This window comes from Dunckerocampus dactyliophorus, chromosome 4 (assembly GCF_027744805.1).
Source record: "Dunckerocampus dactyliophorus isolate RoL2022-P2 chromosome 4, RoL_Ddac_1.1, whole genome shotgun sequence".
NCBI classification, from domain to species: Eukaryota; Metazoa; Chordata; class Actinopteri; order Syngnathiformes; family Syngnathidae; genus Dunckerocampus; species Dunckerocampus dactyliophorus.
The window spans coordinates 36,484,470-36,556,558 of record NC_072822.1 but is presented as its reverse complement, the minus strand read 5'-3'; the positions used below and the strand labels follow the sequence as shown (position 1 = coordinate 36,556,558).

At 43.4% G+C, this 72,089-nt stretch overlaps 2 protein-coding genes across 6 annotated transcripts; both read left to right on the top strand.

Annotated features, from left to right (window-relative positions):
• The first annotated feature begins 16,576 nt into the window (after positions 1–16,576).
• LOC129179695 (histone-lysine N-methyltransferase PRDM9-like) lies at positions 16,577–22,157 on the top strand. Its single transcript, XM_054773267.1, has 2 exons — positions 16,577–16,845; positions 20,999–22,157. Exons 1-2 carry the CDS (start codon positions 16,674–16,676, stop codon positions 21,934–21,936), a joined length of 1,110 nt encoding a protein of 369 aa, XP_054629242.1. The 5' UTR covers positions 16,577–16,673; the 3' UTR covers positions 21,937–22,157.
• A 252-nt stretch (positions 22,158–22,409) lies between these two features.
• LOC129179694 (gastrula zinc finger protein XlCGF57.1-like) lies at positions 22,410–60,508 on the top strand. 5 transcript variants are annotated; one of them, XM_054773266.1, is made up of 10 exons: positions 22,410–22,674; positions 25,329–25,613; positions 42,718–43,410; positions 54,869–54,986; positions 55,104–55,555; positions 55,686–55,863; positions 55,958–56,325; positions 56,437–56,608; positions 56,692–56,817; positions 57,005–60,508. In XM_054773266.1, the coding sequence occupies exons 1-4, from the start codon at positions 22,491–22,493 to the stop codon at positions 54,871–54,873; spliced, it is 1,167 nt and encodes a 388-aa protein (XP_054629241.1). In that variant the 5' UTR covers positions 22,410–22,490; the 3' UTR covers positions 54,874–54,986; positions 55,104–55,555; positions 55,686–55,863; positions 55,958–56,325; positions 56,437–56,608; positions 56,692–56,817; positions 57,005–60,508. The 5 variants fall into 5 exon arrangements, with proteins under 5 accessions (XP_054629241.1, XP_054629237.1, XP_054629239.1 ...); XM_054773262.1 differs by lacking the exons at positions 54,869–54,986; positions 55,104–55,555; positions 55,686–55,863; ... (2 more) ...; positions 56,692–56,817; positions 57,005–60,508 and having other exon boundaries at positions 42,718–45,326; XM_054773264.1 differs by lacking the exons at positions 22,410–22,674; positions 54,869–54,986; positions 55,104–55,555; ... (3 more) ...; positions 56,692–56,817; positions 57,005–60,508 and adding an exon at positions 40,743–40,933 and having other exon boundaries at positions 25,528–25,613; positions 42,718–45,326.
• The last annotated feature ends 11,581 nt before the right edge of the window (positions 60,509–72,089 follow it).

Genomic DNA, 72,089 nt, shown 5'->3' with positions numbered 1-72,089 from the left:
TTATTCTCATAAAATTGTGGCCTTTTTTGTCTTTCTTCTTAAATATTATTCCATTCGTCCATCCATTTTCCTGGTCCGGTTCGCGGGGGCAGCAGCCTCAGTAGTGAAGCCTGAACTTCCCGGTCCCCGGCCACCTCCTCCAGCTCCACAAGGAGGACACAAAGGCGTTTCCAGGCCAGCTGTGAGACATAATCCCTCCAGGTTGTCCTAGGTCTGCCCTGGGGCCTTCTCCCGGCGAGGTATGCTCGGAACACCTCACCAGGGAGGCATCCAGACTAGATGCCCGAGCCACCTCAACTCACTCCTCTTCATTTGAAGGAGCAGCGGCTCTACTCTGAGCTCCTCCTGGAAGACTGAGCTCTTAGGGTGATTCCAGCTACCCTACGGAGGAAACTCATTTCAGCCGCTTGTATCCACCATCTCGTTCTTTTGGCACAAACCAAAGCTCATGACCATAGGTGAGGGTAGGAAAATAGATCGATCGGTGAATTGAGAGCTTTGCCTTCCGGCTCAGTTCTCTCTTTACCAAGACGGTCCGGTACAGCGACCGCATTACTGCAGACGCTGCGCCGATCCGCCTGTCGACCTCACGCTTCAACCTTCCATCACTCGTGAACAAAACACCGAGATCCTTGAACTCCTCCACCTAGGGCAGGACCTCATTCCCAACCCAGAGGGAGCAATCCACCCTTTTCCGACTGAGAACCATGGCCTCGGATTTGGAGGTGCTGAGTCTCATCCCAGAAGCTTCACACTCAGATGCAAACCGTCCCAGTAAACGCTGCAGGTCACAGCCCGATGAGGCCATCAGGACCACATCGTCTGCAAATAGCAGAGATGAGATCCTAGTGCCCTCGAACTGGACTCCCTCGACACCTTGGCTGCGCCTAGAAATTCTGTCCATGAAAATTATGAACAGAATCGGTGACAAATGGCAGCCTTGGCGGAGGCCAACGTTCACCGGAAACAGGCTTGACTTACTACTGGCAATGCCAACCAGGCTCCTGCTCCGGTTGTACAAGGACCGAATGGCACGTAGTAGCGCCACCAATCCCATACTCCCAGAGCACCCATGGCATCTGTGAAGCTGACTTTTAAAGGGAAAGTACTCAACTGTGACCCACAATGAAAACTGTACTATATTATTTTCAGTCAGAATTAGTGGGAAATTTCTTTAATATTTTATCGCTATGCTACTAAACTGACATTATTTTCCTTCATAATACGAGTTTATTCTCGTAAAATTGCATCCTTTTTTTTGTCTGTCTTCTTCAATAATATTGGTACATATTCTTTTCTGAAATATTATGACTTTATTCCCATCATATTATAACTTTTTTTCCAGCCTAATTAAAAAAATAGACAAGTTTATTCATTCTTTTGTTTGTTTCTCATAATATTACCACTTTTTTATTTTTAATGCATTTTTTTCTTTAATATTTCACCTCTACGCTACTAAATTGGCATTATGTTTCCTCATAATATTACAAGTTTATTCTTGTTAAACTGCAAAAAAATTTTCCCATTTCTGCTGTTGTTGTTGTTTTTATTTATTTTAAATATTCCAACTATTTCAAATTTCTTGTCAATTTTCTTCTGGTAATTATGATTTTAATATTTTAACTCTATTTTCCACAACCACAACTGCAAAAAGTAATGTAATAAATAAATAAATAAAATAAAATGTAATTTAAAAATAACGTCTGGATAAGTGTTTTGCATCGTGATATTATGACACTATTCTCATAAAATTGCAACTTTTTTCTCTTATTATTCAATTTTTCATTTTTTTTTTGTAGTTTTTTTGTTAGATGGTATTTGTAGAATGTGCCGCAGCCCGGAAATGGGCCCCCGGGCCACACTTTGCACAACCATGGCCTACTCACTGGGGGAAAAAAACAATCAAACTTTGCAGCTCCCACGTCTTTTTTAGTGGAAAAAAAGTGAGGTTGAGATGACTTTTAAAGTCCGGGATGTGTTTAAGACGTGTAGCGAAGTCTCTTTTTTTAATGACTTTATGAAAAACGAAACCGTGTGAGTGTTTGAGCGCCTCCTCTCTCAAAGTCTCATAAACAAACTCCAGGAGCACAACATCACTAAAAAGTCACCCCTGAAGTTGATTTCATCATTTGATGAACTTAAAAAAAAAAAGAAAAAAAGTCATTTATGTCTTCTTTCACAATGAGAGCTGCATTTATTTGCCTTTTAATGATGTTGTTGTTGTCTGAAGTGAGACCAGCGGGAGAAAGTTGCTAAAAATAGTCCCCAATTAAAGCCACACTGACCTTCAAAGTTTGTCGCCTCGTAAAAAAAAAAAAAAACGGGGCGCTTTTGCAACTTTAAATTAGCAAATGACTTTGAAAAATATTTGCATGGCTTCACAGTACCTGCCAGTCGGGATGTATCTTCTAATCCTTCAATAATCCACCAGAAAAGGGTCTGATTTTGACATTGAGGAGGTCTTTGCCAGGATTTGGTCGCTTGAGACTTTGAAAAAAAAATAAAAAAACTCGGATTGGTATGCATGCAAAGAGACACGCAACGCATCCCGTCCTCCCTCGAATTCGCAAACCACGTGTCGCAGGAGACGCCGTGGCATCTGTGAAGCTGACTTTTAAAGTGAAAGTACTCAACCGTGACCCACAATGAAAACTGTACTATATTATTTTCAGTCAGAATTAGTGGGAAATTGGTGCGAGTGTCGCAACAGAAGAGGTGCAGAAACATGCGAAATCTAAAACGGGTGTATGAACGACAGCATGATGGCACAAAGATAACAGCTAAAACACTTCTATGTTAACAATAGCGCGCAACTGACTGAGAATTTTGCGTGAAGCGAAACTTTTAGTGATGTGAATTAATTGAGAAACCTGGACGTTGAAAGGAATCGCAGAAGAAGAGGAAGTGGTGTTCCAAAAATGTGTGAATTTTGCAAAAATGTACATTTTTTGGAGCGTGGAAAACAGTCAGTGGGAAAACCCTGAATGAGCGGAATGGTTTCATGTTGGAATGCGAATGGTGGACGTTTGAAAAATGGCCCATTTCTTGTCAATTGGGAACAAATGCTGTGGGATTTGGGGATTTTTTTTTAAATATCTGAAATGCTTGCTAACTACAGTGTTCACTCACTCCGTCACGGTTCACCACATTTTTTTGTAGTGCAATTTTAGTGGGGGGGTTTTTAAAAGCGTACGAATGCTGTTACAGGCCGAGCCTGGCCCTTTAAAAGAAGTATTGCATTGTGGGAAGTTGAGTGTTGTAGTCCGGTGTTTTAGCACAGGCAGCGGCATCTCTCTATTCTCTCCGCACTGCCCGTTGTCTTCTGCGTTCTGATTGGCTGTAGACCTTTGTCAATCAATCTCCTTCATGCAGTCTCCTTTTTGTGTATTATCTCTATGAATATTATTTGCTGAGACGTGTGTGTGTGGATTGAGGAAGGGCTAAATCGGGAGTGTTTTTTCTATTGGCTCACGGCACATTCCAGAAATATCATTTAACAAGAAAACTTGGGAAAAAAACAGAAGCAAAAATGGACAAATCTGCAGTCACTCGACAAGAATAAAGTCAAAATATTCAGAAAAAAAGTTGTAATTAATAAGAAAAAGTCGTCATTTTGACGTTGAAATATTAAAGAAAAATACATTTTTAAGTCATAATATTATGACAAACAAACAAAACAAAATGAAGTAATTTTTTAGATAAGTAGGTTGGGGGAAAGTGATAATGTTATGAGAACAAAATCAAAATAGGGGAATAAAAAGCAATTATTGACAAGAAGAAAGTTGAACGAGTTGGAAAAAAAAAAAAATTTAAAACAGCAGAAATGCAAAAAAACAGCTGTAATTTTCCCAGAATTAAGTCAAAATATTAAGAGAAAAAAATGGTGTTGCAGCGAGAAAAAGAGTGAAAAATTTTGTAACATTATGAGAGAAAAAAACATCACTTTACTAGCACACAGTTGAAATAAAAAAGAAAAAATATGTTTTTTTTTGTACGTCATAATATTATGAGAAACAAACAAAACAAAATAAAGTTTTTGGAAAATTATGTTGGCGAAAAAAGTTATAGTATTACGAGAATAAAGTCAAAATATGATGGGCATTAATTCATAATTTTATGAGAAAAATATGTACAAGAAAAAAGTTGAAATGGCAGAAATAAAAAAAAAACAGCTGTAATTTTACAGCGATAAAGTCAAAATGTTAAAGATGTATTCTAACAAAAAAAAGTTGCAATTTTGCGAGAATAAATTTTGAATATCATGAGGAAAATATAATGTAATTTCAGTTGCATAAAGTTGACATATTCAAGAGAAAAATATGTTTTTTTTAAGTTTGCAAAATAAACAAAATCAAATAAAGTTTTCATTCTAGGAAAATTGGGCTTGAAAAAAGTTAGACTATTACGGGAATAAAATTTACAGGAAGAAAGTTGAAATAGTTGGAAAACTTTTTTAAAAAATGCAGAAAAAATGTGTAATTTTAAAAGAATAAAGTCAAAATAGTAAGACAAAAAAGCTGCAATTTTACGACAATAAGCTTGGAATGTTTAATAATAATAATGTCCATAATGTAATAATGTCCTTTTAGTTGCATAAAGTTGAAATATTAAAGAAAAAAATCAGTTTAAAAAAAATAAGTCATACTCTTCTGAAAAATAAACAAAAGTTGGAATATTAAACAAAAACAATTTTTTTTAAAGCTATAATATTTTTAAAAAATAAACAAAACAAAATAAAGTTTTCATTTTTGGAAAATTAGGTTAGGAAAAAGTTACAATATCATGGAAATAAAATTTACAGGAAGAAAGTTGAAATAGTTGGAAAACTTAAAAGACCAAGCAGAAAAAAAACAACTTGTAATTTTACAAGAAAGAAGTTGCAATTTTACATGAATAAACTTGGAATAGTATGAGGGGGGAAAAAATGTAATTTTAGTTGCATAAAGTTGAAATATGAATGAAAGAAGATGTTTTTTTTTTAAGTCCTAATATTACTATTTTACACTTTGCCTATGTAAAAATTAAGCATACATTTAAATGTACTGTATATACTCCCATGATTTTTACTTCCAGGTACACATACTTCACATTTGATCTTGTTCACACACACATCACTAAAGCTATTCTAGGATGAACTCACTACAGTTTGTCACTTGGAATGTCAGGGGAGTTGGGTCGATAGAAAAAAGACAAAACATTTTTAACCACTTGAAGAACACCCAAGCAGACATTGTCTTATTACAAGAGACTCACATGTCCAAGTCAGCTGTCCATACACTTCACTCACCACAGTTCCCACACACATATTTAGCAAGTTACAACTCCAAACAGAGAGGGGTAGCTATTTTAATGAACAGGAGGGTGAATTTTACACTCCACAACACTATTCCAGACACAGAAGGGAGATATATAATAATGAACATATCTGTTGATAATGTACATTTCTGCATTGCCAACATATATGGTCCGAATGTTGACGACCCCTCCTTCTTTCACGCCTTCTTTTCTTCTCTCTCTGCACATTTGGATACAAGTATGATTTTGGGAGGGGACCTCAACTTAGTATTTAACCCAGAAGTGGACAGGTCTAGCCCAGCTGGGAGACATCGTGAGTCTCAATCAACATCGATACTGAAGAAATACATGAATGATTTTGGTCTTTGTGATGCTTGGCGCTCTTATCACCCTACTCACAGGGAATATACTTATTTCTCACCAGTGCACCACACCTACTCTCGTATTGACTACTTTTTGACAAGCAACTCAATCATATCTGACATCTCAAACATTCACATACACCCTATCACCATTAGTGACCACGCCCCAGTCTCTCTTTTTCTCACTAACCAAACAATGAGCGCTCCTACTAGATGCTCATCATTACTAAAAGACTCAGACTTCCTAAAATACTTTGAAAGAGAGTGGACAATGTTTTTAGACTTCAATGACCAACCCGGTGTCTCAGCTAGTATTCTGTGGGAGGCAGCAAAAGCAGTAATGCGCGGAAAAACCATTTCATATTCATCATATAAGAAAAAGAAAGAGAGATTACTAGAATCAGAGTTGGAGGAAAAAATCCAAATCCAAATCCAAATCCAAATCCTCGAAACCGCTCATGCTGACTCACAAGATAAGCATATTCTAAGTAACCTAAGGAAACTGAAACTAGACTTAAAAGAAATTACTGACAAGAAAATTCAGTTCCAACTGCAGAGACTACGTTTGGAAAAGTTTGAGCATGGCAATAAACACGGAAAATACTTAGCTAACCAACAGGAGGGAGGGGACAAAAACAAAAAAAAGAGAGACAAGGACAAGGACAACAGCAGCAACAACAACAATTGTGACAGAACAACAGAAACATACAGAACGACATCAGCAAATAAATGTCCGTGACAACTATAAAGACGAACAAGGATAAAGGACAAATCAATATCAACAACCACAATGACAAATCTGTCAATGACAATCAGACATAATAGCAGTCATGAAATGATGAACTATGACAGTGATCACAATGATAATACTGCATTGAAACAGTCGCACACAATAGCAGTCATGAAATGATGAATTATGATAGTGATCACCATGATAATACCGCATTGAAACAGTCACACATAACTGTAGTAATGAAATGATTATCCATGATAGTGAATAGAATCAAAGTTACTGTAATGCACATCATTGTAAAAAAATATATATATACATATACACATATATATATATATATATATATATATATATATATATATATATATACATACATACATATATACATACACATACATACCGCATATATATAAATATATATATACAGTCATACTGCTGATATCACCGTCGCTGTAATAAAACCAACAACATAATAACACCCTGGTTAACTCAGTGAGTAATGTGGGGAAGTACGTATGTACTGTGAGTGTGCATATGTACAGGTATCTCTGTATGTGAGGAAGACTTCATATATATATATAAAGGTGCAGGAATGTGTGGGCGTGTAATTGTCACTGAGAATGCATGAAAGGAAAGGGGCCGCCTTCCACCTCCAAGAGAGCCCCGCCCCAAATTGCAAGGCCGGGCTTTTATAAAAATCTATATACACCTCAGATTAAACCATCTCTCCCAGATATCGAAACATTTCTCAACACCATAGAATTACCAAAATTAAATGGCAAACAGGTGACAAACTTAGATGTACCCATTTCATTAATAGAACTCCATAACGCTCTACACCGGTTACCAAATAAGAAAGCACCAAGACCTGACGGTTTCCCTGCCGAGTTTTATAAAACATTCTGGTCATTACTATCTCCAATATTTCTTAGAATGGTTTTGGAAAAAGACAGTTCATGCTTGCCTCCAAACATGAACTCAGCTACAATCAGTCTCCTGCTGAAACCGGATAAGGACCCAACACTACCTTCCAGTTATCGTCCAATTTCACTGATTAATGCAGATCTTAAAATAATATGCAAAGTGTTAGCTATAAGGCTGGACAAAGTTACCCCTCATATAATACACCCTGATCAATCAGGATTTATCAAGGGGAGAAACTCAACTAGCAACGAACGCCGTCTAATCAATCTGATTGATTACTCTATCATCTATAATTTAGAAACCACAATTGTGTCATTAGATGCTGAAAAAGCATTTGACAGAGTAAACTGGAAATTTCTCTTTGCAACACTACAAAAATTTGGCTTTGGAGATTCATTTAGAACATGGATTAAAATACTATACAACACCCCGAAGGCCTCTGTTCGGACCAACAATCACATCTCTCCAGAATTTACTTTACAAAGAGGTACTAGGCAAGGGTGTCCACTCTCTCCCTCACTATTTGCTATCTTTATCGAACCTCTTGCAGCTGCAATTCGACAACATATAAATATTAAAGGGATCCACACCACAAATGTTCATCATAAGATAAGCCTTTATGCTGATGATGTATTATTCTTCCTAGATAATTCACATTCTTCACTTCACCAATCTATCTCACTCATTAACAATTACAGCACCTTCTCAGATTACTCCATTAACTGGTCTAAATCCACAGTACTGCCCATCAACTTTGGTTTCCAGAGCACCCCCTCTATACCACTGTGTTCAGGGAACATTAAGTATTTGGGTATTAACATTTCCTCCAACCTGTCAGACCTGATCCGCTTGAATTATACTCCTTTATTGAAGTCAATAGAGGATGATCTTGCACGTTGGAGAACCTTGCCCATCTCACTTACAGGCAGAGTATCCACCGTGAAAATGATGATTTTACCAAAGGTTAATTATCTATTTTCCATGATCCCCACCAAACCATCTATAATTTGGTTCAAGTCATTAGATTCATATATAAATAAATTTCTTTGGAAAAATAAGCCAGCACAAATAAGTCTCAAAACGTTACAAAAATCTAAAGAATATGGGGGCTTAGAACTCCCAAACTTCTCCAACTACTTCCTTGCAAACAGGTTACAGTATATCTTAAAATGGATCAAACCTAACCCATTGGATTATTTATGGCTAGACATCGAACAATCACTTAGCCATGAAATCCCAATTTGTAGCCTGCCCTTCATTAGCCAAATCCTCCGGAAAAATAATTGTTTTAAAAGTATAAATATAAGCACCACGCTGACAGCTTGCTGGGAATTTCTAAAAATAATAAATTCTCGCTCACTCCTTGCCAATACACTCCCGTCTGGAATAATCCTGACGTCTTGCTTAAAAAGAAACCATTAAATTTCCCAACATGGCATGAAAAAGGAATAAATTGTATGAAAAATATAATTATAGGAAACAACTTTATCTCATTTAACGACCTTGTTACACAGTATGGAATAAATCATAACAAATTTCTTGAATACATACAAATTAAATCCATAATTAAAGCAAGTTTCAGGACCATATCATGGGAAAGCAATACCACTATTGACCAATTTTTAAAAATATCTGCCCCTAAAACATTATCTAAATTATATGTTCTACTTTCAAAAAATGACAACACAATCGGAGTACCAATCTCCAAATGGAACTCAGATTTATCTACAAGCTGTGACCCTGAATTCTGGAAGCAAATATGTGTCAATGCTTCCCGGTTAATCAATAATCCCAACCTACAGCTGATTCAGTTTAAAATCCTTCATAGAGTACACTACACAGGACATAGAATGTTTAGAATGGGCTTAACTGACTAACATCTGTACACACTGCTCAGACCATAGAATAGATGACTACTTACACTCCATGTGGACCTGTGCTCCCATTAACAATTTTTGGCACGGAGTGTGTGAGTACCTATCTTTGGCACTTGGGTTCTCCTTTCCTACCTCCCCTTTACTATGCCTGCTGGGCGATCTCTCCACAATTGATGTAGAAACAAATCAAACACAGCGTCTCATCACTGCATTAAGCATCGCCAAGAAAACCATTCTCATCAATTGGAAATCAAGGAAGAAAGTGAACATAGCTCTTTACAAAAATCTTTTGTTAGATCATATAGCTATGGAGAGAATGTCTGCTGAATCTAAGGAACAAATGTCAGAATTTCAGTCTATATGGGCACCAATAATTAATTCCCTGACCTGACTCTCGGGGGCCTGAGGGCGTCTGGCTCTGCCCCTGGGGGTCTCGCTCATCTGGCTTGGGGTGTGGTCCTGATCACTGGGTGGCCCTGGTACCTCGGGGGAGGGCGGGGGCGGGCTTGGTGTCCCAGGTCTTCTTTGCTGGGCTGCCTGCCTGGGGGGGCTGGTGGGTGCGGGTGGGGAGGGGAGGGGTCCGGGTCGGGTGATGGGGCAGGGGCGGGGTGGCCGTCCAGGGGGCGGCATTGGTTGGCCTCCGGTGTGGTGGGTGGGCGGGGTGCTGCATCCTGCGGGTGCCGGGCGCCTACTGCTGCTGGGGAGGCCCGTGTGCGGCTGCTGGCGCTGGCTCTCCCTCGCCTCCTTTGCCTCTGGGGGTGGGGCGGGGTCTGCCCTGGGCCCTCCTGCTCGGCTGCCGCGTGGGGTCGTCCGGTGTGGGGGCCGACCTCTCCCCCTGGTGGGGGCGCGGGTGCTTGAGCCCAGGTGTGGTTGTGTTCTGCTGGCCGCTTGGGCGTTTGTCGCCGCTCCTCTTTGTGCTCTGCTGGGCCGTTGTCTGTGTCCTCGCCTCCCCCGGTCTGTCTGCGGGCTTGTCGGAGGTGGGGCTCCGGTGCGCGGGTGGTACGCCGTCAGCTCTGGTGGCATGTGGCTGGTCTGGCTTCTGGTGGCTGGTGTGGTCCGTCAGCTGGTCTGCTGCTGGTCTCGCCTTCTCGGCTCTGGTGCTTGGCCTCCCTGTGGCTTGGGGTGTGGCGCTCCCACTCCCTCTCCGGGGTTTGCTGACCCGCGGGTGTCGGCTGGCGCTGTGTGGTGGTTTGCCTGGCTGCTCGCCCGTTTGCTCATTTGCCCGCTTTCCTGCTCGCCGGCTCCTCTGTCTGCCTTGCTGGCGGCGTCCTACCATTGGGATGGTGTGGCCTGTTGTCTTCCTGCTCCCCGGCGGTCTGCGCTCTCCACGCCGCGGGTTCTGGGTTGTATGTCTGGGACCCCGGGGTCCCCGGCTCCGCTGCTCCTTGGGTTACCAACGGGGGATAGAGCGAGGCTTCCGGGTGTCTGGCAGTCGACCACTGTGTGTGTGTGTGCATGTGTGTGTGTGTGTGCGCGCGTGCGTGCATGTGCGTGTGTGTGTGCGTGCGTTTGTGTATGTGCTTTTATTTATGTATTTATTTCGGTCTGGCTATTTGGGGCGGGGCTCTCTGGGAGGTGGAGTGCGGCCCCTTTCCTTTCATGCATTCTCAGTGACAATTACACGCCCACACATTCTTGCACCTTTATATACATGAAGTCTTCCCCACATACAGAGATACCTGTACATATGCACACTCACAGTACATACGTACTTCCCCACATTACTCACTGAGTTAACCAGGGTGTTATTATGTTGTTGGTTTTATTACAGCGACGGTGATATCGGCAGTATGACTATAGTTTTTTTTACAATGATGTGCATTACAGTAATTATCATTCTGTTCACTATCATAGATAATCATTTCATTACTACAATTATGTATGACTGTTTCAATGCAATATTGTCATTGTGATCACTATCATAGTTCATCATTTCATGACTACTATTATGTGTGACTGTTTCAATGCAGTATTATCATTGTGATCACTATCATAGTTCATCATTTCATCACTACTATTATGTGTGACTGTTTCAATGCAGTATTATCATTGATATCACTATCATAGTTCATCATTTCATTACTACTATTATGTGTGACTGTTTCAATGCAGTATTGTCATTGTGATCACTATCATAGATAATCATTTCATTACTACTATTATGTGTGACTGTTTCAATGCAGTATTATCATTGTGATCACTATCATAGTTCATCATTTCATTACTACTATTATGTGTGACTGTTTCAATGCAGTATTGTCATTGTGATCACTATCATAGTTCATCATTTCATTACTACTATTATGTGTGACTGTTTCAATGCAGTATTGTCATTGTGATCACTATCATAGTTCATCATTTCATTACTACTATTATGTGTGACTGTTTCAATGCAGTATTGTCATTGTGGTTGTTGATATTGTTTTGTCCTTTGTCCTTATGTCCTTGTTTGTCTTTATAGTTGTCACAGACATTTATTTGCTGATGTAGTTCTGTATGTTTCTGTTGTTCTGTTCTTGTTGTCACAATTGTTGTTGTTGCTGCTGTTGTCCTTGTCTCTTGTCTCTTTTTTTTGTCCCCCTCTTATCCCCGCACCCCCCCTTTTCTTTTCTTTTCTTCTCTGTCCCCTCCTGCTCCGGTCCGGTCGCTCCAAATTTGCTTAATAACAAGCATCAAAGTCAAATAAATTCAGTATAACAGGGGAAGTGTATATCACACTTCTCCCTGGCAGAGTAAATCTGTTGAGCAGTCCTAATATTATGAGGAACAAACAAAACAAAGAAAATTTTGGAAAATTCGCTTGGGGGAAAAAGTTATAATATTATCGGAATTAAAGTCAAAATATTATGAGAGGAAAATTTACAAGAAGACTTTTTAAATATTTGTAAAATTTTTAAATTAAAATGGAAAAAAATGAGGAAAAAAGCAGAGTGAAGCTGATATTGACAGTAGGATATGCAGTTCCCTGCTGGGACACCAGCAACCCCGAGTCTCGTTAGCTCGTTAGCTTCCTTCATCGTGAGCGAACGACGGCAACTGAAGAGAGATGGGGGCAAGTGATTGCAGCTGTAGGGAATGGATGTGCTACAACTCTTATGGCAAATGTTGACTGGAAATCGGAAGAAGGAAGCTGTTCCGAGCATGTTGTATACTCACAGCAGACGTACAGGTACGCGGATTAGATCAGGCGATGACGTCAGCTAGCGACGGGAAAATCCGGCGATGTTGGGCTTTCATCCACTTCCAAGTTTGACGCTGGCGTCGCTCCTCCCACTCGCTCATACGGCGTGCAGACAATGTCAGCGTGACTATCTGTGAGCACACATGTCACATCAGCACGTCCCCCGTTTACGTTCCCCTCTTAATACGAACACCTTCTTTGCGCGCTTGCCTCGCTCAGCCTTTTGCGGAACTTCCTTTCACGTTGCTCCCCGCGTGGGGGGCTTTCCCAGAGCGCCAACAAAAGCCAGGCACAAAGAGGATGCCGGGAAAGATGCTCACTCCGGCCTGCTGTCAAAGAACCAGACCGCTTTTTTTAGGAATGGAATATTTTCCACTCCATCTTGGCTAAGCAATGCAACATATTTGTGCTCGTTCCCAGCGAGGGATGACGGGTACACATGGGTCACATTTCAACCAAGAAATCAACGCTACCAATTTTTGTTACTTTTGCTGTTTTTTCCAACTAGTTCAACTTTCCGGTTGTAAATGTTATTTTGGTTATTAATACTTTATACCCATAATATTTTGATATTCCCATAATATTACAATTTTCTCCCCATGCAGCCTAGTTATCCAAAAAGTACAACTTTCGTCTTTGTTTTGTTTGTTTCTCATACTGTAGTATTACAGCTTTTACAAAGAGAATGTATTTTTTATTTCATGTCTTGAGTCTATGCTACCAAAATGGCATTATTTTTACTGACAATGTTACCAGTTTATTCTCATAAAATTGCAGCTTTTTCCTCTCGATATTTTGACTTTATTCTTGTAATAATAAAACTTTCTCCCCGTGTCGCCTAATTTTCCAGAAATGACAACTTGATTCTTTGTCTTTTTTGTTTCTCATAATATGGTGGCTTTTTAAAAAAAAAGCATACTTTTTCTTTAATATTTAACTCTGTGCTACTAAAATGACATTATTTTTACTCATAATAACACAAGTTTATTTTGGTAAAATTGCCACTTTTTTGTGTTACAATACAACATTTTTAAATATACATTTTGACTTTATCCTTTGAAAATGTCTGCAGTTTTTTTCCGTTTCTGTTGTTGTTTTTTTCCCCAACTAGTTCAACTTTCTTCTTTTAATTATGACTTTATACTAATAATATTTTGACTTTATTCTTGTAATATTATACCTTTCTCCCCATGCATGCTTGTGATTCTGATTTTACTCCCACAATGTTTGGACTTTATTTCACAGCCGTGGACATGGTCACACAGGAGGAAGGAGGCTCGAAGCAGCAGCCTTCAAGTGCTGCTGTGAATGTGTGCTGCTAATAAAAAGTGTGCTCTGAGCACGTTGGCATAAACATGGCAGCAGCAGCAGGGTGCCAGGCGGTGCTTGCATAAATCCATCGCTGTCGTCCACTTTCATGTCTTTTGTTGGCAGGCGTTGAGAGTTGAAGCGGTCACTTGTGTGCATGCGAGTCTGAAATGAGTGTGAAATTGCTTTGTTGAAGAAGAATTGGATTGTTGCCGGTGATATTAGACGACTGCTGATTCTTTTTTTTTCTTCTGTTTGGTTCCAGTTGACAAGGTTGAAACCGGAGCGCCCGCAAGCCGACAACGGTCTGGGAGTGACTTTTCTTTTCGTCTTTTTCTTTTCTTTCAAACGGTCTGACTATGCAAAAAGTGGCGGACACACGAAGGAGTCCCGTGGGAGCTAATTGGATTTTTTTGTTGTTGTGTGATGGGAGCCTCCCTTGATGAGAGCACATTCACAGGATTCATTAAGCGTAAAATGGAAGTCATAGACGATAATGAGCGGAGACGCGTTTTCACTATTTACTGCAGGCTCTGCTTGCTTTCCTTTGGGGCGGAGGTGCAGGATCAACACTATCTGGCGGGGTCTGGCTGGAGGGGGCATTTTCAGACAGGTATCACCCATGATGGCCAACCGGCTCTCCATCATGGACAACCCCACCCACCCTTTTCATTGGACAACAGAGAGGCAGCGGAGCTCATTGTCAGACATCAGACTCCTCCAGTTCCATTCCCACAGTGAACGCTACAGGACTTCATTCATGCCACACGCCATCCAACCCTACAATAACTCACTTGTCTGTAAAAGATAACATTATTGTGCCATACTCTCTGCCCTCCCTGGTATAAAGTGGAAATGTACCATATTTCTGCACACTATTTGGAAATATGCAAAACATATATTCTTTTGATTTTTTTTCATTTCTATTGTGTTTTACTTTCCTCTTGTAAATTTTCTTCTCGTAATTATGACTTTATAACCATAGTACGACTTTTTTTCTCGTTACGAAAAAGAAAGTCGTACATTTGCAGGAATAAAGTTGTTATTGTGTTAACTTTATTATTATTAACTTATTAAACTTACTAACTTTATTAACTTTATAAATAAAGTTTACTGTTACATTCTATGTCCTCGTTCTGTTTCCTGCCTTCTCCTTGTTTTCTCTTTCTTCAGACCCCACACTCCCAGCAGGAGGCGGAGCTGCTGGACGCACCTGACTCCGATTAACACCGACCTATTTAGGCCCAGTGCTGCCAGCTGTGAGGCGTCGGATTATTGAACCTGCTACACAAACGCCTGAGCTTTGTTCTCGTCTGTTTGCTTTATGCCTCCAGCAGCTACCTGCCTCTGCCAGGGTATCTTGTGTTTTTTCTCATGGTACATTTTTTTGCCATCGCCTTTTGTTCAAGTTTTGTCCATTAAAGACTCTTGCAAACCTGTGCCTCCTCTCGCCTCTGCATCTGGGGTCCAGACAAACACACGCCAAATCGTAACAGTTTACGAGAAAAAAGTTTTACGATTTTTTTTTCTCGTTTTTGTAAATGCACAACTTTTTTTCTCATAAATTTATAAATTTAGTTAGAAAAAAAGTGACATTTGGCCCTGGGCAAAAGTAATATTATGACTTTTTTTCACGTAAATTACCGCCTTTTTTCTCGTAGAAAAAAGATTTTTTTCTTGTGGATTTGCGAGAAAAAAAAGTCGTACATTTTCGAGAAAAAATGTCGACCTGCGACTTACGTGACCTTTGGCCTTGGGCAAAGTTAATATTATGACATTTTTTCTTGTAAATTTAAGGCTTTATTCTTGTAAATTTATGCCTTTTTATCGTAAATTTATGACTTTTTTTTCATAAATTTTTGACTTTACTCTCAAAATCTCCGATGTTTTTTTCCAATGTGGCCCTAATACTCCGTCATAAAAACAACATTATTTTTACTGATAATATTATGAGTTTATTCTGATTAAATTGCAATATTTTTTTTTAGAGTACAACTTTTTTCTCTTAATATTTTGACTTTATTCTTGGAAAATTCCTGCTGTTTTTTCCATTTCTGATGTTGTTTTTTACTTTAATTTTCCAACTAGTTCAACTTTCCTCCTGTAAATTTTTTTCTTGTAGTTATGACTTTATAGACATAATGTTTTGACTTTATTCTCGTCATATTATAACTTTTCCCCTGACTCATTTTCCCCCTAAACTTACATTACTCTGTATATATGTGTTTGTCATAATATTACGACTTTTTAAAAAAAAATAACGGATTTTTTCTTTAATATTTTAGGGCAACAGTCGTGCCAGTAGTAATCGGGGCGCTGGGGGCATCCTTGGATTTTTTTTTTTTTTTCAGTATGCGGCCCTTGGCATATTGTGTTGAATACACGCGGATCAACTCACACATAGATGATTATTTAGAAAATTATTATTACATTATATGTATCATTTATAAATCGTATTAAGAATAGGATTTGATTTTGAAGAAATGAACTTGGTACACGAAAGGAGAGTTTTTCCTGCACAGAGCCACACTGACATCTGCTGGTTTGTCTGAGCAGTAGAGATGTGCGAGTATTGAACGAGTCGTCCAAGAGTGTTCCATTGAATTGGGACTCACGGGTACTCGTCAACCCTGCTACCACTAGCTAAATTTAAAAAAGGGAATCTGGCAACTTGTCTGGGCGTGATTCAATGCCGGACAAGTTCGGGGAGGCCACGCGACTTTGTGCGCATGTGCTCTGTGACGAGTGATTCGAGTAAATTGAATACTCGATTCACGCAGGTTTCTGTGCATTCGATCTCATGTTTCTTTCGCTCGTCTTGAGCTGTCTTCCTTCCACCGCTGGATGGAACTGTGTCGTCATCTACTACACACTGTAGTAAAACCCCCGTCGAAGAAGAAAGAGGCGGAAGTTGGCAGCGACACGTCAAAGGGACCGCGGACAAAGCGCAAAGACGGCAGTCGAGTCGAGTTGGGGGGGGGAAAAGGTTCAAAATGTTGAGAGTGTTGGTAAGGGAGCGACTAATTGCCGCAGCTGATGAAATAATCGGGCTTTTTGAAAGAACGATGGCTTCGTACGAGGAGGAACTTTCTCGAACAAAAGAGGAGAACGAGCGACAGCGACAACAACTGGAAGCGGTGTATACGAGTCGACTGCGCGTCAAAGGTGTGTTTACATGTTAACTGGCCTTTTACTTGTTTATTTTACATATTCACTTTCGCTTAATGATCGCCAATCGTCAAAGCGCAATGTATAATATGTCCCTGTGGGGACAACCTAAAGCAAACCTAAAGGCGTTTTAATAACGGCCACAGAATGTCTACGGAAAGCTGATTGGACAAACTACCCTGAAATTCCTTTCCTCAAGATGCAACTGGTGATTGGTTAACCCATGGGAACTAACTGTATAATAGCTGATGTTCTACTGACACGATTGTAACAATGCAGTATATTTACACTCAACAAAATTGTAAATTACAATGCTGCTGCTGAACTCAAAGAACTATACGTTTTTCTATTGTTTAATTTCTTTAACTTAGTCTGTTTTTATTATTATATATACACTATATTACCAAAAGTATGTGCTCACCTGCCTTGACTCACATATGAACTTAAGTGCCATCCCATTCCTAGCCCATAGGGTTCAATATGATGTCGGCCCACCTTTTGCAGCTATTAGAGCTTCAACTCTTCTGGGAAGGCTGTCCACAAGGTTGAGGAGTGTGTTTATAGGATTTTTTTACCATTCTTCCAAAAGCGCATTGGTGAGGTCACACACTGATGTTGGTTCGAGAAGGCCTGGCTCTCAGTCTCCGCTCCAATTCTTCCCAAAGGTGTTCTAATCGGTTCAGTTCATCCACACCAGACTCTGTCTCCATGTCTTTATGGACCTTGCTTTGTGCACTGGTGCATAGTCATGTTGGAAGAGGAAGGTGCCCGCTCCAAACTGTTCCCACAAGGTTGGGATCATGGAATTGTCCAAAATGTTTTGGTATCCTGAAGCAATCAAAGGTCCTTTCACTGAAACTAAGGGGCCAAGCCCAACTCCTGAAAACCAACCCCACACCATAATTCCTCCTCCACCAAATTTCACACTTGGCACAATGCAGTCTGAAATGTACCGTTCTCCTGCCAACCTCCAAACCCAGACTTGTCCATCAGATTTCCAGATGGAAAAGTGTGATTCATCACTCTAGAGAACGCGTCTCCACTGCTCTATAGTCCAGTGACGGCGTGCTTTACACCACTGCATCCAGCACTTTGCATTGCACTTGGTGATGTAAGGCTTGGATGCAGCTGCTTGGCCATGGAAACCCATTCCATGAAGCTCTTTGGGTACTGTACTTGGGCTAATCAGAAGCCCACATGAAGTTTGGAGCTTTAGCAATTGACTGTGCAGAAACTCGGCGACCTCTTTGCACTATGCGCCTCAGCATCCGCTGACCCCTCTCCGTCGTCAGTTGACATGGCCTACCACTTCGTGGCTGAGTTGCTGTTGTTCCCAAACTCTTCCATTTTCTTATATTTAAGTTCACAATTGACTGTGGAATGTTTAGAAGCGAGGAAATTTCACGACTGGATTTGTTGCACAGGTGGCATCCTATGACAGTTCCACGCTGGAATTCACTGAGCTCCTGAGAGCCAACCATTCTTTCACAAATGTTTGTCAAAGCAGTGTGCATGCCTAGGTGCTTTATTGTATACACCTGCGGCCAGGCCAAGTGGTTAGGACAACTGATCATTTCGATGGGTGAGCAAAAACTTTTGATAATATAGTGTCTATTTATTTGTATTTAATGTTATTCGTCTATTTTAATTTTGCATGCCCTTATAGTTTTATTACTACAGTCAAACTTGTCTGTAGCGGCCACTAGAGGGAGTCTGCAAAAGTGGCCACTATAGACAGTTGGCCTCTATAGACAGGTTGGAGTCCAGTTTGAATGTTGACCAGTAGAGGGAAAAAAAAATTTTAAAAAGGGAAAAAATAATAATAATAATGTTGACCAGTAGAGGGCACTGCGGACTGCGGATAAAAGTTGTACAGCACTACTAGGCTTGTTATTATCATGGTTCATGGTTTTAATTCATCCTGAACATGCATGAGTCAAACAGTAGCACATCACATAGTACAATTCACAATTTTGCATGTCCAAAAAGGAGTAGGAAGAAGCAAAGCTTATTTAATCCTACCCCTCATCAGTTTCACATCAGTTGCAATACATTTATTCACCTCTTGTTCTTCCAAGTGTACTTTGTAGGTCTACATGACAATGTAGTGCAATCATAGCCAAGGTTTTTACTTACTAAAAGGAAGCTAGAGGCTTAATAATAACTGATAGAATATATCCACCACCCAAAGAACAAAGCTGTGCTAGTAATGTCTTACGCTTGTTTTTTATATTTTACTTTTTATACGGCAGAGTGGAAGTGACGGTGGGCGTCCCGAGCAGGAGAGCTAGGCTCAGTGCCTTGTGGGCAAGCAGGAAGGAGAGACGATGCTGAGAGATGTGTGTGTGTTCTGAGCTGCTGTCTGGTGGCCGCGTTCAATAAATAAAGTTGGCAGAAGCAACAGGAGAAGTTTCCTTCTTTGCTTCGGAGCTGAATAACACTGACAAGTTAACAGACTAGTAGCGAACGGAAAAGAAGACGGCTTTGTTTGTGTCGAATACAGAAGATGAGGACTTTGATGGATTTGTGGATGAGGATTGATGAAAAATAATGTGAGTACATTCTAAAATACTTCAATTAAGTACAACCGAACTCAGTTTTGCTCCTGCTGCCGCATGCATGGAAGCGTATGTTTTTTTTTTATTGTAGCGTCGCTGGGAGCACGTCCTGTTCCCAGCCTACTTTGTGGTAATGTTTTGGTGCAAATGCTCTTAAAGTTACATGTTTGACCAGGAAATAGCAAGCTCAAAAGAAGACGGCTTTTTTATGTGGAACAACTGACAGTTTGTGTGGATCTTGTGAATGATTGTGACTGAGCTAGGACTCAGTAATTAAAGTCTACACACGACGGTTTCATTGATTGAAAAACAAAACTTTTTCGTGCATGAAGCTTCTACTTGAGTTGGTAATTTGGCCGCTATATGCGGTCAGATATTGACCAAGGGAGACAAAATGGGTGGCCGCTGGCCGCGTTGGACAGGTGACTGCTATACACAGGGTCTATAACATGTAAATTTGCTGTGGGGGATTTTTCAGTGGCTGCTATAGGCAGGTGGCCGTTCTATAAAGGTGGCTGCTAAGACAGGTTTGACTGTATTTACATTTGTTTGATGATCTGAAACATTTAAGTGTGACAAACATGCCAAACAATAAGAAATTAGGAAGGGGGCAAACACGTTTTCCCACCACTGTAGTTCGTGCGGTGTTTAGTCCCTGCAACGATCTCGTAGCCTGCACAATGTGATGTAAGCAAAGAATAATAGGAGTGTAATCGTTACTATAGGGGTGTTATTTCATGTCTGCAGGGCTCTAATAATGTTAAAACTCATATTTGGATAGTCATAAACAGGTTTTCTATGCTCTAACTATGAAAATATTTTATCCAGTGTTCAGACCCGAGCACCTTGTTGTTGTTGTTATCCCAATTTAATCTCATTTTTGAGAGCCTTAACATGCATGAAAACTCACCAAAATTTGCAAGTGCATCAGGTCCAGTGAAAAATTTGATATTTCAGCGGTCCCGAACTCAAGCCCCCAAAGTTCACTCAGTGACGCCCCCTTTAAATTTGGAAAAAATTAGCCCCTGCCACCAGTTTCACACATCTTCCCGACATTTGGTGGAGACGCCAATCGTGACAGGACGCACAAAAACGTTTCAAGAACTTATGTTCCAAAATAAACGGGAAGTTGGCCTTATTGGTTTCCGTCAGTGATTTTAGGTGGAAAATAAGGGGTTGTATTTCAACAAACTAGTCCAGGGCACTTTGACCAAACGAGCCCAAATGAAAATCACGGATACCAGACAGACGGGCGATGATGTATTGCAAAGGATTTTATGCTGTTTGGTAAGATGTGGGCGGGGCATGGCAACAAATGTAGATGATCAATCACGCAATTGGCCACTAAACTATAAACATGAATAACTCTTGATCATAATTGGTACATACGACGAAGACAACACCTTAAAGCTATACAAAGGTCACTTCCTGAATTTGTCTCAGCGCCACGTAGTGGCAACAGGAAATGGAACGCCCTCTGGTGACACCAATGAACACACTCGTATTTTTCATTTGTAGCATATTTCATTCTCTGTGTCCACTTGTAAAATATTCTTATTTGATAGACAACATGATCTGTTTGTGTCCTTCAGATGTCCAGCAGCTGATTGGTCAAGAGGAATGTCCCCCACGGTCGCAGAGAGAGAGCTCCGCTATGGAGCGGGAGGATCCCCAGCCCCCCCACGTTAAAGAGGAAGAGGAGGAACTGTGGACCACTCAGGAGGGAGAGTGTCTTTTCAGGCCAGAGGAGGCCGATCTTACCGTCGTCTCCGTGAAGACTGAGGACGCTGATGAAGACGAACCACAGTACGACCTCTTGGCTCCACTATCGGACAGCGACGACACAACGCCGCGCTCTCCTGAGGCCGAAGACGGGAACGACGCCCGAGAACCCGTGATCAGCGAGGCAAACTGTGCAGGCGATGTGAGGACTCACACTGACGACAAACAGTCTCAACTATCCGAAAAGAAGACAACTCTTGGCAACGGCAACCAAACACAAACGAGATGTCGAACGGCTAAAAAAAGCTTCAGTCGCTCCGTCTGGGGTAAAAGATTCTCTCACCATTCCGCTTTGGTGTTACACACGACACCGCACACTGAAGGAAAATCTTACATTTGCTCCGTTTGTGGTGACGCCTTTTCTCGTAAGAGCAATTTCACTCTGCATATGAGAACACACACTGGGGAAAAACCTTTTACTTGCTCGGTTTGCGGTAAAAGATTCTCTCAAAAGTCCAACATGGTGTCACACATGAGGATACACACCGGAGAAAAGCCGTTTACTTGCTCGCTTTGCGGCAAAGGTTTCTGTCAAAAGACAAACATGCTGTCACACATGAGAACCCACACGGGAGAAAGACCTTTTATTTGCTCGATTTGTGGCGAAACGTTTGTTCAGAAGGTGTCTTTGATTGCCCACGAAAGAACACACACGGGCGAAAAAGCCTTTGATTGTTCAGTTTGCGGTAAAAGCTATTCCTATAAGAAAACTTTGGCAGCACACATGCGGACACACGCTGGGGAATAAGCATTTTCCTACACAGTTTGTGCAAAAAGATTTGCTCAAAAGGTGTGAAAAATGCAGATTCCTGTTCACTTTGTGTTGAAACATTCATGTGACGTGACACATGACGGAGAACAAAGGTGTTCCTGGCCAGTATGTGCTACAACTCCCTAACAAAGTACACATACTCTTGATAATAAACATGAAACAAAAATTGTTTGCTACATTGTTGTAACAATGATTATTGCCAATAAATCTTATCTCATTGGAAGGCCTGATTATTTCCATTTAAAATGAGCATCTTCATTTTGTGTCGTATGATCTTATTTTGAAGACGATTGTAGCCACCTTTTTATTTTTGCTCTCCGTACCGCACACTCTGAAACAGCAGAAGTGTGTTTTTTGGTTCAGTCAGTCTTCAATATCGCCGCAAGATGGCAGCAGTGTGTCGTCATTGGATGTTTGATACCCGCACAACCTCCGCCGAAGAAGAAAAAGGCGGAAGTTAGCGAGAGCACCCGAGAAGACGACAAAGCGCCCGGTTGACGTCATTTAATCGCAGAATTACAACGTCAAAGATGTCGTTTATCAAAGAGTTTGTCAGAGAGCGACTGTTGGCGGCGGCTGATGAAATATTCCAGATGTTTGAAACAACGATTACGTCGTACGAGGAGGAACTTTCTCGAACGAGAGAGGAGAACAAGCTACAACGCCAGCGACTGGAAGCCGTTGGCAAGACACAGAATGCGATCCAATGCAAAGGTAAGTTTGCCAGAGTTTTGCGTAATCGTTTAACACACCTTCTAGGGTAGGCAGGCGGAGCCGGGGAGACAACATGAAAGCGATAAAAAAAAAAAATTAAATCGCTCCCGCACGCATAGTAAAAACATAGAATCTAAGATGGCGGCCGATGTAAACTACTGACATGTAGCAGATTGCGTTACCGTTACACATACATTGTACTACTTTGTGTTCGTAGTTATCCTAGAAGCGGTGCAAGTGATACTATTGTTAATGGGCTACTTTTTCAACAATTTCGTGCTTGAAAAATAGTTAATGGAGCAGGGCCGGCCAAACGTTTTCAACCCGAGCGGCCACGTATATGCTAAGATGTTACATATATTTCAGGAAAAGAAAATGCATCTCGGCTTTCATTGGTATCCCTTTATTAGTCAACTTCGGTCTTCGGTCTGCTCATTTTTACGGAGCCACCGAGGGGACATGGAGAAAAAAAGATGGGTAAAAAAAGGACAAATGTTTGCGAGAGCACGCAAAAGTATTTACATTGAAAGCATTGTACTTCCGTGTTCAGAGCGGATGTTTGGGGTGAAACTTCAAATTAAGAGCAGCGCATTGGTTGCGTTTCTGATGTGACTGTTTACTTACAGGACAAGCAGTTCAAACAAGTGAAAGAGTCTATGGCTAATCAATGTATTTCTTTTCAAGTGCCAGTACTCCGAGAGATGTGTTTCTAGCTAGCAACGGATATTAGCATTTTATTTTCAAAGGACGAGCCAAATAACCTTCACGGAATTCAAAACTCCTTCTTAAAGTTACAGTGTCACTTTATACCTCTGCAATTATGCAGGAAGGGATGCATTTCCGCCCTATTTTTCGCTATGTGGAGACAAGCTACGTATGCCTGCAAGTGTGTCCTGTAGCTTCATAGTTGTTTGTAATATTGTGACTTTGTTCCCGTAATATTATAACTGCTTTTCTCAATCTAATTTTCCCAAAAATACTTGTTTTTGCTTGTGTCTCTTAATAGTACAACTACTAAAAAGCTAAGTATTTTTTCTTTAATATTTCATTCAACTCCGTGCTACAAAAATGATGTTAATTTTCCTCAGAATATTACAGCTTTATTGTAGTAAAATTGCAACACTTCTCATTAAAATACATTATTTTTCTTTTAACGTTTTGACTTTATTCTTGTAAAATTTCAGCAGTTTTTTCATTTTTTTTGTTTTTTTTTAACTAACTGAACTTTCTTTTTATATTTATCTTCTTGTAATTATGACTTTATTCCTGTATTTAAAAAAAATTCTCAACCCAATTTTCCAAAAATTACTTTTTGTTTTGCTTGTTTCTCATAACGGTACAACTTTTAAAACATAATTTTTAAATTTCTTTTTTCAACTCTATGCTACTAAAATGACGTTATTTTTAGATATATTTTTATATATTTCTTTTATATTTTGACTTTATTCAGGCAAAATTTCAGCTGTTTTTTCCATTTCTTCTTCTGTTGTTGTTTTTTTTTTTACTTTCTTTTTGTAAATTATCTTCTGGTAATTATGACCTTATTCCCAAAATATATTGATTTTATTCCCGCAATAGTACATATTTTTTCCCCAACCTAATTTTCCAAAAATGTTAATTTTATTTTGTTTGATAAGCGGCATAGAAAATGGATGAAGGTTTCTCATAAAGTTACGACTTAAAAAAATATCTTTTTCCGTAGTATTTCAATGTTGTGCTCCAAAAATGATGTTATTTTTTTCTCATAATGTTACGACATTATTCTCTTAAAATTTTGACTTTTTCTCGGAATATTTTGACTTTATTCCCACAATATTACAGCTTTTTTCCCAACCAAATTTTTCAAAAATGTTAATTTTATTTTGTTTGTTTCTCATAATATTATGACTTCTTTTTCCATAATATTTCAGTGTTATGCTGCAAAAATAATGTTATTTTTTTCCTCATACCGACATTATTCTCGTAAAATTACGACTTTTTCTCATAATATTTTGACTTTATTCCCACAATATTACAACTTTTTTCTCAAACCTAATTTTGCAAAAGCTCTACCATGCTGGGTGTTGCATGCTAACATTAGCATGTTATAATTGGTTTTTTTTGTTGTTGTTGTTTTATTTTTTTTAGCATGTTATCATTGTTCGCATGCTCATGTTAGAATTGTAGCATTGTAGCCGTTTTCATAAGTAGAGACTCATATAAACAGTGTTATCATGTTAGGTGTTAGCGATACCATGCTAATATGAGCGTAGTAGAATTGAATGTTAGCATGTTATCATTGTTAGCATGATAATGTTAGCATATTAGCTTTTTTAGCCATTTTCACAAGTAGAGACTTAATATAAACACTAGTGCTATCATGCTAGGCATCATTCTTACATCTGTTTTAAATGTCAGCACATTTCCGTGCCATTTCAACGCGGCTTCTCTTCTGCTTTGACACTCACGCCTTTACTGCTCATTTCTGTTTTTTTCCCTTCATCTGTTCAGTCTGCTTAAGCATTCACGCGCAGTGTCTTCAGACAGTGCCATCATCTTGTTAGATTAGAATGAGCTCCAGAAGCCTCCCAGGATCACTTCGGGAGTTTGCAGGGATCCACTCGCCTACGCAATATTTGACATGTCTGAGTTAAAGTGTTGTTTGTGTCCTACAGATGACCAGCAGCTGATTGGTCGTCAAACAGAACGCCCCCCTCAGCCGGAAGGGGGGCCCCTCCACGTTAAAGAGGAAGAGGAGGAACTGTGGATCACTCAGGAGGGAGAGTGTTTGCTAGGGCCGGAGGAGGCTGATCTCACCAAGTTGCCACTGACCGTGGTATCTGTGAAAACCGAAGACGGCGAGGAAGAGCCGCAAGCAGACAACCTCCTGGCGCCGCTGTCGGATAACGAGGCCGAAGACAGGGCCGACGAACCTTTGAGCGGCGATACAGACTGCGAAGGTGATATGAGGGCTCACGCTGACATCAAAGACTCTGAATGCTCTAACACGCACACGGATAAACCCTTTTGTTGTTCCGTTTGTGGGAAAAGATTCTCGTTCAAGGTGAACATGGTAACGCACATGCGGACGCACACAGGGGAGAAACCTTTTAGCTGTTCGGTTTGTGGTAAACGCTTCTCTCAAAAGGTGACGCTGGTATCACACATGAGGACACACACAGGTGAAATGCCTTTTATGTGTTCGGTATGCGGTGAAAGCTTTTCGTATAAGCGCAATTTGAGTCGACACATGCGTGCGCACACAGGAGAAAAGCCTTTCAGTTGCTCAGTTTGCGGTAAAAGCTTTTCTCAAAAGGTAACAATGGTGTTGCACCTGAGAACGCACACAGGAGAAAAACCTTTCAGTTGCTCTGTTTGCAGCGAAAGCTTTTCTTGCAAGAGCAACTTGAGCGGACACATGCAGACGCACACGGGGGAAAAACCCTTCAGGTGTTCCGTTTGTGATAAAAGATTCTCTCGGAAGACGAGCATGGTATTGCACATGAGAACGCACACAGGAGAAAAACCTTTCAGTTGTTCAGTTTGCGATAAACGATTCCCTCAAAAGATAACAATGGTGACACACATGAGGACGCACACGGGAGAAAAACCTTTTAGTTGTTCAGTTTGTGACGAAAGCTTTTCTCATAAGTACAGTTTGAATTTACACATGCAGAAACATGCTGGAGAAGAACCCTTTAGCTCCTCAGATTGCGAGGAAAAAATCTCTCAGAGGTCAACGTTGCCGTCACACGGAACACGACTGGCAGAAGAAAAACCCTTCACGTGTTCCGTTTGCGATGAGAGCTTTTCTCACGGAAGTGCTTTGACGCGGCACATGCGGACGCACAACGGAGAAAAACCCTTTGGTTGCTCGGATTGTGGATTAACCTTCTTCCGAAAGTCCAGTATGGTTTTGCACATGCGGACGCACACGGGGGAGAAGCCGTTTAGTTGCTCGGTGTGCGGCGCCAGCTTTGCGCAGAGGTCCACGTTGAACACGCACATGAGGAGACACACGGGCGAAAAACCGTTCAGCTGTTCGGTGTGCGGTGACAAGTTTGCTCAGAGGTCCACGTTGAACACGCACATGAAGAGGCACACGGGTAAAAACCCTTTCAGTTGTTCAATTTGCGGTGAGAGCTTTGCTCGTAAGTCCTTTATGACAGCGCACATGCAGACACACGAAGGAGAATGAACATCTTAATCTGAGCTACAAAGTGAGAGCATCCTGAATTTCTCCCGTTGCGGGCGGAACAAATCAAGTCTCCTGCTGTTTAAAGTAGAACTGTGCATGGACATTTCAGTCATTTCAAATAACAAACGGGACAGCCATGTGGAAAATGCTGCCAATCCTCAGTCAAGTCAGTGGAAAGGAAGCAGAGATCCACAAGGGATGTTGTAACCACCAGTTCAAGTGTTGTACTAGTCATTAAACAAAAATAGTGATTTAACTGCCTTCTGGGAAGACATTCTTTGCCCTCTGCCTTTTTTAATTGAACTGTGAATCGACCACGACCACGACCACGGCAATCCCAACTGAACTCAGCCTGCCAGAAGGACGTATTGCGCATGTACGGGGACAAAGTACGCTGTCAAGTTTTATTCATGCATTTCAATGTCCGGAATTCGTAGGTAAAAGATGAAATTACGAGATAAAAAGTTGAAATTATGATAATAAAAAGTCAGAATTATGAGATAAAACATGAGATAAAAAAGTTGAAATTACGGGAAAAAAGTCACAATGTCTAAATTAGGAAATAAAAAGTCAGAATTATGAGATTAAAAAGTTGAAATTACAAAATAAAGTCGAAATTCGGAGATAAAAACTCATAATTATGAGATGTTAAAAAATCACAATTATGAGAAAGGAAAGTCATAATATTGAGATAAAAAAATCGAAATACAAGATAAAAAGTCATATAATGTTTAAATTATTAAATGAAAAGTCAGAATTATGAGGTAAAAAATTGAAATTACAAGATAAAACATCGAAATTCTGAAAGAAAAAGTCAAAATTGCAAGATAAAGTGAAATTATTAGATTAAAAAGTCATAATTTTGAGATAAAATGTCAAAATTACTAGGTAAAGTCGAAATAATGTGGTAAAACGTCATCATTCTGAGAAAAATCATAATTGAGAGTCATAATTATGAGATATAAAGTAATGATTATAAGATAAAAAATCAAAATTATGAGATAAGTCATCATTATGAAATAATTATTTCATAATTAGGAAATAAAAATCGAAATTACGAGAAAAAAGTCATAATGTCTAAATTATGAAATAAGTCAGAATTATGAGCTAAAAAATGAAAATACAAGATAAAGTCGAAATTATGAGATAAAACGTCATAATTATGAGATTCAAAATATCTAAATTACGAGATAAAAAATCTGAGATTTTTAAAAATCAAAATTATGAGATAAAGTCATAAGTAGGAGATAAAAAGTCATAATGAGATTTTTTAAAAATCTGAATTAGGAGAAAAGTCATAATTAGGAGATAAAAAGTCGAAATTATGAAATAGAAAGTCCCGAATTGTGAGATTTAAAAAAATCGAAATTAAAAAATTAAATCGAAATTATAATGCTTCAGGTGTGTGCGGCAATCCCAATTGAACGCAATCTGCCAGAGGGACGTACTGCGCATGCGTGCGCCGCCCATAGTTTTAGAAACGTATCTACGGGAAGTTCTTGGTGACAAAATACATTGTTCGGTGTGATGTATACATTTGAATGTGCGTCATTGTGCAAATGAATGTTTTATTCATTTTGGGTAGCTCCGGAGCTGGGGTTCCACCGTAAAGAAATGTGTCTGTCGCACGGGACGTCACTTCCGCCAGATGCCGTCTCGATTTGGGTCAATGGGCCTCATTCACAAACATCTTCTTAAAAGTCTTCTTAAGAAGTGTACTTAAGAAGGCGCGGGTTGGAAACTGCGCCACATTCACGACACGTTCTTAAGTAGGGATAATCGTTCGCACCGGTGTTCTTAGGTTGATGAATGCCAACTGCGATGCCCGTGCATGTGAGCCCTAATTTGCATAGGTCACCGCCTATTATTTCCCATATAAGGTAAAAAATGTGCGGTGCGCAACAGGCAGCTGGAGGCGGAGATGGCAACGCGCAAGGGCAAGACTGAGGAGCAGCTGGACAACAAACGAAAGAAAAAGTTCAATTCTACTGAAATAGAGGTGCTTTTACAAGGAGTGAGCGAACACAAGACCACCTTATTTTCACGTGTATCCACCGGTCATCAGGCCATCCAAAAAGAGTCGGCATGGAGCACCATTGCAGGAAACATAAATGCCGTTTCCACGGAGAAACGCGCCACCGCAGAGGTTAAAAAGAAGTGTTTTGACTTAAAATAGACTCAAAAAAAGATTGGACTGCACCGGAGGGATCTGGAGGAAACGGGAGGTGGGCCATCAATCAGAAACCAAACCATTTCGGAAACTCTAGAAAATATTTCCACAATCATGATGGACAAATAAAGTCAAAATACATAGTTTGTGTGTGACAATGTATTTTTTCTGTGGTTACATTTGATTAGACGCTGCCTAATTAATACAGCAGCCCCGTGCTCTGGCTCAAGACGTGGCTGGGGGCGCATGTCGTTATCTGGGGGTGCTCGTGCGCAATAGACACACCACGTTTCATTGCGATGTTATGCAAGACGCAGCAGGCCATTACGATCCTGCACACCTGCAAGAACAGAGAATCAATGATTTATCCAGTTGGCCAAATAAAACATATTTGCAATGGAGAATTCCTGGATTAATGAGAGCCTTCACAAAGAATCAGAATGTTTGCCTCTTATTTTTTTGTCATTCCAGAGCATAAATAAACTAAAACCTAATATTAAATACTACAAAACTTACTGTACCTTTTCTGGTTTGTAGAGCAGCCTTCCACCTGCAGTGTCCAAACACATCCAGCGTCCCTTGAGTACACCGATGGTGCGCTCCACGCAGGAGCATGTACGTGTGTGCTTTTGGTTGTACGTTTATTCTTGTGGGGTCTGCAGATTATTCAATGGTGTCATGAGCCAAGGAGCCAGGGCATAGCCTCGATCACCTGTAAAATAAGTTAATGGTCACATAACAACATGCAAAAGGCAAGAGATTAACATTTTACGCACCGATTAACCATCCGTCACATGCTGCGCCACGACTCAGGCGCATTCCAACGGAGGAATTTCGGAAAATGTAGGAGTCGTGTGTACCTCCGGGGAAACTTGCAAGAACATTCAGAAGGATGTGTTGCGAATCTGAGATTATTTGGATATTAATTGAGCGATACCGTTTGCGATTGAGGTAGGGAAATGGATGAAGGAATTGGGATTTGAATATATATTTATCGATGGAGTGTATTTTAGTTGTTTTGATGATAAATAATTGTTGTGATATTTTATTTGCACTACATTTTTTGGGATCAGGTTGCAAAATCCATCATGAGGGCGATTGTGCATTGAAAGTGCAAGCTTTGCTTGTGCGTAAGAGTCCTCCTGAGCGTTCGTAGAATTTGTTCTTAGATTTAAGAACTGTGAGTTGAGAACACGTTTCGTGAATGCCAAAAATCTTCGTAAGAAGGCTTTAAGAACACATTTGTGCGTAAGAACGTTTCATGAATGAGGCCCAACGTTCTTTTTAAAATTACGTGTGAGACAGCCGTACGACAAATGCTGCCATCTTCAGTCAAGTTGGTAAGTTTTATTTATTAATTTTAATGTATTTATTAACATTGCCTGCAAACTATTTAAACTGTAAGACATTATTGTGGCACTTCTGTGACGATTGTACGACTCTTGTTGATGGCACGAAAGGTGTCATAGCTTCGTGTCCACATCGCGAAAATTGGTTGGATATGCATAGTAAGTTCCATTTTAAGCATTTGCGCATCCCTTGCTGCGCAATATACTTATTGTAAGTATAGGAACAAGGTTTCAGTGATCCCTGATGGTTGTTTGGCTTGTCTTTCGAAAATAAAATGCTAACATCCGGTCCGAGCTAGTGTTGCTGGGTGCACCTCTCTCTGGTACTCGAAAGGAAATACATTGATTGGCCACGCGTCGGATTCGTTCACTTGGGTGCACTGCTTGTCCTACAAATAAACACTGTAAATAAAGTAAACAAGTAAACTCAACGAATGTGCGCCTCTTACTTTGAAGATTCGTCGCAAACATCCGCTACTAGCTGACGTTGACGCAGCAGCGGCATTTTAATCACAGCTTCGACTTCCAACGTTCTAAATCAGGGGTCACCAACGTGGTGCCCCCACGACCACATGAGGTGCCCGCAAGCCTGCTTTTCATTCAGGTTTTCAGTTAATAATGAAAGAACAGTAGAAAGAAATGCATTGTGAAATACAACATGTGAGTTGTGGACACCAGCATTTTGTTCATGTTCTGGTAAAACAAGCATATTCGCTTTGTTTGGCTTTAAAATAAGCTCTGAAAATAAATGTTACAAAAATGAGTAGCTCTTGGCCATTTTCATTTTGTAAAAGTAGCTCTCACAAGGAAATACGTTGACCCCTGTCCTAAATGTTGTATAAGCGGATGGCATTTGCCCCAGCGGAGTTGCCGTAGCATTTCCGGGTTTATTTCCGTAAACACTTCCGGTAGGAACGTGACGACGCCACAAAGCGCCAAGTGGAATCGAGTGGGGGCGAAACCTTCAAAAATGTTGAGAGAGTTGGTGAAGGAGCGACTCATGGTGGCAGCTGATGAAATATTCGCTTTTCGAAAGGGCAATAGTGTCGTGTGAGGAGGAGCTTTGTCGAACGAGAGAGGAGAACGAGCGACAACGACAACAACTGGAAGTGGTTGGCAAGACTCAAATCGTGCTTTACGTCCAAGGTAATAGTTCACGTTAGAGTGTCTGTAAGTCGTTATGTTTGTTGACCGTCGGTCCGTAGTAGGCGAATGCAAGATGACGCGCTTCGGAAAAGGCAGATTTAGGCGCTTACAATGCCATCTAGTGGACGGAGTTGGAACAACGAGCCATTCATTCATATCATTATGGGAACGTGAGCGCCAAATCTGAGAAAAAAAGCGCAAAGACTTGAATTTTTTTTTTTTTTTTTTGCCTGTACCTTAAAGGAAAAGTACTCTCACACCCTCCCCTCAGACCAGAGCTGTCCTATCTAGTCATTGAGCATGAACTGATGAAGAGGCAAAATGTTTTCTGAGGCAACCTGAACTGTCCGTTTGTGATTGATTCAATGCCCTGAAAGTGAAATGACCGTTTGGTGGTGGTTGAAAAGACTCTTGACACGAATCGGCAGCCATGCTTCCTTCCATCAGTCTACCCCAGGATGGCTGTGGAGACAGATGTACATTTAAAAAGACGAAATGACGACATAAAAAGGTATAGTTATGATATAAGACAGCCATTATAATGAGATAAAAGGTTGAAATTAGGAAATTAAAAAGTTATAATTATGAGATAAAAATTGAAATTATGAGATTTAAAAAAATGGTTTATGAACTAAAAAGTAAAAATCATGAGATAAAACGTCAAAGTTATGAGATAAAAGCTCAGAACTACTAAATGAAAAGTCAGTCATGAGATAAAAAAATCCAAATTACGAGATAAAAAGTCTATGACATAAAAAGTCATATTTATGAGATTAAAAAGTTGAAATTATGAGATAAAATGGCATAATTGTGAAATAAAGTCATACTTATGACATTAGAAATCATAATTGTGAGATAAAAATCATAATTATGAGATAAAATGTTGAAATTATGTGATTTAAAAAGTCATAGTTATGAGATAAAAAGTCAAATTTAGGAGATAAAAACCCATAATTATGAAAGGAAAAAGCCGAAATTATGAGATTAAAACGGCATAATTGTGAAATAAAGTCATAATTATGACATTAACAATCATAATTATTAGATAAAATGTAAAAATTAAAAAAATGTCATTAAAAAGTTGTAGTTATGAGAAAAAAAGCCTAAATTAGATTAAAAGGCATAACTATGAGATAAAAAGTCGAAATTCTGAGATAAAAAGTCATAATTATGAAATCAAGTCATAATAATGAGATTGAAAAATCATAATTAGGAGATAAAATGTCGAAATTATGAGATAAAAGGTGTAAATTACAAGATACAACGTCATCATTTCGAGATAAAACGTTCTAAATATGAGACAAAAAAGTTGAAATTAGGAGATACAAGTGATGTGCATCTTCGCTGGAGCCTTTGTCACATCCAATCAAAAACCGTGGATGAACTGTGATGTAAGGGCTAAGCTACGTGCTCGTTCGACTGCATTTGTCATGGGCACCGCTGAGGACTACAAAAAGGCCAGATATGACCTGAGGAGGTCCATACGAGAGGCCAAAAGACAGTACAGACAGAAGCTGGAGGGCTACTATTCCACCTCAGACCCTCGGCGCATGTGGGCGGGGCTCCAGCACATCACAGACTATCGACAGCAGAGTAGCGTAGCCACGTCCAGCCATACCACACTTCCAGATGAGCTGAACGAGTTCTATGCCCGCTTTGACACCCAAACTCCTGATGAGCAGAGAGGGTGGCTGAACCTGGGGAGCACACAGGACTCACCTCTCATGGTGACATCAGCTGATGTGCGCAGGGTTCTGAACAAAACAAACCCACGAAAAGCAGCAGGCCCAGACAACATCTCAGGCCGTGCACTTCTGGTTTGCTCATCAGAGCTAGCTGATGTGCTTGCTGACATTTTTAACCTGTCGCTTGCACAAGCATCTGTACCGACCTGCTTTAAGTCCACCACCATAGTGCCCGTACCCAAGAAGAGCAACGTGACCTGCTTGAATGACTATCGCCCTATAGCACTCACTCCTATTGTAATGAAGTGCTTTGAAAGAATAGTCATGACCCACATCAAAAATAGCATCCCAGCCACTGTGGACCCTCTACAGTTTGCATATCGCCAGAACCGGTCCACGGATGATGCAGTCAACGCTGCCATCCACACAGCCCTTTCTCACCTACAGGGCCAGGACACATATGACAGAATGCTGTTTATAGACTATAGCTCTGCTTTTAATACAGTCAGCCCCCACAAACTCACAAATAAGCTCCTCACACTTGGCCTGTCACCCTCCCTCTGTAACTGGGTGTTTAACTTTCAAACAGGCAGGCCCCAGTCAGTCAGAGTCCACAATCGCACATCCAGCTTAAGAATTGTGAGCACTGGGACCCCACAGGGGTGTGTGCTGAGTTCGCTCCTCTACACGCTCTTCACCTACGATTGCGTGGCCTCCCAGAACCACACCAGCATCATCAAATTTGCAGATGACACTACAGTCATCGGACTGATCACTGGTGGTGTTGAAACATCATACAGAAGAGAGGTGGTGGACCTCATAGCTTGGTGTCGTGATAACAGTCTCCTTCTCAATACAGATAAGACTAAAGAGATGATCATTGACCCAAGAACAAGGGAAAAGGAGCCACATAGACCCCAGTTTATTGGTGAGAGGGTGAGGAGAGGGTGAAAACCTTCAAGTTCCTTGGCACACACATCAGTGAGGACCTCACCTGGTCTCACAACACCCAACAAATTATGAAGAAGTCCCGAAGGAGACTGTACTTCCTGAGAAGACTGAGGAAATTTGGCATCTCCACCACAATCCTGAGTTGCTTCTACAGATGTACTATGGAAAGTGTCTTTACCGCCTCCATCACTGTTTGGTACGGTAACTGTACAACACGTGATAGGAAGGCACTCCAGCGGGTGATCAAGACCTCACAGAACATTGTTGGGGCAGCCCTCCCCTCACTGCAAGACATTTATAAAACTAGAGTCCTACGAAGAACAAACAACCTCATCAAGGACAGCACACATCCACAACACTCATTATTCACACTCCTACCGTCAGGCAGACGCTACAGGAGTTTGAAGTCCAGGACCACAAGGCTGGCAAACAGCTTTTACCCACAGGCCATCAGGCTTCTCAACGAAGCACTCACACACGCCGCACGCAACACACGCACACACTCAGAGCACTTTATTTATTTATTTATTTATTTATTGATCAAGACCTCACAGAACATTGGGCCTCATTCATGAAACGTTCTTACGCACAAATGTGTTCTTAAAGCCTTCTTACGAAGATTTTTGGCATTCACGAAACGTGTTCTCAACTCACAGTTCTTAGATGTAAGATCAAACTCTACGAACGCTCAGGAGGACTCTTACGCACAAATACAGCTTGCACTTTCAATGCGCAATCGCCCTCATGATGGATTTTGCAACCTGATCCCAAAAAATGTAGTGCAAATAAAATATCACAACAATTATTTATCATCACAGCCCCCGTACTTCCTGTGCCCCTGCACCACCTCACATACATATAGGACTTTGGGGGGTGGCCTACGGTCGGGCGTGGTTGGGGAGGGGAGCTGCCTTGCGGGGCTTCTTTGCCCCTGCCGTGCCACTGACCTGTTGCCCCCCAATTTTAATCGCAGAGTAGCCACTTAGGGTTTGGGGGGGCTGGTCAGGTAAGGGGCCCTCCGAGCGGCAGCTGTCCCCCATTTTAATTGCATCATTAGCTATTATCCACATACACCCCTATCATATACATGCACACAGATACACCCCTCAGGGACACATAGACCAGCTCTTCATAGCTGTCCTCTTTTATTTTATTTATTTATTTTTTTTAAATTGCATTATAGACACAATCACACCTTATCACATACACGGGTGGGGCGGGCTGGATTGGGGTGCCTCGTGCCTATTCCGCGGCGCCTGCCCGCCAGGGTCGGCGCTGTGGCCGGGGGACTGGCCGTCGCGGTGGCTCGCACGGGGTGGCCTGGCTTGTGGGATGCCTTTGTCTGGTTCACCTGCCTTTCCCTGGGGTGGCCCTCTGGGGCCTGTTGATGCCGGGGCTTGCGCCGGGGGGGGGTGGCTTGCGGTGCTTCCCCTGGACTGACACGTGCTGCGGGCGCCTCTGCGCTCTTGGGGCGGGTTCGGCGGTCTCTGGGGGGTGGTGCCGGTGCTGCGGGTGGCCCGTGTGCCGCCGCGGGGGCTTGTGGTTGCTGCGCTGCGGCGGCTGCTGGGGCGCCGGGCCGGCTGGTGGGTTGGGGCTTGGTCATGCTTGCGGGTACCGTGGGCCTGGGTGGCGGGGTGGGGTTGGGGGGGGCGTGTGCCCTGGGGCCGGGCCCGCTGGGGGGGGTTGTGCTCTGCCGGGCGCTTAGGCGTTTGTCGCCATTGCGCTTTGTGCTCTGCTGGGCCGCTGTCTGTGTCCTCGCCTCCCACGGTCTGTCTGCGGGCTTGTCGAGGGTGGGGCTCCGGTGCGCGGGTGGTGCGCTGTCGGCTCTGGTGGCATGTGGCTGGTCTGGCTTCTGGTGGTTGGTGGGGTCTGTCGGCTGGTCTGCTGCTGGTCTCGCCTTCTCGGCTATGGTGCTTGGCCTCCCTGCACCTTGGGGTGCAGTGCTCCCGCTCCCTCTTTGGGGTTTGCTGGCCCGCGGGTGTCGGTTGGCGCTGTGTGGTGGTTCGCCTGGCTGCTCGCCCGTTTTCCCGCCCGCTTGCTCAGCTTCCCGCTTTCCTCCTCGCTGGCTCCTCTGTCTGCCTTGCTGGCGGCGTCCTACCGTTGGGAGGGTGTGGCCTGGTGTCTTCCTGCTCCCCGGCGGTCCGCGCTCTCCGCGCTCTCCACGCCTGGGTTCTGGATTGTATGTCTGGGTCCCCGGCTCCGCTGCTTCTTGAGTTACCAACGGGAGATAGGGGGAGGCTTCCGGGCGTCGGGCAGTTGACCACTGTGTGTGTGCGTGTGTGTGTCTGTGTCTGTGTGTGTGTGTGTGTGTGTGTGTGTGTGTGTGCGCGCGCGCGCTTGGGTGGGTAGGAGTGTGTATGTGTGTGCGCCTGGGGGCGTAGGAGTGTGTATGTGCGTGCGTGTGTGTACTTTTATTTATTTATTTATTTTAGTTATTTATTTTTGGGTGGGGGTTGAACGTTGGCCTCCGCCAAGGCTGCCCTTTGTTACCGATTCTGTTTATAATTTTCATGGACAGAATTTCTCGGCGCAGTCAAGGTGTCGAGGGAGTCCAGTTCGAGGGCACTAGGATCTCATCTCTGCTATTTGCAGACGATGTGGTCCTGATGGCCTCATCGGGCTGTGACCTGCAGCGTTTACTGGGATGGTTTGCATCTGAGTGTGAAGCTTCTGGGGTGAGACTCAGCACCTCCAAATCCGAGGCCATGGTTCTCAGTCGGAAAAGGGTGGATTGCTCCCTCTGGGTTGGGAATGAGGTCCTGCCCCCAGTGGAGGAGTTCAAGTATCTCGGGGTCTTGTTCACGAGTGAGGGAAGGTTGGAGCGTGAGGTCGATAGGTGGATCGGCGCAGCGTCTGCAGTAATGCGGTCGCTGTACCGGACTGTCATGGTGAAGAGAGAGCTGAGACAGGAAGGCAAAGCTCTCAATTTACCGATAGATCTATGTTCCTAACCTCACCTATGGTCATGAGCTTTGGGTCATGACCGAAAGAACGAGATCGCAGATACAAGCGGCTGAAATGAGTTTTCTTCGTAGGGTAGCGGGACTCACCCTAAGAGACAGGGTGAGGAGCTCGGTTATCCGGGAGGAGCTCAGAGTAGAGCCGCTGCTCCTTCACATCGAGAGGAGCCAGCTGAGGTGGCTTGGGCATCTAGTCCGGATGCCTCCCGGACACGTCCCTGGTGAGGTGTTTCAGGCTGGCCTGGGAACGCCTTGGTGTCCTCCCGGTGGAGCTGGAGGAGGTAGTCGGGGACCGGGAAGTCTGGGCTTCCCTACTGAGACTGCTGCCCTCGCGACCCGGACCCGGATAAGCGGAGGAAAATGGAATGGAATAGAATTTTTGGGTGGGGGGCATACAGGGGTTTGCTCCGTGGGTTCGAGTGCTGGGTGATACATCTCTGCCGCCCGTGCCTCCGCCAGGTGGGTGGAGGGTGTGCCTCCTGCATCGCTGGGCGGGGCAGCCCTGTGTCGGGGGTCGGGCGGGGGTTGTCCCGGGGCAGGCCGGGCTCCGGTCCCTGGGGGTGGAGGTGGTGGTGGGGGGGAATGGCGCTTCCGGCGTGGGCGGGCTTCTTTCCGGTTGTGGGGGCGTCTCTGGGCCTGCCGGTTTGTATTATTGTATTTGTATTTGTACTTTATTTATCCCACAGCGGGGAAATTCACTTGTTACAGCAGCAATCAAGATACGCAAGTAAAGAATACTGTGTAAAGAATACATATTGACTACAACATGATTCAGGTGGTGCAGGTGTTGTAGAGCCTGACAGCGGTCGGTATGAAGGACCTGCGGAACTTCTCCTTCTTACACCATGGGTGTAACAGTCTGCTGCTGAAGGAGCTGCTAAGGGAACCCACAGTGTCATGTAGCGGGTGAGAGGTGTTGTCCATGATGGATGTCATCTTAGCCAACATCCTTCTCTCCCCCACTTCCTCCACGGAGTCCAGAGGATCGTCCAGGACAGAGCTCGCTCTCCTGATCAGCCTATTGATCCTGCTCCTGTCCCTGTATGTGCTGCCCCCTCTCCAGCAGCCCACAGCATAGAAGATGGCTGAGGCCACCACAGAGTTATAAAAGGTCCGTAAAAGAGTCCTGCACACACCAAAGGACCTCAGTCTCCTCAGCAGGTGGAGGCGACTCTGGCCCTTCTTGTAGAGGGCGTGGGTGTTGACGGACCAGTCCAGTTTGTTGTTAAGGTGAACACCCAGGAATTTGTAGCTGTCTACCAACTCTATGTCCGCTCCCTGGATGTTCACCGGTGTGAAGTGAGATGTTTTCCTCTGGAAGTTAATGATCATCTCCTTTGTCTTGCTGGTGTTGAGTTGCAGCTGGTTAAGCTCACTCCAGCTGACAAAGTCCCTGATGACCGTCCTGTATTCCAGATAATTCCCCTCTGAAACACAACCCACAATGGCTGTGTCATCGGAGAACTTCTGGATGTGACACTGTGTGGAGTTGTGTGTGAAGTCCGAGGTGTAGAGGGTGAAGAGGAAAGGGGAGAGTACCGTACCCTGAGGGGCACCTGTGCTGCAGAGTACCATGTCAGACAAACAGTGATGGAGCCTCACATACTGTGGTCTGTTGGTGAGGTAGTCTATAACCCATGCAGTCAGGTGTTGGTCTACTCCCACACTCTCCATCTTCACTCTAAGTAGTGACGGCTGGATGGTGTTAAAGGCACTGGAGAAGTCAAAAAACAACCCTCACAGCGCTCCCGCTGTCCTCCAGGTATAGCAATGATCTGTGCAGCAGGTAGATCACTGCATCGTCCACTCCGATCCGAGGCCGGTAAGCAAACTGCAGGGGGTCCAGCTGAGTGCCCACCAGGGGTCGCAGGTGCTGCAGGATAATCCTCTCCATGGTCTTCATCAGGTGAGAGGTCAAGGCAACAGGCCTGAAGTGGTTAGGCTCCTTGGGACGCGGTGTCTTTGGTATCGGGACCACACAGGAGGTCTTCCACAGGGCCGGGACTTTCTCCAGGCTCAGGCTGAGATTGAACAAGTGCCTGAGAACTCCACAGAGCTGGTCAGCACAGTCCTTGAGGATTCTAGGGCTGATGCCGTCCGGTCCCGGGGCTTTCCTTGCCTTGATCTTCTTCAGCTGACTCCACACCTGATCATCAGTTATGGAGAGGGGGGTAGAGGATGGCTGGGATGGGGATGTGGGGGTGAAGAGTGGTGAGTTGGTAGGGGAGGGAGGGGGGGCAGACTCAAATCTGTTGAAAAACAGATTGAGTTCATCTGCCCAGATCTTGTCCCCACTGGCTTGGTCTCTCCCCACTCCTTTACCATGGCCTGTGATGGTCTGCAGGCCTCTCCAGACTTCCCTGGCATTATTCTCCTCCAGCCGCTTCTCCAGTTTCGTCCTGTAGCAGTTCTTCCCCTTCCTGATCTTATGCCGGCGTTCCCTCTGGACTCTGCACAGCTCCTCCTTGTCCCCTGAGTTGAAGACTCTCTTCTTCTTATTCAGCAGGGCCTTAATCTCAGAGGTCACCCAGGGTTTGTTGTTGGGAAAACACCGCACCAACTTGGAGGGCACAGTGTTCTCCACACAGAAGTTTATATAGTCTGTGATGCAGTGTGTCATGCTGTCAATGTCACTGCCATGGGGACTAAAGAGCGCTTCCCAGTCTGTTGTCTGGAAGCAGTCTTTGAGCCTAGCACTGCTCTCCTCAGACCACTGCTTCACAGGCCTCTTCACAGGGGGTTGTCTATTCACTACTGGAGTGTAGTCTGTGACGAGATGGACGAGGTTGTGATCAGAACGACCCAGCGGGGGGAGGGGGGGATGAGGTGTATGCATCTTTAATGTTTGAATACATGCATACATGATGTTTGTGGCCCCCGGTACTCGTCTGCCTTTGTGGGGTGTGATCTCTCGCTGGTTGGCTGTCCTCCGGCCCGCCGGCGCCCTGTCTTTGGCTGGAATTACCTCTCTTCGGCCCCTTGCTGGTCTTCCCGGGGGGGAGGGCTCTCTGGGCTGGCTCTTGGGGCACTGATCTTTGTGCTGCCTGCCCCTGTATGCCTGGTAGCCTTCTGGCGGCGGGGGCTCGGCCTGGCTATTTGGGGCGGGGCTCTCTAGGAGGTGGAGAGCGGCCTCTTTCCTTTCATGCATTCTCAGTGACAATTACACGCCCACACATTCTTGTACCTTTATATATATATGAAGTCTTCCCCACTTACAGAGATACGCTTGCACAGACTTGACGCGTTACGTTATATGGAATTCCTTACGTAATACGATGCGAAAAATTTACATAAATTCTTTACGTTCAGTGGAATTTACGTAAAAGGAGGTTTACGTTATGCGAGGTACTACTGTATATTCAAATCCCAATTCATTCATCCATTTCCCTACCTCAATCGCAAACGGTATCGCTCAATTAATATCCAAATAATCTCAGATTCGCAACACATCCTTCTGAATGTTCTTGCAAGTTTCCCCGGAGGTACACACGACTCCTACATTTTCCGAAATTCCTCCGTTGGAATGCGCCTGAGTCGTGGCGCAGCATGTGACGGATGGTTAATCGGTGCGTAAAATGTTAATCTCTTGCCTTTTGCATGTTGTTATGTGACCATTAACTTATTTTACAGGTGATCGAGGCTATGCCCTGGCTCCTTGGCTCATGACACCATTGAATAATCTGCAGACCCCACAAGAATAAACGTACAACCAAAAGCACACACGTACATGCTCCTGCGTGGAGCGCACCATCGGTGTACTCAAGGGACGCTGGATGTGTTTGGACACTGCAGGTGGAAGGCTGCTCTACAAACCAGAAAAGGTACAGTAAGTTTTGTAGTATTTAATATTAGGTTTTAGTTTATTTATGCTCTGGAATGACAAAAAAATAAGAGGCAAACATTCTGATTCTTTGTGAAGGCTCTCATTAATCCAGGAATTCTGCATTGCAAATATGTTTTATTTGGCCAACTGGATAAATCATTGATTCTCTGTTCTTGCAGGTGTGCAGGATCGTAATGGCCTGCTGCGTCTTGCATAACATCGCAATGAAACGTGGTGTGTCTATTGCGCACGAGCACCCCCAGATAACGACATGCGCCCCCAGCCACGTCTTGAGCCAGAGCACGGGGCTGCTGTATTAATTAGGCAGCGTCTAATCAAATGTAACCACAGAAAAAATACATTGTCACACACAAACTATGTATTTTGACTTTATTTTTCCATCATGATTGTGTAAATATTTTCTAGAGTTTCCGAAATGGTTTGGTTTCTGATTGATGGCCCACCTCCCGTTTCCTCCAGATCCCTCCGGTGCAGTCCAATCTTTTTCTTGAGTCTATTTTAAGTCAAACCACTTCTTTTTAACCTCTGCGGTGGCGCGTTTCTCCGTGGAAACGGCATTTATGTTTCCTGCAATGGTGCTCCATGCCGACTCTTTTTGGATGGCCTGATGACCGGTGGATACACGTGAAAATAAGGTGGTCTTGTGTTCGCTCACTCCTTGTAAAAGCACCTTTATTTCAGTAGAATTGAACTTTTTCTTTCGTTTGTTGTCCAGCTGCTTCTCAGTCTTGCCCTTGCGCGTTGCCATCTCCGCCTCCAGCTGCCTGTTGCGCACGGCACATTTTTGACCTTATATAGGAAATAATAGGCGGTGACCTATGCAAATTAGGGCTCACATGCACGGGCATCGCAGTTGGCATTCATCAACCTAAGAACACCGGTGCCAACGATTATCCCTACTTAAGAACGTGTCGTGAATGCGGCGCAGTTTCCAACCTGCGCCTTCTTAAGTACACTTCTTAAGAAGACTTTTAAGAAGATGTTCGTGAATGAGGCCCATTGTTGGGGCAGCCCTCTCCTCACTGCAAGACATTTATAAATCTAGAGTCCTACGCAGAACACACAACCTCATCAAGGACAGCACACATCCACAACACTCATTATTCACACTCCTACCGTCAGGCAGACGCTACAGGAGTTTGAAGTCCAGGACCACAAGGCTGGCAAACAGCTTTTACCCACAGGCCATCAGGCTTCTCAACGAAGCACTCACACATGCCGCACGCAACACACGCACACACTCATTGCACTTTATTTATTTATTTATTTATTTATTTATTTGTATTATTTATCTGTATTAATGTCTCTCGTGTTGTTGATTAATTTATTGGTATTTATGTTTCTTATGTTCTTATTCTTTTTCTTGTGTTTTCTTTCTTTTCTTGGGAGAATGAACAGAATAAGAATTTCATTGCATAGCATAACTGCCTGTTTTACTGTGCATATGACAATAAAACTCTTCAATCTTGAATCTTGAATATGGTCCTCGGCACATGCGCAGCTTGTTTCCTTCCGTCAGTTTTCCGTCAGATTACCACCACCAGTGTGTGACTGTGGAAAGAATGAATAAAGGGTTTTCAGTGTAAAAGCACTGGAAAGGTGCTACATGAATCCAATAAATGATTCATACAAATTCGTCAAATGCACTGTTGATGACACAATTGCTTAACAGTTAATAATCCGTAACAATTCACTCATATTTGATGTGCTACACTGTGTAATACCTGACAAGTCTGAGCTGAATGTGTTTGTGTCCTGCAGACGACTACAAGCTGATTGGTGGTCAAGAGGAACGTCACCCTCAGTTTCAGGAGGGGAGCTCCACTTTGCAGCAGGAGCCCCCCCGCGTTGAAGAGGAAGAGGAGGAGCCACAGCCTCCCCGCATTAAAGAGGAGGAGAAGGAACTCTGGACCACTCAGGAGGGAGTGTGTCTTCCAGGGCTGGAGGAGGCTGATCTCACCAAGTTGCCACTGACTGGTGTCTCTGTGAAGACTGAAGGCCTTGAAGACAAACCACCTGAGTCCTCACAGCTTCATCACAGTCTAAGTGAGAAGAACAGAGGGGCGGAGACTCCAAGCAGCAGCAGCTCACTGCAGCACATGACAACAGAAGCTGATGGAGACCACTGTGGAGGATCACAAGCTCCGCTGTCAGTCACGTCACACTCTCCTGAGGATGAAGACAGGGACCACACCCAAGGACCTCTGAGCAGCGATACAGACTGTGAAGGCGATGCGAGGACTCACACTGACGATGCACAATCTGAATGCCCTAATAAGGGGGCGGTTAAAGAACGCTTTATTTGCGCAGTTTGCGGTGAAAGTTATTCTTATAAGAGCGCTTTGACTCGACACACACGGACACACACAGGAGAGAGACCGTTCTGTTGCTCAGTCTGTGGCATAAGACTCTCTCAGAAGTGGGATTTGACTCAACACATGCGGACGCACACGGGTGAGAAACCCTTCGGCTGCTCAGTTTGTGGCGAAAGATTCTCTCGAAAGACGAACTTGACAACACACGCGAGAACACACAGCGGGACGAGACCTTATGGTTGTTCGGTTTGCAGCGAGAGATTCTCTCATAAGAGCAATTTGACTCGACACACGCGGACGCACAGTGGAGAAAAACCCTTTGGTTGCTCAGTTTGTGGCGAAAGATTTATTTGTAAGTCTGTATTGATTGCGCACAAAGCCGCGCACACTGGAGAAAAACCTTTTAGTTGTTCACTTTGTGGGGATACATTTGCTCACAAGACCACTTTGAATCGACACACGAGATCGCACACTGGAGATAAACCCTTTGTTTGCTCCGTTTGCGGTGCGAGATTGTCTCATAAGTGGGATTTGACTCGACACATGCGGACACACACGGGAGAAAAACCCTTTAAGTGCTCGGATTGTGGGAAACAATTCTCTCAAAAGAAGTACATGTCGGCACACCGTACAACGCACACAGGAGAAAAACCTTTCAGTTGTTCAATGTGCGGCAAGCTCTATTCTCAAAAGTCCAATATGTTGGCGCACAAGAGAACACACGCTGGAGAAAACCCCTTAAAGTGCTCAGTTTGTGGCGAGAAATTTGCTGAAAGTCCTTCCTTGAGCGTACATATGGAAACGCACAAAGAACAGAAAGCTTTCTGTTGTTCAGTCTGTGGTAAAGGATTCTCTCGAAAGGCATATGTGATGTCGCACATGCGGACACACACGGGAGAAAAGCCTTTCACTTGCTCCGTTTGTGATAAAAGATTTACCCAAAAGGTGCACTTGCTCTCACACATGAAAACACACACAGGAGAAAAACCATACTCTTGTTCACTTTGTGCAAAAAAATTCACGTGGCGTGCCACTTTCATAGCACACATGCACACGCACCACAAATAACCTTTTTCTCGGACAATTTGTGCAAAAAATATATATATATACAGTCAAACTTGTCTATAGCGGCCACTAGAGGGAGTCTGCAAAAGTGGCCGCTATAGACAGGTTGGCGTCCAGTTTGAATGTTGACCAGTAGAGGAAAAAAAGGGAAAAAAATAATAATCATAATGTTGACCAGTAGAGGGCACTGCGGACTGCTGATAAAACTTGTACAGCACTACTAGGCTTGTTATTTTTGTTGTAGCGTCGCTGGGAGCACGTCCTGTTCCCAGCCTACTTTGTGGTACTGTTTTGGTGCAAATGCTCTTAAAGTTACATGTTTGACCAGGAAATAGCAAGCTCAAAAGAAGACGGCTTTTTTATGTGGAACAACTGACAGTTTGTGTGGATCTTGTGAATGATTGTGACTGAGCTAGGACTCAGTAATTAAAGTCTACACACAACGCCTTCATTGATTGGAAAAACAAAACTTTTTCGTGCATGAAGCTTCTACTTGAGTTGATAATTTGGCTGCTATATGCGGTCAGATATTGACCAAGGGAGACAAAATGGGTGGCCGCTGGCCGCGTTGGACAGGTGACTGCTATACACAGGGTCTATAACATGTAAATTTGCTGCAGGGGATTTTTCAGTGGCTGCTATAGGCAGGTGGCTGTTCTATAAAGGTGGCCGTTAAGACAGGTTTGACTGTATTTGTGTCTGTGTATGCTCTCAGTCGTACAGGAGTTGTCCATCGAGGGAAAGGCTTCTTGAGACGTCATCTGTACTTCTGTGAAGAAGATGTCGGACGTTTCGCTCCTCATCCGAAGAGCTGCAACGTCTGAATTTTTTTATTCAAATAAATATTGTGATTGATATGTTATATGTAGCCATCTTTAAATGGTATGGCTATTTAGCAAACAGATGTAGCTTAACTATGTAAACATTTGGTGTGCCTAGTCTGAATAATCTCTGAGTAATTGAGAGTAATGTAAAAAGTGTTGCAACGGTTCCCAGTCTCCCCTATACAGTATCCTGTATGTATATACTGTATATGTATATATATATATGTATATATATATATGTATGTATGTGTATATGTATATATATATATGTGTGTGTATATGTATATATATGTATGTGTGTGTATATGTATATATATATATATATATATGTATGTGTGTGTATATATATATGTATATATATATATATATATGTATGTGTATATATATATATATATATATATATATATATATATATATATACAGTCATTTGAAAAAATTAGGACACCCTAAGGAAGCCTGTGTGTTTTCTAATATATTTGGTCATACGGATATTTAATATCAATTTTAACAATCTTGAGAGATTCAAGTAATAGAACTAAACAAATAAAACAAAAAAAAAGATTTTTTTATAACTCTGTAAAATGTAATTTTAAATAAATGCAATTTGTGTTGAGGAATAAATTAGGACACCCCCCATTCAATCCCACTTAAAATGGCTAAAATCACACACAAGTGTATCAGATCAGGTGCACATGATTAGAACATCATTACCCAGTATTTTGAAGGAGGCTTGCCTTATTTAAAACTCACATTTAGTTTGGTGTGCCCATGACTGTTGAAGTGAGAGAAAACACCACGGTGAGATCAAAGGAGCTGTCTGAGGCCTTCAGAAAGAAGATTGTAGACGCTTATGAGTCTGGTAAGGGATTTAAAAAGATCTCAAAAGAATATAAAATCAGCCATTCCACTGTCCGGAAAATAGTCTACAAATGGAGGACATTCAAAACAACTGCCAACATGCCCAGGTCTGGCCGTCCAAGCAAGTTCACCCCGAGAGCAGACCACAAGATGCTAAAAGAAGTCTCTGAAAACCCTAAAATGTCATCACGGGACCTACAGCAGGCTCTTGCTACTGTTGATGTGAAAGTGCATGCCTCTACAATCAGAAAGAGACTTCACAAGTTTAACCTTCATGGGAGGTGTGCAAGGAGGAAACCTTTGCTCTCCAAGAAGAACATGAAGGCCAGACTGAAGTTTGCCAGAGTGAATGTAGACAAAGACCAGGACTTCTGGAATAATGTTCTTTGGACAGATGAATCTAAAATTGAATTATTTGGACACCAGAACAGAGGACATGTTTGGCGTAAACCCAATACAGCATTCCAGGAAAAGAACCTCATACCAACTGTGAAGCATGGAGGTGGAAGTGTCATGGTTTGGGGATGCTTTGCTGCAGGAGGACCTGGCCAGCTCACCATCATAGAATCCACCATGAATTCTATCGTGTATCGGAGGGTGCTTGAGGAACATGTGAGATCATCTGTGAAAAAATGAAAGCTAAAGCGAAACTGGACCCTGCAACATGACAATGACCCAAAACATACCAGTAAATCTGTGGTGTGCTGTGTACTGCGATACTGCCCTCTCCTGTGCTCTTTTTGCAGTACACCCTGCACACCAACATGAGGAGCTGATTGGCAGCACCTGGGGCTGATTACCTGTGCTGCTTTTAAGATGCAAGCTCCCCTGCCAATGTTGCCAGATCGTTGACTCCTACTCCTCGACCCAGGCTCCTCTGCTACCATTTCATGCTACTTGCTACTTGTAACACTTGCCTAGCCTTTTGTTACTTTTCCCCTGCCTGGACACTCCAGCAGCGTAAGCATCCTGCTAGCCTTTTCCTGCCTGATTACTCGGCAGCGCTTTCTGTTACTAGATCTACTCTTTTGGTAGCACCTTTTGTTATATTTGCCTTTTCCCGTCTGCCATCCGGGTCTCCCTTAGTTATTAGATCCTTGTTTGTACTTTTGCCTGCGTTGTACATTTTTCTCCTTTTGAGTTTTGGAATAAACACTTCTTCCAAGCTCACGTCGTCTCGCGCATCTTGGGTTCCAACCTGCGGCTCACTCCGTTCCTGACAGAACAATCTGGCCAAAGATATGGACCCCGCGGAGATTGACCGTTTTCGTTCAGCTCTGTCGCACCAGGGTGCGCTCGTGGGAGAACACTCACGCTCCCTGCGAGAGATTATGGAGGCGCTCGCTGCCATGTCCACCAACATACAATCGTTGGACTCACGCATGGAACAGGTGCTCGCCGCCAGCGGCACGGGAGGCGCCAGTTCCGCCTCTGAATCAACCTCTACCCGCGAGTCCCAGGCCTCATGCTCTCCTCCCACCTCACACAGAGAGCCCAACATTCCACCGCCACCTCGCTTCTCAGGTAATGAGGCTTCGTGCGAACAATTCATCCATCAATGCACTTTTGGTATTCGACCAACAGCCTAACACATATGGCTATGGCCAAAGTGGCTTTTATCATGAGTTTATTAGTGGACAAGGCAGCAGCGTGGGCTATCGCCTTAAGTAAATCTAACCCAGCGATACGCACCTCCTTGACTATTTTTTTGACCGAGTTACGAAAAGTTTTTGAGCACCCCGTGGGGGACCGTGAGGCTGGCAGCCGCCTTCTGGACTTCAGACAAGGCAACCAGTCTGTCGCCACCTTCTCGGTGGAGTTCCGTGTATTAGCGGTAGCGAGCGGCTTTAATGATGCAGCCCTCCGCGGCATATTCCGCAAAGGACTTCAGAGCCGTGTTATGGACGAGATCACCGTCCGGGATGATACCACCACACTCGATCAGCTGATCGACCTCGCTATCCGCCTTGATGACCGTTTGAGGGAAAGGGACCGCGCACACCGGGAACGGACCAGTCACGGCGGAGCAACGGCACCCACGCCTCGCCGAACCAGGACCCCGCCTCCTAGAGGACACTCCCACAGCACCTCGGATTCGGGTTGGGACTCCTCCTCTACCGACGAATCCATGCAGCTTGGGGGACGACGCCTTTCATCGGCTAAACGTTCCCGCCGGCGGCGCCTGTACCTATGCCTGTATTGTGCTGGAAACAACCACCAACTGTCGAGGTGCCCAGACAGACCCAGACGCCGTTCCGGATCGCCCGCGGGTTCGGAGAGCCCCGACATGCCGGTATCACCGCAGGATCGACCCTCGGGGGAGGGATCGATCCAAACCACCTACCTGTGAGTATGCGGCGAGGGAGCCGTCCAATAAGACAGCTCCCTCGGGCCAACGCCGACTCCAATTGGCTGGGACTATAACGGGGCAAGGAATAAACATTTCCGTGGTTGCGCTCGTTGACTCAGGCGCCGACGACAATTTTTTGAATGCAGACTTTGCCAAGAAATACAGGTTAGCTACTATTACAGTAGGTTGTCTAATCCCAAAGAAGTTCACTCCCGAGATGGAAAGCTATTAGCCATTATAACCCATCAAACCGAATCCTTATCCCTACAACTTTCCGGTAATCACCTTGAGAGGATTAGGTTTTATGTTATTCCATCTCAGTCGGCCCCGGTCGTTCTGGGTCTTTCCTGGTTGCGACTACATAACCCCACCTTTAACTGGGAGTCTGGCAGAGTTAGCAACTGGGGGGGGGAATTGCTATGCCCGGTGTCTCGTTTCCGCGTTTTCTAAGGACTCGCCGCCGAAGAGGCGTGCGGAAAACATTAACCTCATCGGGGTTCCCCGGGATTATCACGAGCTTAGCGCTGTTTTTAGCAAAGACTCGGCGCTAAGCCTGCCCCCTCATCGCCCGTATGATTGCACCATTAAACTTGCTCCGGATGCGCCATTTCCTACTTCTAAACTGTATAATGTTTCCCAACCGGAACAAAAGGCCCTGAGAGACTACATCTCTTCATCCCTCGCTGCGGGTCTTATACGGCCATCCTCCTCGCCATTGGGGGCCGTTTTTTTCTTTGTGTCGAAGAAGGATGGTTCCCTCCGCCCATGTATCGATTATCGGGCACTAAATGATATTACTATTAAGAACAAGTACCCTCTTCCGCTAATGGACGCCGCCTAGCATTTTTACTAAATTAGACCTGCAAAACGCCTACCACCTGGTTCGCATACGGGAGGGAGACGAGTGGAAAACAGCTTTCAACACACCTTTGGGTCATTACGAGTACCTCGTGATGCCGTTCGGGCTCACCAACGCACCCGCTGTGTTTCAAGCTCTTATTAATGACGTGCTGCGAGACATGATTGGCCAATGCTGTTTTGTATATCTAGCCGACATATTAATATTTTCCAATTCTCCACAGGAGCATGTGCAGCACGTGAGACAAATCCTCCAGTGGCTCTTGGAGAATAAGTTATTTGTAAAAGCTGAAAAGTGCGAGTTTCACTCCTCCTCCTTCACCTTGCTAGGCTACATTGTGGAGAAAGGCAAGCTTCGCGCCGATCCCGCCAATGTACAGGCGGTGGTCGATTGGCCTTCTCCTAAATCAAAGAAGCACTTGCAGAGGTTCCTGGGCTTCGCCAACTTCTACCACAGGTTCATTCGTGATTTCAGTATCAAAGTGGAACCTCTGACGAGGCTTACATCTGCTAAAATACCCTTTGTTTGGACTCCGGAGGCGGAGAAAGCATTTATTAAACTTAAAACACTATTTACCTCAGCGCCCGTACTCACGCACCCTGACCCATCCTTACAGTTCCTCGTGGAGGTTGACGCGTCGGACACAGGAGTGGGCGCTGTTCTCTCCCAGAGGTCCCCGGTCGACCAGAGGCTGCACCCGTGTGCATTCTTCTCGCGCCGCCTCACACCACCAGAGAGGAACTACGACGTGGGTAATCGAGAGCTGCTGGCCATCGTGCTTGCCTTGCGGGAGTGGAGGCATTGGCTAGAGGGCAGTACCCTGCCATTCCTGGTCATCACGGACCATAAGAACTTATCCTATATACGCTCAGCTCAGAGACTGAACTCTCGCCAGGCACGCTGGGCACCCGTTTTGAATTCTCCATAACTTACAGACCAGGCTCTCGGAGTACGATACCCGACGCTCTGTCCTGGATTCATAGCCCTGTGGAGGAGACAAAAAACCCTGAGACCATCATACCTGTGACCAAGGTACTGGGGGCGGTCCTATGGGAGGTGGAGAAGCAAGTCACCGAAGCCTTAAGGGAGGTCGACACGCCGGAGGGGTGTCCAAGGGGTAAGCTGTTTGTTCCTCCCAACCTCAGGTCAGAGGTCCTACAGTGGGCACACACAGCCAAGGTGTCATGCCACCCGGGCGTCCGACGCACCCTATTTTTGGCTTCTCAACGCTTCTGGTGGCCATCCATGGCCAGGGACAACAAGGAGTTCGTGGCAGCCTGCTCTGTCTGTGCCAGGAGCAAAGCTTCCCACCGTCCTCCTGCAGGCCTACTCCACCCACTCCCGGTTCCACCCAGACCCTGGTCCCACATCGCGCTGGACTTCGTCACCGGACTACCTGCATCCAGGGGTAACACTGTCATATTGAATATCGTGGATCGTTTTTCAAAGATGACTCACTTCGTGGCACTGCAGAAATTACCCTCAGCTCTAGAGACTGCACGCCTGCTCGTCAGACACGTGCTTCGTATCCATGGCATTCCTATGGATATTGTGTCGGACCGGGGTCCCCAATTCACGTCACGAGTATGGAAGGCTTTCTGCTGGGCGCCAATGTCAGCCTATCTTCTGGTTACCACCCCCAAAGCAACGGCCAGACAGAGCGGGCCAACCAAGACTTGGAAGCAGCGTTACGTTGTGTGTGCCACCGACACCCCTCCTCCTGGGCCGCACACCTCCCATGGGTGGAAAACGCCCACAACTCCCTCATCAGCACGGCCACAGGCATGTCCCCGTTCAAGACGGCCTACGGATACCAGCCCCCCCTGTTCCCCTCGCAGGAAACGGAGATTGCCATCCCCACTGTGGACTCTCATCTCAAGCAAGCACACCGTGTCTGGCGGGACACCCGCACTGCGCTGGAGCGCACAGCGGATCGCAATAAGAGACTCGCCGACCGTCATCGCATCCCGGCTCCCACATTCCGACCTGGACAGGAGGTATGGCTCTCCTCCCGGGACTTGCCACTGGCGGGGACGCACAGGAAACTCGCGCCAAGGTTCGTGGGACCTTACAAGGTGGAGTCTATAATTAACAAGTCTTCAGTCAAGCTCAAGTTACCTCCCGCACTGAAGATACACCCGGTCTTCCACGTGTCCTGCCTCAAGCCTGTCTACGCCAGCCCTCTGTGTCCTCCGGCTGAGGCTCCGCCCCCTTCTCGCATCATCGATGGCCAGCCAGCGTACACCGTGAGAGCCATATTGGACGTGAGAAAAAGGGGGAGGGTGGTGCAGTATCTGGTGGACTCGGCGCATCTCGGGTTCCAACCTGCAGCTCACTCCGTTCCTGACAAAATCCACCAAGGACTGGCTGAAAAGGAAGAAATGGAGAGTCCTGGAATGGCCGAGTCAAAGCCCAGATCTTAATCCCATTGAGATGCTGTGGGGTGACTTGAAACGGGCTGTACATGCAAGAAACCCCTCAAACATCTCACAGCTGAAAGTATTCTGCGTTGAGGAGTGGGGCAAACTTTCTTCAGACCGATGTCAAAGACTGGTAGATGGCTACAAAAAGCGTCTCACTGAAGTTATTTCAGCCAAAGGGGGTAACACTAGCTATTAGGTGGTGGGGTGTCCTAACCTTTTCCTCAGTTAGAATATGCATTTTTGTTGATATATTTCGTTTAATGAGTAAAACAATGTTAATTTTTGTTGTTTACCTGCAATTAAATCACTTTCTTTTCCAGAGATAAAGAAAAACAAGATCAGACATTGATATGTGAACATTTCTTCATAAATAACTGAATATTTAATGGGGTGTCCTAATTTTTTCACACGACTGTATATATATATATATGTATGTATATGTATATGTGTATATGTATATGTGTATGTATATATATATATATATATATATACAGTCAAACCTGTCTTAGCGGCCACCTTTATAGAACGGCCACCTGCCTATAGCAGCCACTGAAAAATCCCCCGCAGCAAATGTACATGTTATAGACCCTGTGTATAGCAGTCAGCTGTCCAACGCGGCCAGCGGCCACCCATTTTGTCTCCCTTGGTCAATATCTGACTGCATATAGCAGCCAAATTACCAACTCAAGTAAAAGCTTCATGCACGAAAAAGTTTTGTTTTTCAATCAATGAAGCCGTCGTGTGTAGACTTTAATTACTGAGTCGTAGCTCAGTCACAATCATTCACAAGATCCACACAAACTGTCAGTTGTTCCACACAAAAAAGCCGTCTTCTTTTGAGCTTGCTATTTCCTGGTCAAACATGTAACTTTAAGAGCATTTGCACCAAAACATTACCGCAAAGTATGCTGGGAACAGGACGTGCTCCCAGCGACGCTACAATAAAAAAAAACATATGCTAGCATGCATGCGGCAGCGGGAGCAAAACTGAGTTGGGTTGTACTTAATTGAAGTATTTTAGAATGTACTCACGTTATTTTTCATCAATCCTCATCCACAAATCCATCAAAGTCCTCATCTTCTGTATTCGACACAAACAAAGCCGTCTTCTTTTCCGTTCGCTACTAGTCTGTTAACTTGTCAGTGTTATTCAGCTCCGAAGCAAAGAAGGAAACTTCTCCTGTTGCTTCTGCCAACTTTATTTACTGAACGCGGCCACCAGACAGCAGCTCAGAACACACACACATCTCTCAGCATCGTCTCTCCTTCCTGCTTGCCCACAAGGCAAAGGTTAAACAAGCCCCACTACATAGCTGTCCAGGCAATGCCTGTAACAAGTGACACCGTTTATTTCCTGGTGTGCACTGGTCAATACTGTAATGCCGCTTGTTGTGGGGAAGGAGAGACTCACGTCGCCGATGCACTTTAATGGCTTTATTAACAGCGGAGAACACTGCAGGACTTTATATCCACGCCAACATAAACACACTTCCCAACTCTCTCCAAACTCACAGCTAGCACTGAGCCTAGCTCTCCTGCTCGGGACGCCCACCGTCACTTCCCGTCACTTCCTGATGAACTAAAGCTGTAATGACACTCTGCCGTATAAAAAGTAAAATATAAAAAACAAGCGTAAGACATTACTAGCACAGCTTTGTTCTGTGGGTGGTGGATATATTCTATCAGTTATTATTAAGCCTGTAGCTTCCTTTTAGTAAGTAAAAACCTTGGCTATGATTGCACTACATTGTCATGTAGACCTACAAAGTACACTTGGAAGAACAAGAGGTGAATAAATGTATTGCAACTGATGTGAAACTGATGAGGGGTAGGATTAAATAAGCTTTGCTTCTTCCTACTCCTTTTTGGACATGCAAAATTGTGAATTGTACTATGTGATGTGCTACTGTTTGACTCATGCATGTTCAGGATGAATTAAAACCATGAACCATGATAATAACAAGCCTAGTAGTGCTGTACAACTTTTATCAGCAGTCCGCAGTGCCCTCTACTGGTCAACATTATTATTATCTTTTTCCCCTTTTTTTCTTTTTCCTCTACTGGTCAACATTCAAACTGGACGCCAACCTGTCTATAGAGGCCACCTGTCTATAGCGGCCACTTTTGCAGACTCCCTCTAATGGCCGCTATAGACAATTTTGACTTGTATTTTCTATTTAGTGTTGCTGTGAGCTGAATCGGCACTGCCTGTGCAACATTTGGAAAAGTAAGTGAACGCTACGTTATATCTTCGTTATACTGTCTTCATTTTTACTGAGCTAATGACTAACTAGCTAATTGGCACGAGGAGCCCCCACACGTAGGCCTGCTGGCTCCCAGCAAAGGACTTGATATGCTGTACAAGATACAAGATATCAAGGTTGGCAACTCTAATTGTTACTTTAATGTAAAAATAATTGTCAGGCATGTGTTGGAAGTGAACTACACATTTTTTTAGAATGATTCATCTTTATTTTTCTTCTTGATTCACAGCAAACCTTTGCTTGTACATGAATGTGATAAGTAATATCTTTTTTTTAAATCAAGGCATAATAAGCCCTGCAACTGTGGCTTTTCCATATCTTATTTTTAGTCGGATTTTTTAATATTATTTTATTTATTTTTATTCTCAGAGGTGGATGGGGATGTCTTTGATGAGCTTGTCAAGTCAGGTGTTTTGACTTTCAAGGTCCTTTTATCAGTGACAGCTAAGGACGTGAAAACATTTGAACATGCATGAGGTGGTTTAGATATCACAGGCAGTGTGGACCCATCAGGTACCATGGTTTTGTCCAAATGAGATATTGTTGTTGTGATCTTTGAGGCCTCAAAATGTATTTTGGTCTCACCTTACAATAAGGTACACAAAAATACAGTAGTTACTGAGGAACTAATGAGGAACTAATGACTATGGCACATAGATTTACAGTAGTAGAGGATCTAATGAAGAACTAAAAAGGAACCAATGAGCAGAGTAGTTACTGAGGAACTAAAACACATACATTTAGAGTAGTTACTAAGAAACTAATGAAGAACTAATGAGTAGTGGTTAGGGTCAGGTAGGTTTGTTCCTCATCCTAACTACTGTAATTTTGTGTACCTTATTGTAAAGTGAGACAGTATTTTCATTTGATATTTTAGCCCCTTTTCCATAGGTTGAAATTCCCCCAAATTATTCTTTGTTTTAGTAGTAATTGGTGTTTTGTACTGTTTTGTAGAGTAAGAGATTCATTTGGTTGGAGATGAAGCAGACTCCACCATCCATCCCCAGTTTCACCCCAGCTATCACCAGTTGGTGGCGAGTCTCCACTCTTGCCTGCTACGTCCATCCATCAGGTTCAATTTATGAACACAATATATATCATTTTTGTCACGCTCTACGGTGACATATCATTTGCTTTCATTAAGTTTATTTCTAGATTCACTTACTGTCGTTCTTTCTGTGTCATTCAGATGCTGGTCCTCCTGAGATGGGCGGCGCTGCCTGATGAGCACAGCTGTATCTCATTTTCTCAGCTACTTAATCCCTGTGGCTGCGTCTGGAAGACGTGGGATTATTCCGTGTGTTGGACCGGTCCTGCGACACCCTTTGTCTTCCTAGACAGTTTTTTGTGCATGTTTGACTTTCCGCCTGCTCATCTGGCAACCCGCTCGGATCTCAGGTATCCTTTGCTTTCTTACCTGCCTCACTCCTTTTACCGCGGTGCCCTTGGACTCTAGTCGGCACCATTGTTTTTTGTTCCTTTTACTTTAACTGCCTTGTGTTAGAATAAATACCTTTTTTCTTACCTGGAGTTGTGTTGCTGCTGCATCTTGGGATCCTACACCAGACTCCTCACAACAGTCCTGACAATTTTAATGTTTTTGGCAGAAAGTCGGTGGTGTTTTGAGGGCCAATCCAAAAGGTGAGGAAATCTTCAAGGAATGCAACAAGACTAAAACACTAACTGATGTAACATGTAAACAGATGCAGATATGATGGAGCTGCATGGGTAGAAGAATTTTGTCACTTCCCCCTTTCCATTTGAATTCCAGACGGGCAGCAACGGCAGTAAGACCATGCGCTGTGGGAAGGGTTCTATCTGTGATCATTAGCCATGATGTGTTTTGAAAGGATGGTTCCGCCATCATGTGTGACGACAAATTACACCCTGAGAATTGTGACTTGTTTCCCATCCCTCAAAGATCCATTCTCCAAACCTGGATATGTACAGTAAGTGTCTTTTCAATGTAAAACCCAAAGTACTGTTTTTGTTTTTCCTTTAGGTGTGTAGTTTATTAAAATATTGTTTCAAATATGTTCATAGGATGCTTAGCTTAGCGGCAGTGGCTCAGGAGGTAGAGCAAGTCGTCCAGAAATCGTAAGGTTGGTTGGATCCTTGCTCCCTCCCCCCAGTCACTGTTGTGTCCTCCACTTCTCCTGGCTCTCAAAGTTGTTCCAAGACTGTTCTTAAGGATGGTGCAAAAACCAGAGGAGAATATCTGTTAACTGGTCAACAGCTGCTTGGTGAGGAGTGCAAGGAGGCGCTCTCTACAATAAGACATTCAACCGATGAATCCGTGGTCAAAGAAGATGAGAGCAACTTTCCAGTATCGACAGAATATGATCCAAGCGGAAGATGTATCATCGTCTGTCCTCACGGTGTTCCCTCGCTTCCTTGATGTTCCTGGATTGGTAAGGAAATCTTGAGTATTTGGACTAGTTCAGTATTAGATTACCCATTACGTCAACCATTTGTAAACCTGTAGGCCTGCAGGATATGAAATATTCATGTCTTGATCATAGATTGACCAGGATTTCTCAATGATGTTTGCTGATGAAGTATCTCAGAGGTTCCTGGCTAAGTGGTCAACTGTCTTCAAAGCAAAAGTCATTGCAGACTGCAAGACTCTCCCACAAAAGCAGAACATCGATGAGTTGCTGTCAGGAACTGAACCTCAACCTGATGACAGCTGTGGTCAGTAGAAACAGTTCTGTATTACGCAAATAACTTCAAATATTTATTTCCTAGCTGTTTCAAAATGATTTATTTTCTTTCAGGCTGGGGCAGTGATACATCCTCCATCCTTCTACTCCTGCATCTGCTCCCTCCGACTTCAAGAGGCCAGGAAAAAACAGCAAAGATCAGTTTGTCAAGCAACCAACCATCTTCTCAGACATCTTAAAGTATGCAAAGGTCCATTTTTACATATCAAATATGATTTCTGTCTAAAAGCATTCATTTTAGGTTGCAGATGTTCTTGAATCGGCTAATTGTGTTGATTCAATGTCGTAATAAGGTGTGCTAAACACCTGAGAAATGGAAACCATGCAAAGGGGTTTTAATTGTTGTTGTTGCCCTTTTCACCCACAGGAAGGAGCCAGTGTGACCCCCTTCCAAGACTGTTGACACAAGACAAGCATTTCTCCTCTGCATCAGTGAGCGAAGGTGACATCCAGAGGTTCTACATTATTATTGACCAAAAGCCGGTTCCATGCAAGGCACATACATTTATTGCAGCTTTTGATGAACTGTTCAAAGCTCGCTATGTCTTCAGTCTCTCGTATGGTTAAAAATGGATAAGAGCAAACATTTGGGTCTGAATGCTGCCCAGTCATGGTGTCTTCTATGTAACACTCCACTTATATTTGGTGATGGCATTGAAAGGAAGAATGATCACTGGAACTTCCTCCTCCTTTTGATGCAGATTGTCAACATACCTGCAGTGTTCTCCTACACCATAACTGATGGAATGATGCTTTACTTGACACATCTGATAAGTGACCACCACACTCGGTACTGAGCATTGCTTCCTGGTAAGAAGTTGATTCCCAAGCACCGCTTGATGATACACTATCCAAGATGCATACAAAACATTGGCCCTCTTGTCCATACGTGGTGGATGTGTTTTGAAGCCAAACACAATTCTTTCAAAAGGTGTGGTTAAAAAATTTTCAAAAATCTCAGTCGTTTGTCGTGGCCTTTCATGATGAAAATGATTATTTTAGAAGATTTGCATTTGGCCCTACAACATCAAAAACAATCTGCAACTTGAAAGGAGGGGAGGAGCGTGGTCAGGCATGATGTCTGCAAGCATCTTCAAGTGTGTCAAGTACCAACTGGGTGACAAGTTACGGTATAGAGCACCATATTGGTGTGTTCATATGTACTGGATGTAGCTTTGATCTACCTGTGTTCAAGAAGATCTGTGATATCATAAAACACAAAGAATGTGCTTTCACAATAGCTGTAATGTAGAAACGATGTACTATGATGACCTGTTTGACACGTACTCCATAGAAGACCAAATGCTTGACTTTTCTGTCATGTTTAAATGAACTGACTCATTTCAGACCATTTGACAAGCAGTGCTCTAATGACAGTTGTCAAAGAGCATCCATACTGTAGTGCCTGCTGAGCCATGTCTGTGCCCTGCTGTTAAAAGTACATTTAATATAGCCAAAAGATAGAGGATAACGTATCAAATGGTCTTTAAGGGACGAAGGTTGTGTTACTTGAAGGAATGGGAGAATCTCCCCGCTTTTTAATGTCAAATATAGATGTTGTGTTAGCCTCTTCATCTGCTTTGTACACTATGTACGCTGTGCCAATGTAGTCTGCTACGTACGAGATGTGAGTGGTAAGATGGCTTCTCTGTGGCTTCAGCGGCTTGCACGGGCGAGTGCGACGTATGGTGTATCCAGATATATAATACAGATCAGTGTGCAGAACGCGTCAATCGCAGTCGGCTTTCTTGTTTTGGGTGAAACAACATGGCGACTTCTATACTTCCGGTGGCGTCAGGCCTCTATGGTCAATCAATGCGGAGCAATCGATCGAGGCCATTCCACGTGTAGTGAACAATGTTTTGTTTTGGCTTTGGCTTTGGTAATTTCGGCGAGGCGTGGAAACGAAGAGTTTGCGAAGGTGTGACTAAATATTAAATATTTGGGCTGTTTGAAAGAACAACAGCGCCGTACGAGGATGAACTTTCTCAGACAGGAGAGGAGAACGAGTGACGTAACAAACGGATACTTTTGGCAAGACACACGTAGTGGTACACGTCGAAGGTATTTCACCTTATCTGTTTGCTTTTTGGTGAACATTCTCAGAGCCCGCGTATTAATATTGTTGATGAATATAAGTGTTTTCTTCCGCCGGCCACAAGTTGTTGCAAGGGGGATATAATAACGAGACACACAGGATGACCCACGGAGCAAATGTAATCACTGTAAAATAATAGCAAGACAAAACAAAAATAACCGTACAGTACCGGGATATATTTTACAAACCCTTCCAAATATCGTATGTCAGGAAAAAAACATGCATCCCCGGTGTGGTGTGTTACGGGCATTGCCTGGACAGCTATTGTAGTGGGGGCTTGTATGACCTTTGGTTGGGTAAGATAGAGAGAGACTGGATGTGGTGTGTTCGGAGCCGCTCTCTAGCGGCCGCGTTAAACAATAAAAGTTGTCAGAAGCAACAGGAGAAGTTTTCCTTCTTTACTGAAGTCAGGTCGCCCTTACTACGGTTCGGAGCTGAAAACACTGACAGGTTAACAGGTGTGATATGGTGTGGCTCACAATGACGATATCGCGATACAGCGATAGGGTGAAACGGTGCAAAATATAAACCATTAAATTCATGTTTGTGTTTTTTGTTTGACCTATGGGTGTGGTGGCGCAGTTTGTATCTCACCATTTCCACTTTGTATCTCATAATTATGACTTTATCTCGTAATTTTGACGTTTTATCTCGTTTTTATATCGTCATTTGGATTATTTATCTCATAGATTTGATCTCAGTAGATTCTGTTCTTATCGGCCAATTCCGTAGTTCCGTCAACGCGTAAATCATAGGGCCCGACGATAGTTTTATCGATATTTTGTCGCACTTTTAATGTTCGGCAGCCTTCTAGTTGTAATGCAATCCTCAATTAACTCATTCTGGAGTCCCCCCCACTTTAAAGAGGAAAAGGAGGAACTCTGCATCACTCAGGAGGGAGAGTGTCCTGTAGGACTACAGGAGACGCATCCGACCGGTGTCTCTGTGAAGACGATGCAGATGACCTTTGGCTCCGCTGTCGGATAGCGACGACCGGTCGTCATATTCCCACGAAGACGGGGACGACACCCGGGAAGCTTTGAGCAGCGATGCGGACTGTGAAGGTGATATGAGGACTCACACTGACACGGCACACACTGGACGTTCTATAGAAAGAATACAGGTAAAAAATGTTTGACCTGCTCAGTTTGTGGTAAAAGTCTTTCTGATAAGGGCGATTTCACTCCACACGTGAGAACACACAGAGAAAAGCACTCGCAAGGTATCGTTAAACACGCACATGAGGGCGCACACTGGGGAAAAAACTTTCAGCTGCTCGTTTTGTGGCGAAACATTCATCCGAAAGGTGTCTTTGGTGTCCCACGTGACAGCTCACACTGGAGAGAAAAGTCTGGCTGCGCACGCACAAGCGAGAATAAATGCATGCCTGTCCAGTTTGTGCTGCGTGTGTATGATACCACATTCCCTCATGAGCTCCATGTTAGCATGCTGCTATCATCAATATCAGTCTTTATTATTATTGTTACTGTTAATCATCATGAAAATGTTCTACAGTACCGAAAATAAAAATGAAATAACAATTGCACTGCTTTTGTAGGATGTATCGGGTGTGTAGAGACAAAAGAAGGTCACTCAGCCGACACTTTTCTGCTGGATTTGATTGGCGACATAATATGAGATAAAAAGTCAGATATCAGATAAAAAGTTCAAATTGTGAGATTAAAAAGTCAAAATTATGAGATAAAACGTCATAATTATGAGGGAAAATAATTATCAGATAAAAAAATCAAAATTACGGATTTAAAAACTAAAAATTAGGAGATTAAAAAATCCTAATTATGAGGAAAAAATAATTGTTTCTTTTTTTTCTGATTAATTTTTTTGTTTTCTTTTTTTGGAGAATGAACAGAACAAGAGATCAAAAGTCTCAATTATGAAATTCAAATGTCAATTACCAAATAAATAAAAATTATGAGATTAAAAAAATCGAAATCCTGATTATGAGATAAAAAGTCAAAATTATGAGATTACAAACTCAAAATCATAACTGAGATTAAAAAAAATCAAAATGACAAGATAAAAACTAAAAATTAGGAGATTAGAAAGTCATAATTATGAGATAAGAAAATATAATTACGAGATTAAAAAGTCAAAATGATGAGATAAAAAATCAGTTATAAAATGCAAAGTCATAATTATGAAATAAAAAAGTCCCAATCAAGAGATTAAAAACTCGAAATGATGAGCTCAAAAGTGAGAATGACGAGATCAAAAGTCAGTTATGAGATAAGAAAGAAAGCATTACATAAAGTAAAATCTTATTGACAGTAAAAAACAAAGAAAACAAAAACAAAAACAAAAACAAAAACAAAAAAATTACTAATTGGGACAAAATTGAAACTTGCGCAAAATAATCATTAAATGACAAAATTCACACATTGAGAAGTCATAGGAAATCAAAAATGTGATTCTTTTTTGTCAGTTTGAGGCAGAAAAAAGTTAATGCAAAATATATATACTGTATATTTTTTTTTTATCACAGATATTCAAGAAATCAATATATGTTTGGTTGTATTTTAATAATGGAACTATTTTCGTTCATTCTTACCAACCATGTGATTTTTTGGGGGCAATTTGAGCAAGACAAAGGAGATGATCATTAACTTCCAGAGGAAAACATCTCACTTCACACCGGTGAACATCCAGGGAGCGGACATAGAGTTGGTAGACAGCTACAAATTCCTGGGTGTTCACCTTAACAACAAGCTGGACTGGTCCGTCAACACCCACGCCCTCTACAAGAAGGGCCAGAGTCGCCTCCACCTGCTGAGGAGACTGAGGTCCTTTGGTGTGTGCAGGACTCTTTTACGGACCTTCTATGACTCTGTGGTGGCCTCAGCCATCTTCTATGCTGTGGGCTGCTGGAGAGGGGGCAGCACGGACAGGGACAGGAGCAGGATCAATAGGCTGATCAGGAGAGCGAGCTCTGTTCTGGACGGTCCTCTGGACTCCGTGGAGGAAGTGGGGGAGAGAAGGATGTTGGCTAAGCTGACATCCATCATGGACAACACCTCTCACCCGCTACATGACACTGTGGGTTCCCTTAGCAGTTCCTTCAGCAGCAGACTGTTACACCCACGGTGTAAGAAGGAGAGGTTCCGCAGGTCCTTCATACCGACCGCTGTCAGGCTCTACAACACCTGCACCACCTGAACCATGTTGTAGTCACTATGTATTCTTTACTTGCGTATCTTGCTTGCTGCTGTAACAAGTGAATTTCCCCGCTGTGGGATAAATAAAGTACATACATACATACATACATTTGATGAATTGTAATCATGAAAATACTTTTTGTCATTTTTACCAATCCTATGATTATTTATTTGCTTATTGTCAATTTGATGGGGAAAAAAGCTTGTGAAGCAAATTAAAATGGTTTGTTGTTTTTAGCTGCAGAAAGTGACACGTGAACTAGATATACTCACTGATCTGTACTAAAAGTCTGGATAGCGCATTGGTCCATGACTTGTGAAGCCACGCGGCCGCGACATTATCACTCACAAGCCTCACTCCCTTAAACCTCGACCTCAACTGCGCTGAACACGCGGTCGACGGTCCGAGCTTTTGGCCGTGTAGTCAGCGCTCTGGCCTCCTATTGCGGAGGTTCTGTGTCCGCGTCCTGGTGCGGGCGGTGCAAAACAGGGCGAGTTACACGAATGTAGTCTGCTACGTACGAGATGTGAGTAGTAAAATGGCCTCTCTGTGGCTTCAGCAGCTTGCACGGGCGCGTGCGACGTATCGTCTATCCGGGTTTTAGTACAGATCAGTGTATATACCGCGAATGCAACGTAAATTACGTCATTTTTTTTAAACTCTTCCTCGCACATTCTTTGCAGCTACTCTTTCATCCTGAGCAGTTTTCAACACCGCCGCAAGATGGCAGCACTGTGACGTCTAAGCGCCATCGAAGACGTAAAAGGTGGACGTTAGCAAGCAAGCGGCCAGATGAGACTGTCAAGCACCTGTTTGATGGAGTTGCTCACATCAAAATGACATTTAACAAAGAGTTTGCCAGGCAGCGATTGACGCGGGCCTCGGATGAGATATCCGGGCTGTTTGAAAGAACGATAGCGGCGTACGAGGAGGAACGTTCACGAACGAGAGAGGCGAAAGAACGACAACAACTGCAGGCTGTTAGCAAGACTCAAACGTTGCTACACGTCAAAGGTTTGTTTAAACGTTCTACCTATTCGATTAACACATTTCCTTCACGAAATTAGGGGGTCACATGAAAGATTTTTATATTTTAAGGGTAAAATATTACATGATGGCGGCCGATGTACACATGTACTGTACTGTATATACATGTATACATGAACATATACGTGATTATACAGTATATACTGTTGATGTGCAGCACATTGGGTTAAACATACTACTTTGTGTTGGTGGTTACTAGATTATGTTTTAGACTATATTTTTGATTGTATTTAGACCTACTTTACATTGTACTTTCACACAATCAACATCAGCCGATTAAAAACGATGGATTCCACGTGCAGAAGGAAAACGCCTCCGGTCTGCACACTTTTCCTATTTGACGGACAAAATCATATTTTACAAGTCTGAGCCAAAGCGTGTTTGTAAGCCTGTCCACGATAATCGATTGAAAAAAACAAAACATAATTATGACATCCTGGATAAATTGACACGTGCACTATGCGTGTGTTTGCCACACAGGCTGGATGACAAGAGGGTTCACTCTGCATGTGCCTGTGGAATGAACAGAGAGTGAGTCCTCCTGTCCTCTAGTTCAGCCTCTTTGTGGAGGCGGGGGCTACTAGCTACTACCCTAGCAGCAGTTAGCTCCGTGAGCAAGCATATGCTAACATGAATAACGGCACAAAAGTCATAGTTTTTAAGGAGAATGCCACCATGTGTGATTATTTGTGTTTTGAACACGGTGAGCGCATGAACACCAATGACCGACAGCATTCTCAACTACGAAAAAAATAACGACCGACGGAGGTGCCTCGTGTGGCAGAGCTTTCGTCCCGACAGCCAGCGGCTACTGAGGCGTTTGGTCGGCAAAGATAAACAAAATGGAGCAAAATGGTGTGCGGCACAGACAGTGTCGCTCGCTACATTGCAAAAACACACTTACAGGCAAGTTCTGTGTCAAGCTAATGTGTTTCATATACTGTAGTACCATGTAGTGGTTCAAATATGAATTACACCTCTCGTAACAATAATTGAAAAAAATTGTCTCAAAAAAATGTTGCTGATAATATTGAATATCGATGATAATTTGTAGCACAATTATCGACCAGCTGATGTGCTTGCTGACATATTTAACCTGTCGCTTGCACAAGCATCTGTACCGACCTGCTTTAAGTCCACCACCATAGTGCCCGTACCCAAGAAGAGCAACGTGACCTGCTTGAACCTTCAAGTTCCTTGGCACACACATCAGCGAGGACCTCACCTGGTCTCACAACACCCAACAAATTATGAAGAAGTCCCAAAGGAGACTGTACTTCCTGAGAAGACTGAGGAAATTTGGCATGTCCACCACAATCCTGAGTTGCTTCTACAGATGCACTATGGAAAGTGTCCTTACCGCCTCCATCACTGTTTGGTACGGTAACTGTACAACACGTGATAGGAAGGCACTCCAGCGGGTGATCAAGACCTCACAGAACATTGTTGGGGCAGCCCTCCCCTCACTGCAAGACATTTATAAAACTAGAGTCCTACGAAGAACACACAACCTCATCAAGGACAGCACACATCCACAACACTCATTATTCACACTCCTACCGTCAGGCAGACGCTACAGGAGTTTGAAGTCCAGGACCACAAGGCTGGCAAACAGCTTTTACCCACAGGCCATCAGGCTTCTCAACGAAGCACTCGCACACGCCGCACGCAACACACGCACACACTCATAGCACTTTATTATTTATTTATTTATTTATCTGTATTAATGTCTCTTCTGTTGTTGTTGCTTAATTTATTGGTATTTATGTTTCTTATGTTCTTATTCTTTCTTGTGTTTTCTTTCTTTTCTTGGGAGAATGAACAGAATAAGATTTTCATTGCATGGTATAACTGCTGTTTTACTGTGCACATGACAATAAAACTCTCTTGAATCTTGAATCTTGAACCATGCACAACAGTAAAACCCGACTTCTCGTGCCCCGTTGTGTGTATCTACCGTGCTGGTCCCCTTCTCTACTGTGTGGTTCACCTGGATGTGGAAAGTGAGCAGCACCTCGTCCATGTTGGTGATGTAGTTGGGCTGGATGTGTTTGTCTGCAATGTTTTTACTGCAGGAGGAGCGGAAGATGACCAGCTTTCCTTGTAATTCGCCGGATGTTGCTGCGCCACGTTAGTCCTTGCCCGGATGGATATATGGCGCCGTTTCTTTGATCCTGAATTCGCTTGCGGCTGCTCGATTCCCATGTTCCTCCCCGTAACTGATAGCTTGCAGGTTAAACTGTGCTTCATAAGCCTGTCTGTTCGTAGGCGTCATTGTTGAGGGTCCTTAGCCAAACCGATGTTGTCACTATGTACGTACCTACTGGGGGCGTGTCTTTAGAATCCTCTTTCACGCCCACCCTTCCCCCTTTAACGTCCGCATGCTGTCCTCATTCACGTCCGCCTTTCCTTTATATAAGCAGCGTGTCGGCAGGAAATGTTTACAGTCAGTCAAGCGGAGCGCTCATCAAAGTCACACAACAGCATTAACAGATTTTGGAACTCGGTGCACACATAAGGCATTATAAGGCGCCACGTCCATTTTGGAGGAAATGTAAGACTTGTAAGTGCGCCTTATGGTTGTGAAAATACGGTAGTTGATGGTGTTTGTAAATAAATTATTATTTTGATGTAAAACAACCCTTTTTAGTGTTGTTTATGTTGATGTAGTTGTTTAGATATTTGAGCTGTCACAAAAGCAAAAATATTTGTGTCAAAGTGAAAGTTATGCTTGAGAGAGGTATAGAATCAACTTTGTGTCAAAAAGGTATTTATGACATGCCTTGATTTATTTATGACCCCTGTTATAAAAGTTTATGATATGGCAATAACACAATGAAAAATCGAAGCGTTTTCACACCTATGTGTCATCAAAGCATCAGGAAGCAGACATGCGGAAGTCATAAAACAAACAAACAATCATAAAATCATTCCCACGTGACTGTGTTTTCTTCCGGCTGCGTGTGGGGGAAGCCCCCAATCCCATACCCCTCCTTTCCTAACGACCCCCCTCCAGCCTAATCTGGGAGTGTCTCAGCATGTGTGACTGGGGCCCCAATACCGCCCCCTCCGGCCTGTGTGTGTGTCAGTGTTGGGAAAATGTACATACATTTATGCTTTTTATACAATATTATCCAAATTGCTGTGCTGAATAAAATGTGTGTGTGTGCAGCAGTAAAGTATCAAGGCCAGACGTCTCGCTGCAGGATGTGTGAATCAGTTGTTTTGCAGAGTGGAGACAGGACGCCCTGTCTCTGGTTGATAGTGTGAGCAGAAGAATCAGTTTCAACCGGCGCCAAGAATGTTCCCTCCCTTTAGCGGTTGAAACTGCATGTAACTAGGGCATACCCAAAGCAAAATAAAAAGGCAACGAGACAGAGGCTGACTCAGAGTGGGTTGGAGGATTGTAACTGAGCAGTCTCTGATCACTCTCCTTGCAAGTAAAACTATACTCACGTCTTTGTGTCTTCTTTCACAGTTGGTGATATAATGTTTGGTGTTTGAACCTGACATTAACTTGGTCCTTCGAGCCGGATCCCAATATTCCTGACGATTCCAGCACTCGAGTGAGACCCAGGTAAGACTGTGGCCACAGCATTATCACCCTTTTCGGGACTGGTTTCTCCTCTTGGACTGGAGTCGGATGGATGACGGGGACATCGGGACATAAAGACGAGTGAGTAGCCTTTTGATCAAAAGGTGTGTGTGGGCCAGTGTGCCAAGGCCAGTGTGCCAAAGAGTAAAGGGCCAGTGTGCCAAAGTGTAAAACCCTGACAATTCTAGACTCTATCAGGTAAACTAAGACCAGTTAACTCCGTGCAGAAGAATTGAACACGCGTCAAATACAAGGTCGTTGCGGGAGACCTCTGGCAAAAGTAGTTAACATGTTAACCTAATACGTTTAAGAGGATCACGTATTAGAAGAGTGTATGAATGTGAGTGTGTGTGGGAGTAAAGGAACCACTAGGAACCCAAACTCCATACCAAAACAGTGAGACCTTACGTGGTGACTTTTGTGGAAGCACAGGCAAGAATCGTCCGCCCTCACCGGGGTAGAAGCTTGACGATTACCACATAAGCCAATTCACCACCTCACTGAAGAACACCCCCAGTTATTAGAACTCCCTAGGAGTTACCATAATAACTGGGACCAAATTTGCAAAATGGGTAAATCCCAAAGTTAAAGTAAGCAACAATGTCTTGATAAATTAGACTGTAAAGATTGGACGTTTGTAGAAAAACAAGATCCAGATGCGATAAAACCTCTTTATTACTGGATAAAACAGTACGATTTTAATGGCAAATTATCAACCGCAGGGTTACAAGACTTACAACAAAAAATTAGGAACAATACTAAAGGTAAAAGTAAGGAAATGAACAGACAAGGATATCAATATATATTGCGGTTTGGATGCAAATAGCAGGGAAAAGGGAAGAGGGTGAAAAAAGAGCAAAACGCGAAAAGGCAGAGCAGGAGAAAGAGGAAAGAGAAAGGCAAGAAAAGGTAAGACAGGAGCAACAGAATGTTGAGGAAAGGATTAAAAAGTTGGAGGCAGATCAGGAAAAGACAAAGGTAATGTTTCACAGGAAAGAAGATGACGAGTATGTAGGACCATATAGTGAGGCAAGACAGCTTTTACAGCAGCCACCTTCAGCACCAGAGGAGGATAGACCGCCGGTCTACACTCCCTCTGCTGCTGCTAAAATGTCCATACCCAGCGCTCCGGCACGACCCTACACCAGAACACAGGGTCCTGTAGGGAATTGGACAAAAACAATGGTAACAGGAGCAGAAGGAGGCCTGTTATCGCCTCCCCCGCAGACACTTATATCACCCCTTGCTACCCCTCAGTCTGAGACCTGGGTAAAAAGTGCATGTGGCCCAGTATCTGGGATGAGGGATGTAGCAACGGCTGATTTATGTCCATTGATCGAACTACCAAATCCAAGAGCGGGTGAACCCAATCAGGGTCCAGTTGTAAGAGTGTTTAGGACATGGACAAGTGAGGATGTTAAAAAGGGCAGTCAAGTTTTAACTTATGTAGATGACATTTTAATCGCATCAAAAACAAAACTTGATTGTGAAATTGACACACTTGCAATGCTAAAACATTTGGCTGAAGAAGGGCATAAGGTCAGTAGAGCGAAATTGCAATTCTGTAAAGAACACGTCAAGTATCTCGGTCATCAGCTGAGTGCAGGGGGACGTACTATTTTAGAAGACAGAAAAACAACCATTTTGCAAGCACCTAAACCCCAAACAAAGAAACAAATGATGTCCTCTTTAGGACTCACGAATTACTGCCGACAATGGGTACCAAATTACTCTGAAATAGCAGCCCCACTGCAGCAGCTGATGTACTCAGAACAACTTAAGATGTCTGACGCCCTGACCTGGACCCCTGAGGCTGAAGAAGCCTTTTGTAAACTTAAACAAGCTCTGGTGAGCACAACTACTCTAGCTTTGCCAGATTATAAAAAGACTTTTATCCAAATGGTAGATTGTAAAGGCCATTTTATGACATCAATGTTGGCCCAAATGCATGGAACTAAATTGAGACCTGTAGCCTATTATTCTACCAAATTAGATGCAGTGGCATGTGCAATGCCTCATTGTGTAAGAGCAGTGATTGCTGCATCCTTGGCTGTTACCTCAAGTGCAGAAGTGGTACTATTTCACCCTTTAACCCTAAAGGTGCCACATGCTGTATCTGCACTGTTATTACAAACCAAAATGACCTTTCTCTCCCCTGCACGACATCTGTCATGCATGGCTAATCTGTTGTCCCAACCACATTTGACGATAGAATGATGCACAGCCTTGAATCCAGCAACGCTTATACCTACTGAGGAAGATGGTGTTCCTCATGATTGTCAGTCACTTGCTGAACAAAACTCTAAAGGTAGACCTGATTTATCAGATACCCCGTTGTCAACAGGACACGTATTATTTGTAGATGGGTCGTCACGGAAAGATGACCTAGGCAAAACAAGAACAAGATATGCAGTGGTAACCACAGATCAAGTCCTGAAAGCAGAAGCATTGCCCTCACACTTCTCTGCTCAAGCAGCGGAAATCATTGCGTTAACCACAGCATGCACATTGATGAAGGATCAAACCGCCACGATTTACACAGACAGCCAATATGCCTTTGCTACAACACATACCTTTGCTATGTACTGGAAAAACAGAGGCATGGTGACCTCCACAGGAAAGCCTGTTACACATGCCCAATTGTTGACTAATCTACTGGCAGCTATCCAATTACCAAAACAATTGGCCATTTGCAAGTGTGCTGCTCACACGAACGGAACAGATGTTGTGTCTCAAGGCAATGCCTTTGCTGATAAAGTAGCAAAACAAGCCGCAAACGGTGAAATGCAAGCGTTGCACTTCCAACAACAGCAAGACACACCCTTAGCTGTTGACACTTTGCGAGAGATGCAACAACAATCTCCCAAGCAGGAACTTGATATGTGGTTACGCAATGGTGCTCGTTTGAAAAGACGGAATTTACTTCTGACCCAAAGGTAAACCCATCCTTCCAAAAAATTTGTACAAATGGGCTGCATTAGTGAGTCATGGGACATCCCATGTCTCAACAGGAGGGATGGTGGGATTAGTAAACACCATTTATACAACATATGGATTTAATTCTTATTCAAAAAATTTTTGTAGGGCATGCCTCATATGTGCGCGGCATAATTCACAAGGTAATATACGACCCAAGAGAGGTCAGTTCCCAAAACCAGACTATCCTCTTCAACACATCATGTTGGGCATTTCTACTATGGGCTTATTCCTCTGGAGCAGATCCATATTTTCCTATAATTGTTTGCGAAAATACAACCATGGCACAAACAGACGACCCTATCTTAAGTAATTATACTCGCACAGCTGGTATAATAGTATCTCTAATAACGAACGTAGATGAGTGGTTCAGGGCGACCACAGGGGTGTCAAGTATAAATAACAACTGGTTGCTAATGGTGGAACAAGCAGCAAATGTTACACATGATGATTGTGTTGTGTGCATGGGCCCACGGCCTCTGTTACAGGTCGTACCATCTGTACTTACTAACACTTGTCTTATTGATGTAATGAACAATACCAACCCCTCGGAAAATTGTAGTCAGTTTGATTCTGTTTATCCACTGACCAAATACGAAAAGAATAAACCTATATTCTCGACCAGGGTGGCGCAGGCCAATTTCACATGTATTAATCGAACTGGAGAGGGCAGATCAATTAGTACACTTAATGATACTCAGTGTATGTATATTACCACTGTTGAACTACATTTCAGGCCGCAATCTCGTAGTGACATCTGGTGGTGGTGTGGAGGAAGTATGATTTATGACAGGTTGCCCTACAATACTACTGGACTGTGTGCATCTATTACACTCATTTTACCTGTGAACATTTACAAGATGACTGCGCCTGAGCTCTTCTCCATATTATCATCCGTCATCCCAAGCTCATGGCATCATACAAAGCAAGCTGCCAGGGAATGGAGTTCAGATGACCCCACCTACATCGACGCCATAGGAATTCCACGAGGCGTTCCTGACGAATATAAATTGGTGCATCAGGTAGCAGCTGGGTTTGAATCAATTTTACCTTGGATAACAATAAATAAAAATGTTGATAGAATCAATTACATCCACTATAATGTGCAGAAGTTAGGAAATTATACCCATGCTGGATTTCTAGCTATACATGAGCAATTGTCAGCAACATCACTGATGGCGTTCCAGAACCGCATTGCTCTTGACATGTTGCTTGCAAAGGAAGGACATGTCTGTGCCCTTTTTGGTGACCAGTGCTGCACGTTCATTCCGAACAATACAGCTTCGGGTGGCAGCCTCACCAGGGCCCTGGACGGACTTCGGTCCCTCAACGTCAAGATGAAAGAGCATTCAGGGGTAGATACCTCTATATGGTCTGGGTTTGGTGACTTTTTCAGCAAGTGGAAACCACTGCTGATGACAATTGCATTGGCTATAGCGGCGTTTGTCGTACTTCTGGCAATATGTGGAGGTATTTGTATTCCTATCATTAGACGTAGTTGCACCCAGATGCTATCTGATGCCATTACACCCATCCAGCTGAACCTGCAGGAACTGTACGCCCTCCTTCCACAAGACGACGTCATCCTATCGGACGACGACAAAATGGACTCTGACAATGAAACATCTTTTAACATACCTGATCTTTTCCCAGATCCAGGAGATTATGAGGGACGCACGACCCCCTAAATTATCACATGATCATTGCCTTATGATTTCGCAGTCGAAAATCCTCGGAAGTGACTGTTGAATGATCTCTTTTCAGATGAGCAATGTGGATAAACAGGAGGGAAATGTTGGGAAAATGTACATACATTTATGCTTTTTATACAATATTATCCAAATTGCTGTGCTGAATAAAATGTGTGTGTGTGCAGCAGTAAAGTATCAAGGCCAGACGTCTCGCTGCAGGATGTGTGAATCAGTTGTTTTGCAGAGTGGAGACAGGACGCCCTGTCTCTGGTTGATAGTGTGAGCAGAAGAATCAGTTTCAACCGGCGCCAAGAATGTTCCCTCCCTTTAGCGGTTGAAACTGCATGTAACTAGGGCATACCCAAAGCAAAATAAAAAGGCAACGAGACAGAGGCTGACTCAGAGTGGGTTGGAGGATTGTAACTGAGCAGTCTCTGATCACTCTCCTTGCAAGTAAAACTATACTCACGTCTTTGTGTCTTCTTTCACAGTTGGTGATATAATGTTTGGTGTTTGAACCTGACAGTCAGGTTGTGTCTCAAACATGTAGTTTTCCCATTGAAACAATATAAATAATACTGCTAAGACAGTCAAAACATTGCATCCTTAGCTCACATGTTCCCATTCAAACAATATAAACCAGCCAATTGCAAAGACAGTCAAATCATTACAACCTTAGATACCAGTCTTTCTACTACAGATAATTTGTTAAAAAATATATTTTCTTGAAAAATATCATGATTACCTGTCAGTCGTCCATCCACCAGCCTTGTTTCTTCAAGAACAAAGTAGAAATGACACATCTAGGCCACACCCCCATGCATCTAGACCACTCCCCCCAACCAGCCGATACAATTACTGTTGAAAGCTC

What these genes read in the sequence shown, in the direction of transcription:
- LOC129179695 (XM_054773267.1), top strand. Translation starts at nt 16,674, where the DNA reads ATGTTGAGAGTGTTGGTAAGGGAGCGACTAATTGCCGCAGCTGATGAA. An exon ending in GAGTCGACTGCGCGTCAAAG is followed by an intron (nt 16,846 to 20,998) that starts GTGTGTTTACAT and finishes TGTGTCCTTCAG; the next exon opens with ATGTCCAGCAGCTGATTGGT.
- LOC129179694 (XM_054773262.1), top strand. Translation starts at nt 22,491, where the DNA reads ATGTCGTTTATCAAAGAGTTTGTCAGAGAGCGACTGTTGGCGGCGGCT. An exon ending in GAATGCGATCCAATGCAAAG is followed by an intron (nt 22,675 to 25,328) that starts GTAAGTTTGCCA and finishes TGTGTCCTACAG; the next exon opens with ATGACCAGCAGCTGATTGGT. An exon ending in CGGCGATACAGACTGCGAAG is followed by an intron (nt 25,614 to 42,717) that starts GTGATATGAGGG and finishes TGTGTCCTGCAG; the next exon opens with ACGACTACAAGCTGATTGGT.